Source organism: Erpetoichthys calabaricus, chromosome 16 (genome assembly GCF_900747795.2).
Source record: "Erpetoichthys calabaricus chromosome 16, fErpCal1.3, whole genome shotgun sequence".
Classification (NCBI taxonomy): domain Eukaryota; kingdom Metazoa; phylum Chordata; class Cladistia; order Polypteriformes; family Polypteridae; genus Erpetoichthys; species Erpetoichthys calabaricus.
Genome location: NC_041409.2, coordinates 35,332,364 through 35,404,452, shown reverse-complemented (window position 1 = coordinate 35,404,452; position 72,089 = coordinate 35,332,364). Strand labels below are relative to the sequence as shown.

General features: G+C 43.6%; 1 protein-coding gene across 1 annotated transcript; it reads right to left on the bottom strand.

The window, feature by feature from the left end:
- Nucleotides 1–16,698: 16,698 nt before the first annotated feature.
- On the bottom strand, nt 16,699–70,791 carry gpr176 (G protein-coupled receptor 176). The gene is made up of 3 exons (XM_028822246.2): nt 70,050–70,791; nt 26,482–26,734; nt 16,699–18,242 (listed from the first exon to the last, which is right to left on the bottom strand). Exons 1-3 carry the CDS (start codon nt 70,279–70,281, stop codon nt 17,129–17,131), a joined length of 1,599 nt encoding a protein of 532 aa, XP_028678079.1. The 5' UTR covers nt 70,282–70,791; the 3' UTR covers nt 16,699–17,128.
- Nucleotides 70,792–72,089: the final 1,298 nt, after the last annotated feature.

The window sequence follows — 72,089 nt, the reverse complement described above, 5'->3', positions numbered from 1 at the left end:
TGACTGACTGACTGACTGACAAAGTGCATTCTCCCTGAGAGCCATTTTGTTATTCTTATGGTATTTGCTAAAAAGAAATGCTAATGTTTGTGATGCACCATCTGTTGGAATGACAAATGCAATGCATTTTATTACTATGAATGTTTGTGATGCACTCTCTGTTGGAATGACAAAATTTAAAGCACTGTTAATGTTTGGGGTGCATCCTCTGTTGAAATTATAATTGCAATGCATATTATTACTACAAAGGTTTGAGATGAGCCATCTGCTGGAATAACAAAAATTCAACACTCATCTCTGTTATATGCAATTTTGCGCACCATCTCTTGGAATAACAAATACAATGCATTTTATTACTATAAATGTTAGTGATGCGCCATCTGTGGGAATGACAAAATGCAATGCACATGTCTCTGTTGTATGCCATTTGCTTTGGGATTCATAAAAGCAGTGTTAATGTTTGTGATACACCATCTGTTGAAATGACATAAAAATAAATACCAGACAGACACACAGACACTTGTTCTTTTATTAAGGTAGATGGATTTATTATACTAAACAACATTTTAGACAAAATTAAGCACGTTCAGTACAGGAGCCAACCCTAGAGTGCTGATCCGTCAACTGGCTCTCACTGTGCAATCATTTGGAACATTCCTGGGCACTTTTGGCATTTTATTAAGAATGCGGACCCCCATTAGGTGACACTCTTTGCACAGGTTCAAATGAGTAGCTGTGTGAGGGTCCCAGATGACATTTGGCTTCTTAGACTGTACTGAGCACTTGTTGTGAAACCGCAGGCATGAGCAATAAGATAAACAGCGAGTGTTGTCAATATTCATTAATGTCTTTCATTAACTTTATTTACTCTTCACGAGTGCTCAGCTGATTAGCTGCTTTTTCAAATATCATAAACCCAAAGATGATTTAGATAAGGAATTATTGACACAGGCACTGGGAGGAAAATCACGTCATTTTATTGCAGGGGACAGAAATAGCCCCTTCATTTATGACCCGCTCAATAGCTGCTTTAATTTTAAATTATTGGCAGCCCAGTGGGAAAAGGGGATTTGCAGAGACATAAGAGGCGAAGGTGTCCGCTATGGCAGAATGACTAGTTGCCTAGCAACGCAGTAAACTGTTTCAATTTTCAGCTTCTCCGGCTTCAATGAGATCGTGGTCTTGGGAGATGGCAGCAAGTAAAAGAGTCGAGGACCTAAATGACAGTAACAGCACACAAGGACTATAAAGCGGTGGACTTGTGGCCCATTGTTCCCTCTCAAAAACCTTGATATTTAACCTTTTTTTTTTAGATTATTTATTTATTTGGATTTTAACCTCCACATGCTTACTGTCTTTATTTATGGGATTATTTATTGAAGCAACCATCTTCATTTTGGACTCTGTTATGAATAAATGCACAAAGTGCCCTAATCTTCCTGCTATGGGCCCTCGTTGCACTAGTCTATCCTCGGTTACATGACTATCGATGACCTGGGTTCAAGAGATGCCAAGGTGGCATCAGACTACACAGACTATGTCTGGGGAGCAGCCAGGGAATGTGGAACATTTGCTTAAGCTGACTCCATTTCCCTCTTTAGCATTGAGGAAGAGCACCCAGAAGAAACCTGACATGTCTTCAGACTCAAGTCCCACCCTTCTGGTTTTGTGTGTGTGATCCCTAGCTGGCAGCTGGAGGAGGCAGTTGGCCACACAACTAGTACACTGCTGTGGGTACTGCAGGATTTCAGAATCGCTTCATGATGTTTTACAGTCAATGGCAATGGTCCTGGCCTGGTTCCCGTTGACTCGTCGGATCCTCAGATTTTCCTTGACTTGTTTGGTTCACATTTTCCATTTTCCACTGGGTGGGTCACTGCCCCACAGAGCAGTCTGTACGGTACCCTGTTTGTGCCTATTCTGCACATGTGGCCAAACAGCCAGGTGTGTATCCAAAATTAACCTCATGAGGAGTTTACAAATCAGATTGGAGTCCATCAAGGGGACATAGCCTCTCCAATGCTTATCAACATTTAAATAGACACCATCATGAGAAAAGCTTTCCAGGACAGACGTGGAGTACAGTATGATGAGGACCACTTTGTGGCTGACCTCATGTTTGCCGACAATGTACCTTTTTTGCAGACAATGAGGTCAAGGCCATGAACATCCTTTACGATATCGCCTGCATCACCCAGTCGTATGGCTTGAAAATTAATATGGACAAGGTACTGACAACAGATAGATCACAGGCCATTGTCCACCTCAAGGATATCCAGATTGAGCACGTGTAGGACTTCAAATACCGAGGGTCGCTGGTCCAGGAGAGGAAAGTGGCCTCCACAGCAGAATCAGACAGGCAGCTGTGGCCTTCTCCTCCCTGAAATGGTGCCTGTGGAAGAGAACCAACATCTTCATGAAGGCCAAGCTTCATCTCTTCCTGACACTGATCTTGCCAATTCTCCTTTATGGATCAGAATCATGGACCTTGCTTAAACTGGATCTGAACAAACTCGAGGAATTCCAGGTGCAGTGTCTGAGACAGATCCTGGGAGTCTCACTTTGCAATCACTATCTAAACCATCCAGGCAAAATGTCAACACCAAGCAACCATCGATGAACACCCTTCTGGTAGGCAAGGACAAAGTGAAGACCCAACAGCAGAAGCAGACATCTGACATGCACCTCAGAACATGTCATCATCCTGAAGATAAGCCACTTCCAGCAGGGCCAGTACTCCGATGGGAGACCATCCAGGAAAAGCTTGGTTTGCTGCTGGAAGAGGTGATAGTGAGGCCAGTAGGGGGTGCCAACCCTGTGGTCTTAGTGCGGATCCCAATGCAGTGATGGGGACACTATGCTGTAAAAATGGCGCTGTCCTTTAGATGAGGTTTAAAACCAAGCTCCTGGCTTTCTTTTGTTATTTAGGATCCCGAGGAATCTTTTGAAAAGAGTGCAGTTTATCTTGATGTCCGGGGTAAACTGCCCACTGTGGCCTTGTCCATTTTAGCCCCCTAATCATCCCCTGTCTATCATTGGCTATCTCTCTTTCACCCCTTCACCACTTGACAGCTAAAGTGTGGTGAGCATACTGGCACAATAATGGCAGTCGCTGCATCATACAGGTAGAAGGAGCACACTAGTGGATGTTGAAGTGGTTCCTCTCAGTCTATGTAATGCATTTTCAATTGAGACAACGCACTATATCAAAGTAATTAATTATTAATTATTTTTAATTATAAGCTCGTCATTTCAACTGACAAGACTTGAGTTATGCGGATGCTAAAGTCATTACTCCTGGTTCCACTAGAGGATGTCAGATCATCACAATCCTGAGATAACTTTATCACATTAAATGGGGATCTCCTGGTTGGAGGCACAGATCTTTATTTCCTATCTTTGTTGTTTTTTTAAAGGGGTTTGCAACAAAGAGTTTAATCCACTGTCCCCAGGCTGACTTGAGAGATTGAATTCCTTGCTACCAGCAAGCACTGACTCAGAGTTGACACTTCAACTCTCTCTGCTGAGCCATTCATCCTGATATGGCAGAGGTAAGACGTGCCCTAACCTCCCTCCACGCTACCAGTTCTACCTTTGCACTGTGGGAGATATAGATGTTTAACCTAGGACGTTGTATTTCCTGTGTGGCTAGTCTCGCTCATCCACTCCTGTGCACATTGCCAGCCATGTTTTCCTCCCTCATGAACAATTTCGAGAACAATCTTCCAATTGTCACTGGCAAGGAATCCCTCAGGTTTGAAGCTCCAACTCTCTCTTGAGCAAGTGGCTTTGGGGGGACAAGTACTCTCAGTGTGCGGATTACAAACCATCAGCTCTACCTCTGCACTAAAGAAAATCTTCCCTCTAGCTGTGGCAGGTATGGCCCATTTACAATATGACAAGACTTTTTCTGCTCTTTCCCTCAGTTGTTTTCTGCAGGGCGAATCCCATGAGCCCCCAATTGTCACTAATGAGGAATCACTTTCTCTCTCTCTCTATCTCTCTCTCTCTCATAAGACATGAAAAATAAACACAGGGATAGAGCCTGCCTGAATCAGACAAAAGCTGAGATAAAATAGCTCCGACTCCCACATTGGAAGCATCAAACTCCACCTTGAAAGGCAAAGAACTGTGTTGAAGTAGTGGTGAATCTGGTTGCAAGCATCTCAAATGCTAGTTGAGCTTCTGGAGTCCAGATAAATTTTCTAACCCCCCCCCCCCCCCCCCCCCCCCCCCTCCTTGTAGGTACAGCAGTTGGGGTAATTAAAAAATTCAAACTCTGAATGAATCTCCGATAAAAATGTACAAAGCTCACAAAATGTTTCCAATGCAAAATCAAAGCAATCTTGTCAAGATCCTTTTAAATTCCAGTCTGGCTAGGAATAATAATAATAATAATACCGTATTTATGAGTGTACCACGCGCACATTTTTTCCCGAAAATTAGCATTAGAAAATCAGGTGCGCGTCATACACGAGGAAGTTTTTCTCTGTAATGTTTGCTTCTTCTGCTTGGGCTCTCTTGCTCGCTCTCTCTCTCTCTCTCGCCACTCTCTCTCTCGCTCGCTCGCTCGCACGCTCTCTCTCTCTCTCGCTCGCTCGCTCGCACGCTCTCTCTCTCTCTCGCTCGCTCGCTCGCACGCTCTCTCTCTCTCTCTCTTTCTCTTGAATCACGCACTCTCTCTCTCTCTTGCTCGCTCGCTCTCTCGCTCAACGGAAGAAAGAAAAACTTTCGTCATGCAACAAAAACAGAAGGGCATTTCGCGGAAAACGTGCCCTAAACGCTTCCTATACAATCACAACACACGTCTTTCACGGGGCATAAAATTTTTTCCCCGATTTTCTTTGTAAAAATTAGGGTGCACATCTTACACGAGGGTGTGTGGTAATCGAGTAAACACAGTAATAATATTAATTCACTTTATTTTCCATTTACAATTTCTTGCATTAAGAATTTGTCATTTTTTGCATACCCCAATTTACTTCCAAGACACACACAGCAAGTGGGAGAGAAGCTTGGGGTCAGAGTGCAGGGTCAGCTAGTTGTACAACATACATGGAGAAATACCCCAAAAATAAAACTGAAGGCTTTCAAAACTCACATTTCTGTAGTTTCACAAAAAAGTTACGACCCCTAAGGTGGGACAAGACATACCAAATATGATAATCCATGTCCTTAGAAAAAAAATGTAGTAAACATCATTAATATTGATGAGTAGAGAACGGACACTAGAAGGTCCTGAAGAAACAGTTGAACTCAGAAGGTTCGGATTACAAGCTCCCGGTTCTACCACTGCACTAAAGGGAATCCCCCTTAGGAGACCTGGCCGCTTAACTGTGACATGGCTTTTCTCATGCTGTTAGTCACTCCAATCTGTTATGCCTCAGCTAGGGCTTGTCCCTGCCTATAATGTGCAGTCTTTTAATTTAACCATTATCTTTTAAATTTAATTTTGTATGCTGTTATTGTTGATTTTGTCTTTATTTTCCTGTTTATATGTTATTTGTGAATTTAGTGTTGTTCATGTCCTTTTTTCACAACATGTATTTATGAGCTTTGTCCTTTTCTTTGAGCCTAAGGGGGGCGAGCCTCCAACACTAAAGCTATAGAGCCGCGCCTAAGCCATGCAAGCCAACAAATGCCACCGGTCTAATGATGTAGCACTCAGTCTTTTAGGTCTATTCTGTGAACTCAGAGTCCCAAGCACCAAATAGTTCCAAAGCACATCCAATAATGCCCACTAGAGGGGGATATCACTGTCAAACCTTGGCAAGTAATAAGGGCAAGTGCCAAATCTTTATAAAATAAATGATTTATTATTCACAAAAAGTATTCTATTCACAATGAAGCTCCGAAGAAACATGAAGGCGATCCAAATCAAACAAGTGCCAATGTCATTTCCAAAAGCAAAGTCAAAATGTCGGAGATACAATGAACAGGAAAAACACCAATAACTCACAGACTCCATAGATTTTTTGAAATGAACCACCAGGAACTGTGGGACACCCTCCTGAATTTATAGGGTGGACCACCGACAAAAACACACAGAACCCGGCAAAGGCCACAAAACCAAAAATAAAAAATGATGCACATAATCAACATGAATCAAAGAAACAAAAATGAACAAAAGAGACACAAAGCATGAATCTGAACCTCAGAATCCTGCCTGAGACAGGGAAGCATATTGTTAAGATCGAAAATTAAACTAAAATCAATTTGAGATTTTAAAACTATTTACAGTATGTTACATGGCAATTAGTATGCTATGGAAGTTCAAGAGACAGTTATGGATTTATTGTGTGTGGTGATATTAAATATTAATGATTACAAGTATGACCATACCGAATGATAATTACGGTGAACCTGGCACACCATCACCCTTTACTCTACAATTTCACACTGGCTGCTACCTTTCCAGAATGTGCTTTGGCACACCAGATGCATTTCAATATCACAAACTACAAGAATAAAATTGCCAGTCAAGAGGACAAAGGTTGAAGGTTGAAGTGCCTTCAGAATGAAGAAGACCACAACTGAAAATTGCCTGGAAGTATTTAAACATTTAAGAAGAAACGGCACAAACCTGAAGTGTCCTTGACCCTTAAATCAGCACTACATCAAAGCCCCTTTGGCAGCCATCTCAGCTTTGAGTCTTCCTGGGGGAGCCTCTACAAGCTTTGCCACCCTGGTCCTCAGATATCCTGGTGTTAATGGATGTCACCCTTTAAGGGAGTGCAGGAGATTTGTGTCTCTTTTTAATTCAAGGTCTTAATGATTTTCTACATCCTGCATACCAGAACACACTGAGATATGCCCTCCTTTTTACTTACCCAATATTTTTTGGCATTGCCTGCCTTCCTTGCAAACCAATGGTCCCCAAACAGGGCAGGGCTCCATAGCTTGGACCTGGCGCTTGTTCTGACCAGTTGGGCAGCAGCCAGACTTAAATAAGAATGGATTTGGCAGATGGAGCTCGGTTTTATTAACAGGCTATAGTTGATGCCATAAAGACAGTAATCCAAAAAACAAGCGCAAAATGTGAAACCAAAACGGGAGCTAAGGAACCGAAAGCCAAACTAATTTCACATAACCAGAGCAAAAACCAGAAGACAAAAGTCGTAGTCAATGAACAAAAGAGATCCTTGTCAAAAATCAGATGGAAACACCAATGAGAATGGCATGCATGACGCTGGCCTTCACATCTGTGACCCAGTGATGTCACGTGCTGCACACCTCTGCTTGACCTTACCTAGCAATGGCACAGCAGCTGTCCACACAGAAAGGTCCCTGAATGGTGACAGCACCCATAAAACAAACATCAGGGCACTGCAAAAGAATGCACTACTGGTTAAACATTGTGAAAAATGCATGGAAACAAACAATCAACCTCAACCCTTGGACTCTTTGGCCTCCAAAAGCCTCAAGATGATGCTACAAATATTGTTCAGAGAGCAATGAATGGCAGGAAAAACATGAAAAACAAATGCCAGATGAGGATGGCGGCCTCCTCTGCACTGGATGCTCAACTAAACGTGTGGGCTGCTGCTGCAGTGGACTTGAGGCGTATTCAGCGCCCTTCACTTTCTGCACAGTTTATTAAGTTGTAGATCTCATTCGAAATGGATCCATCTGATATTCTTGCCCGTCAAGCTCCAATCAATGACAAAGTGAAAACATGCTTTCAGAAAGGTTTACAAAGTTATCAAAGATCTAAAACCGAATTTTCCCCTTCCTAGAAGTATTCCAGCCCTTAATTCAGCCAAATTGGCAGCAATTCCATCTTCGAGGCTCCTTACTGAGTCTATACAAGATTTGCACAGTCTGTCCCATTCTTCCCAGCAAATCCTCTCAAGCTCCTTTAGATTGGATGGGAAGTGTCAGTGAATTGCTGTCTTCAGGTCTCCAGCTGGACCCTCAAAGACACTCAGAGACTTGTCCTGAAGCCATTGCAGTGTTGTCTTGGCTATGTGTTTTGGGTCATTGAGCCGTCTCCCCAGTCTGAGGTGGGGTGCACTCTGGAGCAGGTTTTCTTCATGGAGCTCTCTGTTTTTGGCTGCCCTCGTCCTTACCTCAGTTCTGACCAGCCACCCTGTCCCTGACAGCATGACACTGCCACCACTATGCTTCACCCTTTTGTTTGTATTAGGCAGCTGATGAGGAGTGCCAGGTCTTCACCAGTCATAGTGCTTGGAGGTCTGCCCAAAAAGTTCCATTTCTGTCTGATCAGACCAGAAAATCTTCTTCCACACACTGTCCGAAGCCTTTAAACCATCCTTACCTGTCTTTTGTCTACCATAAACACCTCAATGATGGAGGGCTGCTTAGATGGTCCTCAGGTTGTCCCATCTCAGCAGAGGACTTTGGAAGTTCTGTTAGGTTGACCATTGGGTTATTGGTCACCTCCCTGACCAAGGCTCTTCTTGCTGGGATGCTACATTTGGCCAACTCTCAAAAGAGTCCTGGTGGTTCCAAACATCTTGAGGCCGCTGTGTTTTGCAACACTTCAGGCTTTACAAATGGTTTTATCCTCTTGCCCAGAGCTTTACCTCGCTGCGTTTTGGTCACGGAGGTCTCCAGAGAGCTCCTTGGATTTCATGACTTGGTGTTTGTCCTGACATGCAGTGTGTGAATTGACCTCCTAAACATGGGTGCCTTTCTAAATTACAGCCAGTCAGTTCAGTTTGCCATAAGGTGGACTCCACTCAAGTTCTAGAAACATCTCAAGGAGAATTAAAGCAAACAGCAAGCACCTGAGCACAGCAAGAGGTCTGAATACTTCCATGAATGGAAGATTTTAGTATTTTGTTTTTAATAAATTAGCAAACCTTCTTGAAATCATGTCTTCACTTTGTCCTTATGGGTGATTGAGTGTAAAGTGATGGGCAAAACTGGAAAAATGTATTCATTTCAAATTAAATCTACAACACCATAAAGTGTGCAGCCAGTGAAGGGGTCCGAGAACTTTCTGAGTCCACTGCATCAACAGAAGACAACATATCCAATGGTGGTGGTTACAAAAGGCCACCATGAACAACAGAACACTGAGATTAGGTCTGCGGTCTTGGACTGGTGAATTGAAGGCGCTCAAGGACCTTGGTGAGCTGCGTAATGAAAGGGTACTCGAATGGCGGCACGCTCTGATGGAAACCACTGATGACAAAGAGTGCCACGTAGGGTCCCTCCAGTCTGCTTCATGAAGCAGACAAACGCAACTCTATCACAGCTTTGTGATTATATGTAAGAAAAAAAAGGTGCGTGTTTTTAACCTTTACAATATGAATAAATTAAGTAAATAAATGGAAGATGTCAGATATTGGTGACATGTTAGAGGAGGCTCTGAATTTGAAGTAATTGCCAGAAGTTGCTGAGATAAAGGCAAAAAAAAAACCACATTTTCGGTTCCAAAAGTCTTGATAACACCACAGGAAAAAACAGAAGTGTCTCATTTACTCCGTTCACATTACAGAACTGATTTCTCTCTTTTTGTTATTAATATTGATTCCTTACAATTGTGTATGTATATCCTACTGTATGATTGGCAACTGTCCTGGCCACCAAATTGTCATCTCATTGTTTAACCCTCTTAACCAAGACCAGCGATTGAGCTCCTGGGCCATCAGACTGACCGTAACGTTTGGACACAGCACATTATCACAAACCCTGCAAAGCATCGTGGTGCCAGCGTCTTGCTATGCCAGTGCTTCTCTGCAGCAGGCCCTTGGGAGGTTTGAGCACCAAAGGAATGCAGCAAAATGCTATGACACCCGATGTGAGACCTGCCCCTTTGGAGAAGATTTGACTCCAAGCAGGAATGGCTTCAAAACAACAATGCGAATACCCTGGAGTGGCCAAGTCAGAGTGCAGACCTCACTCTTGTGGTGGGACATGACAAAGGCTGTTCACCCAGGATCAGCATGACACCTGGCAGAGCTTGAGCAGTTTGAAGAAGGGGGAAATAGCCGAGCTTACAGTAAGAGAGACACTTATGAACAGACTAAAGGATGTAATAACTGCCAAAGATCCATTTATCCATCTCCTAAACCTGCAAGGTAACAGGTAAGGCTGGAGGCTATCCCAGCAAGCATAGGGCACAAGGCAGGAACAAACTCCGGACCGGGCACCGGTCCAGCGCAGGGCAAGAAACGGCACAGACACGGGGAGAACATGCAAGCTCCATGCAGGGAGGATGTGAACTCTGGTCTCCTTACTGCTACCACTGCCCCACCATCATTAATGAAACCTAAAACTTCAGAGACACTTTACATTTCTCCACATTTCCAACATTCAAGTTACCGTCAGGTGTTTCTTGCACTTTGCATAACCTGCTGATCCTGCTGTATTCCCTCAATGGCTGCACACGTCTCTAACATCACTGTCAACTTTTCTGATACTTAACAACAGTAAACAGGCTTACCTACATGAAGTGGAGAGTCCGTCACACGGGTATCAGGTCAACAGTCTACTCCTGCATGACAGCAAGACAAAGGAGCTGAGGGGAGGAAGCAGCAGAGGCACTAAAACCTCTCAGCATTAACAGCACTCGGGGAGAGAAGGTGGACAGTTTCAAATATTCCAGTGTCCATGTCATACAGGATCCCACCTGGTCAAAACACACCGATAGCTTGGCAAAAAGGCATGAGAACCTCTGTACCGCCTTAGATGCCCCTGGGATTTCAGGCTGCCCTCTCAATTACTAAAGAAATTCTGCATATCGACCATAAAAAGTATCCTGAAAGGAAGGCTCACCACCTGGTTCAGAAACCACAAGGCTCTGCAGAAAGTGCTGTGGTCAGCTGAACTCATCACTGGGTGGGCAGTCACACTTGGAGGACCATGTGATACCAAGCAATGTCAGACCAGAGATATTTAGTTATTATTTATTATTTATCACATATTTTATACTTCCATTTTAATGAACTCTATTGAGCTCACTTAACATAGTGATTTTATTGATATTTACTATAAAGCTATGTATTATTGCTAATGTCCTTTATTTTCCTCTTAACTGCAGAGTCCTGTAAGTTTAACAACTAAGCATTTCATTACATACTAGCAGTATTGCCCGACTAAGAGAGGTTTACATCTAAGTGATCAACTTAGCATTAAACTTTGCAGTGCACTGTGCCATGCATAATGTATGTCTCCGTTATATGTCATGGGGTATAGGATTTGTAAAAACAGTGTTACTGTCTGTGATATGCCATCGATTGCAATAATAAATTCAATTAATATGTTTCTGTTATATGTTAATGTTTGTGATGCACCACCTGTTGGAATGAAAACTGCATTGCATTTGTCTCTGTTATATGCCATGTGGTACGGAATTTATAAAAGCAGTGATAATGTTTGTGATGTGCCATCTGTTGGAATGACAGAGAAATAGCAAATGGATGCATACACAGACAGATACACAGACACTTATCCTTTTAATAAGGTGAATAGTACTGTGTGTTTATTTTGGATCTAACACATAAAATTTGACTTGATTTGATTATTCAGGAAAGGCTCCAGATTTTTTCTTTCTAGTAGCCAACAAGAAAAAATGTCATTACATGTAACAGAAACATGTAAATACCAACATGTCAACCTAATTACAGTAGGAAAGGTCTATCTCAGTGTCCAGATTTAGTACATGTACACCATGTGACATGTTTTGAAATCGTCACAGATGCACAACCTGATGTCACAATCAGGACAGTAGTTTCTTTGTGAACTTTTCTGATATTTTTTCTGCTACTTGCACATGAGAAAGTAAAAGGTCTGACCCACACAATCAATGTATCCCTTGTGTTACTGTGGTCTACCACAGTGCAAGGCTTAGTGACTTCCACATTTCACCTGAGACGAACATGGACAGTAAGTGCATTGTGAACAGTGGTTAGGGGGCTAACATCCTTCTTGTCCTTCTACTCATTTGCAATCATTTTGCCTTTGTGCCACACAGCTACTGGCACCAGAGTGAACCTTAATGCAACTGAATTTACTGGGCATATGGCATCAGTCTGGTCATACTGCACCGTATGCATCAGTTTTATTATCTGGGTCAACTTCTGATGAACAATTCACATTGTCTTCACTATTGTTTAGTTCAAATAATGGTTCACAATCAATTTGCTCTAAAACTGGATTTACGGCTTTTCATTTACACGTCATTGTGTGTTTTGGTTAAAGGCTCCACCCCATTCATGAATATTGATGAGTTACTTTAGTATTTCAAAACACAGTGGAACCTCGGTTCATGACCATAATTCGTTCCAAAACTCTGGTTGTAAACTGATTTGGTCGTGAACCGAAGCAATTTCCCCCATAGGATTGTATGTAAATACAATTAATCCATTCCAGACCGTACGAACTGTATGTAAATATACATTTTTTTAGTTTTTAAGCACAAATATAGTTAATTATGCCATAGAATGCACAGTGTAAAAGTAAACTAAATGTAAAAACATTTCCTGGCAAGTGAACTCCAAATACTTTTTTGACAAGGTGAAACTCTGCTCTACATTCATAAAGGGTTTGTTTTTAGATAGATAGATAGATAGATAGATAGATAGATAGATAGATAGATAGATAGATAGATAGATAGATAGATAGATAGATAGATAGATAGATAGATAGATAGATCGATCTTTATTGTCATTGTTAATTTTTTTAGCTCCCTGTGTTGGGCTGCTGCTCTGTACTTACCCCTTGTTATGACTGGATTCTTCTTTCATGTTTTTCTGCACTTTTCCTAAGTGATCCTAGTCTTCTAGTTGTCTTTCATTGTGTTTTTATACCCCAGTTTGAGTTTTACTGGAAGGCTTTATTAAAAATTTCATTTTTTTTCCTGTGATCATTTGAGCCATTTTGTTTGGACAACGGGAGATGCTATTTTGTAGATTTTGTGTCAATTGTTACCCAGGTAAGTTTCCCACCATTTTTTGGGACAGCACGACGATGATATCATAAAAAGGCCTCTTTCTTCTTTGAATTTTGACTACAATTTCACTTTTGTCCTTTTAATTTTGATGAATAAAGGATTACATTCTGGTTTACAAACTTTGTGCGCCTCTGACTATGTTTTCTCCTCCAGTACTCTTCAAAAATCTTTCTGTCCAGCACAGACAGAACACTACTAGGTTGTTATTATTATTATCAGTGTCCCATCCTTGTCTCAATTGTGTTTTCTTTTTAGTTAATACAGTAGAGTCTCACTTATCCGACATAAACGGGCTGGCAGAACGTCGGATAAGCGAAAATGTCGGATTAATGGGAGGTGTTAAGAAAAAGCCTATTAAACGTCAAACTATGTTATAATTTTACACATTATGAACCTAATAATCATGTTTTACAAAAAAACAAACAGAAAAAATGAACTTACAGTTACAGAATTGTCTGAAGTTAAATACTGTATGTACTGTACTTAAAAAGTTCAGTCCTGTGATGATTTAAAGAAATTTTTGCTCTAGTCTGCTTTTCTGACGAGTGCCGTTTCTTCACTGCCAAGACTCGCCATCTTTGCAGCATCATTATGTTGATTCCTGTAGCTTCTTCTTGTTGCTCAATGTATTTAATTGCAGTTTCTAGAACCTTTACTCCGTCACTCATATAGTCAACATCCGTATGAGCGTATACTGTTTACTACAGCATTGTGACAGCGTGTGTGTGTGTGTTTGCGCTGTGACGTGCGTGCTGTGACGTGCCAGTCCCCGTCTTGCAGCCTAAAACACGAAGCTGTGTCTCAGTACTTTAGTAACACCAGCTTTATTCAGCTTGAAACAAGTATAGCGAGGTTATTTATTATAGCGAGATCTACCACTCATCTATACACAGACACAGCAGTCAGGCTGGGCCGTAATACTGTGCCCTGCGCATTTATAATGTTCATTGTTCCTTGTATCACCCATCGACGGCAGGCGCTTATAGCATGTCCGCGATCTTTTCGGATTCGCTTTTAAGGCGAACTGCTACAGCGCTGGGAGACTGCGATTGCTTTGGGACACTCTTCCACATGTCATCCCATTGGGTGGAATCCCACAAGAGTTTAGAAACTTGCTCATACCAGCCATGATTCTTTTCAAAAGTAAAGTGCAGGTTAATTTGTTTTATGTATTTTTACTTTATATTTTGCATTAATCATTTTTATATGAATAGTTTTGGGTTGTGGAACGAATCATCTGAGTTTCCATTATTTCTTATGGGGAAATTTGCTTTGATATACCAGTACTTTGGACTGCGAGCATGTTTCAGAGACAAATTATGCTCGCAAACGGAGGTTCCACTGTAATTAGCTGCGGTAGAGTTGGGAGCAACAAAAATAGACTACGCTCACACTCACAACTTGCAGTTCTTGTTGTCGATTGATGTGTTTTTTTTTTTTTGCGGTGGGACGTCGGATAAATGGAATGTCGGATAAGCGAAGGTAGGATTGTGAATTTCCCCTTGGGATTAATAAAGTATCTATCTATCTATCTATCTATCTAGGATAAGCGAGACTCTACTGCATTACTTAAATATTTTATAAAAATCATTGTTGATCAAGTTTTCATTCTCTTATTGTAATTAATATTTTGCTTATTACAGTTTTATTATTATCTCATGTATTTGCTCTTTTTGTTGCATTTCCTGAACTCTCCATAGTGAGCCTAAGGGGGTGGGACCTCTGCTTTCAGCTCTTCAATATATTTTCTAAATTAATTAAAATATATATTTTTAGAAAAAGATATTACATGGAAAATTGGGTTACTTTTTCTGAGGAGGCACCTTCTATGTGAGTTCTTCACAGTTATACATTTCCTAAATGTAATGATTAAATATTCACAGTGCTGTGACGTTATTTTATTTTACGATCAGGTGCCACCGTGTTATTATTCCTGTTACCGACACACAGCTCCCAGTTTTCATTGAAGTCGTGTAACATTAACTTTTGAATCCTTTGCAAAGATCCATTTGGTTTCCGTGACTGGGATACGACACGTATTCATTCTCAACTCTCTGGTTTCAGAATCTGCCATTTGTCTCTCTGATTTTAAATTTTGGTTTATGATTATCCTGTTTTAGGGTTTGGTCTTTATGGTTTCGACTTGTTTCTGGTTTGACAAATGTTTCATCAAATTGTCCTCTTCTCACCTTCAGGCTGATATTGTTTCGTGCATTGCGGTCCAGATCCCCTCTTCACTATTGTGTTATTTTTTCAGTCTGGTTCTTTTTGACCTGTGCAGTGTCAAATTAAAATTTTCTCATAAAGAATACACATTTACTAGAAAATGTTGCTCTCTAAAGTATGTTTGTTAACATGGGACATTTTATGGGATCCTTTGTAATGCATTAAACAGTTTATTATTGAACGTTGTTATTTCTATTTTACCGAAGTTGACAGAAGTTGCGAGTGCCATCACCATTCCTGTGACAGTGTAAAGGATCTCCGTTGTGAATGGAGCACTATCCAGCTTTGTGGATAATTAAGGGAAAAAAAAAGCAAAAACGGCTTTATGAGAGTTTCTGGTTTAGAAATCTGCATGTCTTAATCCTTTGATTTGTCTTCTCTATTTGGTTCCCCACAGTTCAGGCGAGAATTGTGTAGGAGTGCAGGTCTGACCTTTGAGTTTAATCCCACCACCTTTTTGTGTTTTTGGGAGCTGGCAAATCATAACACAGGTGACACTGATGTATACCAAAAAAGCAGAAAGATTAGATATCGTTCAGAGGAATTCTTGTGTCAAATTTTGACGTTAACCATAATAGCAATTACAATATTTTTATACTGGATGTCTTAATTGAAAATTTTCTGCGTTCCCCTTGTTCATTTGTTATATTTTTACATTTTCCATTGGGTGTTTTGTTTGTTGCAGACTGTTAATCTGTTTTTTAATTTAAAACTTATTTTTGTTTTTTTTTATTTATTTATTTATAGTATGTCACATGGGTGCATATGGGGGACAATTTAAGGGCTCAGATAATTGTTATCTTTCCAGCAGGCGCTGTCGACTAATACCTTTTCTCACATCTGGTTTGTTTCCACCCACCTGGCCCCGCCTATTCTTGCCAAGATCCTTTATCATGGAAGCATCACCATCTTGACCAGTCTGTCTTGGAGATTCGCATCGTCAAGACGTTTCTTATCTTTTTCAATGTGCTGTACAATATATGGGGTTAGCCATCACGGTCCCCCAAAAATTTATTATTTCCATTTGTCTCTTTATTAAAACAATTACTAACCACTTTATCTGTCAAAAGCATTAATTAAAAAAAAATATTTGCTATCTCTTGCCCTACATGTAGATTCAGCGCCTTATCTCTGTATTTGTGTGTGTGAGCATCTCTTCACTGGTGCTCCGTCTCTCTTTCGCATTCCCATAAAGCCTGCTCCTCAGACTCTGCACCTTTCTCACCTTCTGCCAACCTTGAAGGCGACTCTCAGCGTGCCTCCTACTTCTTTAACTCTGCCTCGAATGTCTAACACTCTCACATTCTCTTTTGTCGCATCACCAAAGTCAAACTGACCAATCAGATTGCTCAGAGGGACCGGACACGCAAACCTTAGTCTTTTAGTATATAGTAGATGACAGATTGTTGTCATCTTTCAATGTTATGTTTTTTGACTCTCTTTGGCTTTTTACTGTGCCTTTTTTCCTGGTTACTTTATAAACCTCTTGTTGTTTTACTCGCTTCATGACTCCTATGCTGACTGAGGTGAAGGAAAGCAAAAGAATGAATGGTGTTCTTATTAAGGGGTTAGCCTGGTGACTGGATGTGAACCTAAAGGGCTGCTGCAAGAAACAAGTGGCGGTGATGCCCACCACAAGATGAGGTTGTTCTTCTTCTTATCTTTTGCCTTAAAGATGCAAACATATTGTGTGATCTTTACATGGTTTCTGGAAATTAAAACTGGCTTCAGCTTGTTTGTTTAATACAAATATATTTTATTGTTTATGTGTGTTTGATTAGAATCTTCAGGAAACAGCTTTTCCAGACCGAAGTACTGGCAGTGGTGCAAATGGTGAAAATGTTTGGCAAATCTGAAATAACACATTATAAAAAAAAAGCCAGTAAAAAAAAAAAATAAAAAAAAAGAAGAAGAAGAAGAAGGAGACAACCATAGCCAGCCAGCTTGTTTGCTTTTGTCTCTCAGTCGTGTGGCCCCCATTCAAGAGTTCACTTTGGGGAAGATGCTGACTTTATTGTTTCTGCTGATTTTCCGCTCGGCTTTGCATTTGGGCTGCTTGGTTTGGATGAGCTCCTCAGGCGTGTTCCCTAATGGTGGTAGAAGCCTTTTCTTACTGTTCCTGGTCTCTGAAAGCCACTGAGGTGGCAGCTCAAAGGGGCCAAACCCAAATTGCGTGGTATACTTATCATTGGTGTCTTCCGTTTCCGATGGCATCGCTGGAGCCACCTGTGCGGCAGAGTCTGCACTGTTCAAAGGAGGCGAGAATTTCTGCACTGAGGTGTTAGCACCCTCTGAGCTTGATGCGGGGGCCTCTTTCTGCCGGATATCCCCTGATCCAGTGGATTTGCTTTCGTTTTCCTCATCTTCCTCTGTAGGTTTAAAGATCTGCTGCTGCCCAATGTTGAACATTTCGAGCAGTTGGCTCCCTGACCGCACGCTAGGCTCGAGAGTGGCGTCGGCAATGCTGCCAGAGCTCACGATGTTCCTACGGCTGTAACGTCGGTGAAGCTGCACGATGGAGCCCACCAGGCACTTACGCACTGATTTGTTGACCGTCAGAAAAAGCATAGGATTGGCCACTAAGGAGACTTTAGGAATCCAAATGGCCGTAAGCAGAAGAAATACCGAGATATCAGAAATATTGAGAACAGTCCTGTAGATCACAAGAGTCAAATACGGGACACTGCAAAGGAGGAACGTTAGGACCATGGAGAGCAACATGGAATGCAGTTCCGCCTCCCTTTGCGAGACGTACGGAATGGAAATGGTGTTCTGAGGAGTTCGTAAGGCTGCAATGATCACTTTTTTCTTCTGGCTGGCACTCAGCGCTCTGCGAATGAGGATCATAAAGAGGAATACGACAATGACGGGTAGAATGACAGTGGTGAGGTTGTAGACGACGACATACACCAGATGGCCCAGGGAATAGTCCCACGTTTCCGTGCACAAGGACATTGCATAGATGTCGGTGACATTGGTGATAGCAAAAACAGGAACACTTGCCACAACTGCATGCGCCCATATGTAAATAAGGAGGTCTCTCGATCTGGCGTCTGATATTTTTCTTTCCAGTGGGTATAATACTGAATAATACCTGGAAAAAAGATACAAAGCAAGGGAGTTATTATACAAAGCATTCAAATAACTGGTGTTTTGCAATATGATGAACAGAAAGAAAAAACTGGGAAAATCACAGAAAGAGATTGTGCCAAACAGGAGATGCCATTTCCCAGAACTGAAAGACCACCGCTTAGGTTTATTCATGAACACTTTTCCAACGTTCTGACATATGCTATATGTGTAGACGTTTACTAAGTGCTGTGTATCATATTATGACATCTGAATCATCACAGTCATACCAGGGCATCGTCCCTGCTCTCAGGTCCTTCAGTTACCTTATTTTGCTATTTTTTTAAGTTTCTACATGCAAATGTTTTCATTACTTTATAGTCTTTTCATTTTATTTTCCTGTGGGCTCACGCCATGAAGCATCGTAGAGTGAAGACTTGCATTGTGGTGAACTGCTTAGAGGTCAGTTGCAAATGCGCAACATCTGCCTCAGAAGTGGTCTCCTTGCGGCATCAAATAATAGGACCTCTCCTGGTCTTGGCCACTCAGATGCTACGTCTAAACACGGAAAGCAGAGCCCATAGTGGTGACGTCAGCTAAGCTCTCTCTCTCTGTCAGCGAAGTGTCACCACTACACTCCACCCGTTCACATCCCATCCTCAACAGCAAGTGTATTGCCATGAACCCACACCATGAAGCAATGAAGTATCTCAGTTCAAAAATTTGCACTGTGGTGAAATGATGGTGGTCAGCTGTGAACATGCAATGTCTGCCTCAGAAGATGTCTCCGTGCAGCATGAGCTAATAGAAGAGCTCCATTAGTCAGCCGCACAGAGGCCGTCTCTGAACACTGCAAGCGAAGTGCTCCCTGGTGACGTTAGCTAAGCTTTCTTTCCCTCAGCCCCTACCTTTTTTAAAAAGTGTTGCCACTCTACACATCCACAGTGCAAATCCCATCCTCATCTCCAAGTGTACTGCCATGGACCCACACTATTATTCAGTTCAAATTCATATATCATTACATGCACTGTTGTAAACTGATGGTGGCCAGTCATGAATCCCCAGTATCTGGCTCAGAAGCCATCTATTTGTAGTGTGAGACAACAAAAGAGCTCCATCAGTTAACCGCACAGAGGCCGTCTCTGAACACTACAAGAAGAGCACTTAGTGATGATGTCAGCTGAGCTCCCTTTCTCTCAGCTCTTACCTTTTCTGCACTCCACCTGTTCACATTGTGAATCCCATCCTCATTGCAAAGTGTATTGCCATGGATCCCCACCACGAAGCATCTCAGTTCAAAGATTTGCACTGTGGTCAATCTTGAACCCTCAACCTCTGAGGCTCAGAAGCCATCTACTTGTAGGGTGAGCTAATAGAAGTGCTCCATTAGTCAGCTGTGCAGAGACATCTTCTGAATACTGGGTGCAGAGCACTTCATACCAACATCGGCTGATCTCTCTTTCTCCTTTAGCCCCCATGTTTCCTGCACAGAGTTGCCGCTACACTCATCCACAGTGCAAATCCCATCCTCATCACCAACTGCATTGCCATGGACCCACATGGCAAAGCATCTCAGTTTGAAGATTTGCACTGTGCTGAACTGACAGTGGCCAGTTAGCTCAGCAGTGGTCTCCTTAGAATTAGTCAGCTGCAACAATACCACTTCAGAACACTGCGAGCGGAAAATATTTTTGTGCCTTTGCAGAGGTATTTCCTAAAAAAATTTGTGTTTTCCATTCCTAGAATTATGCATTTGACCTTTGTGTGTGTCCTGAGAGCGTCACTTAAAAGTTTTACTGTCTTTTCTGTGACGCCATTCTGTTTCTCACAGGAACCGGCATTTTGTTGAGCTGTTGTTGTCACGTTGCTGGTGAAATGAACGGGTAATGAGCAGCACTGGCATCACAAGGTGGTGGACACTGCAGCTTTTCAACTTTGATTTTAGGTTTTGACAATCGTGTTGTGGACATTCTGGTTACGAATCTCATCAGTCCCACTGCTGACATTTCATCTCTTAGTTGTTTTCTAAAACAACTGCAGCCTTTCTTGTTTTTCAGCACAATGTCATTCAGTTCCCTTTGAGTTCCCACTTGTTTGAATTATTTTTGGGTCTTGTGGTTTGTGGCCTTTTGCTTTTATCTTAAGAATTAAATTTTGTGGATTTCTATCTAAACACCTTTTCTGGAAGATTAACTGTGATAGTTTTTATGTGCCAAGTCCTGCTTTTATGTATAATTAACAAAAGTACAAAAGGCCTAAAGCTTCAAGAAGGGCACAAGCCTACCCTAAGAAAAGACCTAAGCTCTCAAAAGGGAGAGAGGGAACTGTCAAAAAGCCCTGGCCCAAATAAACTCAGATGAACAATATTTAACTCATTAAATGAAGTGATAGAAAATCCCAAAAAGCAAGAGACATAGTCAAAATAAACTCAAGTGAAGATTCTCAAAGAGTAGAAAGTAGAAGAATAGTCACAGATTCCAAGACAACATATTTTCACAATCAAAGAATTCAAAATAACAAACTTAAAGGAAACTTCATCCTTCTTCCTCAGACGTCCAAGAAAAACCTCACCTGGGAGGAGTGGAGGAAAAGGAAGAAAAGAAAATAAATGGATTGGAATGTGCTTGTAAAGGTATTTCTTTAAAAGAAAATATGAATTGGAACCTGGGACCTGTCTGTGCAGGTGTATGTGAGGTTGGGGCTCTAATACGCCCCCTGCAGGTGACAACACTTCAATCAACTGTCAAGATATAAGACCTCTGCTGACTGAAGGAAAATCTGAAGTAGCTCTACTCCCAGACTTGAACAGACTCATATGCACCATCATTTGAGTCTGTATGTAAAGTATCCGTAAAATAACCTTTTCAAATATATTTCAATATATTTTTGCTATGAGTGGTTTTATTAATTTTGCTTTGAAGTAATTCTGATTTTTTTAACGTTTGATAGGGTGAAGGTATTTTGTTTAACACAGGGCCGGATTAAGAACCTTAGAGGCCCTGAGCACTTAAAAGATTTTAATGCCCCAAAATGTCTATTATTATAATAATAATAAATCATTATTGTGTATATACAATTAGGTCCATAAATATTTTGACAGAGACAACTTTTTTCTAATTTTGGTTCTGTACATTACCACAATGAATTTTAAATGAAACAACTCAGATGCAGTTGAAGTGCAGACTTTCAGCTTTAATTCAGTGGGGTGAACAAAACGATTGCATAAAATTGTGAGGTAACTAAAGCATTTTTTTAACACAATCCCTTCATTTCAGGGGCTCAAAAGTAATTGGACAATTGACTCAAAGGCTATTTCTTGGGCAGGTGTGGACAAGTCCGTCGTTTTGTCATTATCAATTAAGCAGATAAAAGACCTGGAGTTGATTTGAGGTGTGGTGCTTGCATGTGGAAGATTTTGCTGTGAACAGACAACATGCAGTCAAAGGAGCTCTCCATGCAGGTGAAAGAAGCCATCCTTAAGCTGCGAAAACAGAAAAAACCCATCCGAGAAATTGCTACAATATTACGAGTGGCAAAATCTACAGTTTGGTACATCCTGAGAAAGAAAGCAAGCACTGGTGAACTCAGCAACGCAAAAAGACCTGGACGTCCATGGAAGACAACAGTGGTGGATGATCGCGAATCATTTCCATGGTGAAGAGAAACCCCTTCACAACAGCCAACCAAGTGAACAACACTCTCCAGGGGGTAGGCGTATCGATATCCAAGTCTACCCATAAAGAGAAGACTGCATGAAAGTAAATACAGAGGGTGCACTGCAAGGTGCAAGCCACTCATAAGCCTCAAGAATAGAATGGCTAGATTGGACTTTGCTAAAGAACATCTAAAAAAGCCAGCACAGTTCTGGAAAAACATTCTTTGGACAGATGAAACCAGGATCAACCTCTACCAGAATGATGGCAAGAAAAAAGTATGGAGAAGGCGTGGAACAGCTCATTATCCAAAGCATATCACATCATCTGTAAAACACGGTTTAGGCAGTGTGATGGCTTGGGCGTGCATGGCTGCCAGTGGCACTGGGACACTGGTGTTTATTGATGATGTGACACAGAACAGAAGCAGCTGAATGAATTCTGAGGTGTTCAGAGACATACTGTCTGCTCAAATCCAGCTAAATGCAGTCAAACTGATTGGGTGGCGTTTCATGATACAGATGGGCAATGACCCAAAACATACAGCCAAAGCAACCAGGAGTTTATTAAAGCAAAGAAGTGGAAAATTCTTGAATGGCCAAGTCAGTCACCTGATCTTAACTCAATTGAGCATGCATTTCACTTGTTGAAGACTAAACTTCAGACAGAAAGGCCCACAAACAAACAGCAAATGAAAGCCGCTGCAGTAAAGGCCTGGCAGAGCATTAAAAAGGAGGAAACCCAGCATCTGGTGATGTCCATGAGTTCAAGACTCCAGGCTGTCATTGCCAGCAAAGGGTTTTCAACCAAGTATTAGAAATGAACATTTTATTTCCAGTTATTTAATTTGTCCAATTACATTTGAGCCCATGAAATGAAGGGATTGTGTTAAAGAAATGCTTTAGTTGCCTCAAATTTTTATGTAATCGTTTTGTTCACCCCACTGAATTAAAGCTGAAAGTCTGCACTTCAACTGCATCTGAGTTGTTTCATTTAAAATTCATTGTGGTAATGTACAGAACCAAAATTAGAAAAAAGTTGTCTCTGTATATATATGTATGCATTTTTTCATTTAATGTAGGAGCCCATTTTTGCGGAACCTGGTTCAGCTGCAGTATTTGCAGTTTTGCACCATATGCTCCAATGTAAATCCGGCAGTGGACAGTTTCTGTGGTGCCCCGCACTTGCCTTGATTGTTAATCCAACCCCGGCCTAATAACTCCCTAATGTGTGTGGGTGATTGACATACCTGTTCCGAGGTTGGCGGCCGAGAATAGATGTCGTCAAAAAGTAGCAGTGTGGAGAGGTGGCACCTGCTTTAGTGGTTGGCACAAGTACAGCTTATGTCTGAAGACAACTGCTTGGACTACTTATCTCAAACTAGTAGGTCTCTTGGCTAGAAGCAGCTGTCCACGGGGAGGTGAAGCCGCACATGTGGGACGCTATAAAGCAACTATATTAAAGCACAGGTACATTTCCATGATAACACATTAGTTAAGGGAACTGACATGTCTTAGGAATGCAGAGTGGCCTAAAACAATGCCAGGGGTCAAGCTAGGGTCTGTCATCAGCTCCCACTCAGCAGCGCTCCCCTGAAGATCTCCATTAGTCAGCTACAGATCTAGTGACTGGTTCTCTTAAGGCATAAGCACTAACCCTTGAGCCACCCTGAGCTTGGAGTTTTTACTTGTTTATACACTGGTATGAGTATTTTCTACAATTTGAGGAGATGTATGTAAGTCAGATAAACAAAAAAACAACATAAAATGTGACAAGCAAACTGGCGCTGTGTTGGTGTTGCTGTTGTGTGCAAAATGCCATGTTGGTCAAAGACTAGTGGAAGTGAGGGTGGGCAAGTTGAAATGAATGGCCAACACAAGCCCAGATTATAACAATGAGGTGCCAAATTCCATCCATCTGCAATATGTGAATGAATGAATTGAGAGACAGTGTGCCGGTGCCCAAGAAAACGATTAATAGATGGGGAATGGCCAAACAAACAGGCTGTTTTCTCAAACAAATGTCACCTTCTGTAGCGTCACTTTGAAAAAATAGGCAATAGTATGCTACTTTAAAATATTTAAACATTTATTAAGACATGCAGTAAAAGGAACAGTGAGAAAAGGCGGTTTTACCAGGATACCAAGATTCCGTTTAAATTCAGGACATGAAACTCCCCATACCTACTGTAAGTTAACTGTAATGTCCTTTAAAACAAGCATTTCATTTTTAAACCTTGCAATGTGTCCAGGAGAGCAGATTAGCGCCAGCAGGCAAAAGGTTGGGGGCACCAGTCGAGTCCTTCTGTTCGATAAACAACAAAAAATACAGCCATAAAAAAAAAGAAATGTGGCTCTTAATAGCCTCGTCTTAGAAATACAGTTGGCTGCTGAGTCTCAAGCAAGGGAAGTAAGTGACGACATGTTCCCTATTTATATCGTTTGGTGCTGGAAGGGGCGGGGTCTCCTTACAGCATTGTGGGCGGAGCCAGGTGTTATCCTTGGGCGGCCTTGCAATGCTACAGGGGAAAGAGAAACTGCCAGTAATGTCAGCGCCTCCTCTTGGACCAGGGTGGAACTGCTTACCTCGCCAGTAACAGGAAGGTGGTCCCGCAAGGTGGTCACACAAGCATGACAGCTAGCAAACTTATTTTTAATTCTAGTGGCTGAAATTGGGAAGAAGGTAGTGCAAATGGTAAAGGAACTTGCATTTTATTGCTGTGTAAGTGTGCAAGATTTAAACCGAATGCATTACAGCGAGAGGACAAAGAAATTGAGCAAATTATCAATAGATTTGAAAAGTCAGTATTCTTACTTAAAACTTGGAGCTAACAGGTTTACACCATCTTTATTGTGCCCTGAATGGAGTCCAGTGAAATAAATTACTTGTTTGTGCTAAACATAAGCAACAAAATCGCCAGGATTAGTGAGAAGGATCACCTGAGCTCAAAATGTCTGTGTCCCTACCTGAAAAAATCTCAGAACAATATCAGCATTACAGGAGAGAATTCTTAGGTCTGAATGTTTAGATACAAACTTCCAGACATAAGATCAGTGACTAAATGCACTCTTCCTCAGGCTGGGCAAGTTGAACGCTCTTTTCATAAAGTTATTAATGCTACTGATTAAAAATGTTACGATTTGACGTCTGGCTTGTTACTAGTGATGAGCGAACCTTTGCCGTGAGTTCAGTGAAATCACAGAAATGTTCAAGAACTTCACGTCCCCAGGGAGCACTCTGCTTGCAGTGTGCAGAGACGGCCTCTGTGCGGCTGCCGAACTCCGTGAAATGCATTGAAGGAGGAACCAAACTAGTTGTGAGTGGATTATAAGGGTGCAATGGCATTTTAATTGTCCCTAAGGGCCATGAAAGCACTATGCTGGGCCAATTATTGAGGCCAAAACTGTGACCAGAGCTGGGAACCAGCGGTGCTAACCACAGTGCCCCATCCCTCAAGCAACAAAAGACGCACAAGTAAAAAATGTATATTGTGGCAAGCGGAAGGACCAGGAAAAGGACTACGCCTCCTCCGGACCACGAGGGAGCAGCCACCCTGGTTGGTATGGGGACCATGGGAACAGAGCATGGAAGCTCAACCCTATAGGGGCCCGTGGTCACCACCAGGGGGCACCCAGATGCATGAAGAGCCCTGGCCGTCAGCACTTCCGCTACACCCAGAGGTGCTGGCGGAAGGATTACCAGGGACATCCGGAGTGCGCAGCCGGCACTTCCGCCACATCAGGAAGTGCCGCCGGAAGTTCATCAGAAGGCACCTGGAGCACGTCCGGGTGAACATAAAAGGGGCCGCCTCCCTCCATTCAATAGCTGGAGTCGGGTGGAAGTGGACATAGCTCGAAGGAGAGGAGTGGAGGCGGTCAAAGAGAGAGGCATTACTGAAAGAGGCCCGGACTTGAGGGTTTGTGGTGCGGGAGCACTGGGTTGTGTGCGGTGTTGTAAATAGTGAAATGTGCAATAAACGTGTGTGTGGTTTTGAACCATCGGTGTCTGCCTGTCTGTGTCCGGGCTGCTTTCAACAATATATACAGTATGTAGATATATCATTACATGCACTGAGTACCCACCTTGGGGTACAAACAAAATCATGGTGAGAGACTGCCTTGATCCATTGTTTGAAGGCACGGCTCTGGGCACAGCTCATTCTTTTGATTTATCTGTGCAGTTACTTATCTATTTATCTATCATATAGTACCTTATCTTTTTATCTATTATATAGTGCCTTTCACTCTATCTATTATATAGAGCCTTTCACTTGTTTTCCCTGCATTTTTGTGATCCACAGAGCTTCATGTTATTACAGAGCACTTTTGTATTCATAAATCTTTTAGTTATAAAGATTCTACGTTGCCCTCTTTGTTACTGGCCAGGGTTTTTGGCAGTGCCAACCCAGTGAGCATTTTTCGAATTGTACAGGACTTTTACGCTTTGGGATTCTCAAGTGGCACAACATACTGCAGTTCAGGGGGCAAAATCTGCTTACTAAAAGTCATCAGGTTAAGCAGGCAAGCAGAAATCTATGAGCTCTGCTCTCCAAGTCCCACACATTTATGGTGCTTTTCATTTTAGGTGCCAAGATAAACTCAGCCGGCTTACCTGTCTAAAGCAATGACGGTGAAGCTGAGGACGGTGACAGAGCTGAACACCTTGTGAAGAAACTTGATGATCTTACAGAAGATCAAGGTGTAAATCCACCAGCAGCAGTGAGGACTGGCGCTCAGCACGATGTCAAAGGGCACGCACACCAAACTGGCACAGATACTGGAGCAGGCGAGGTTCTTGATAAAGCGGTTTGTTACCGTCTTGAAGACTGAAGTTCGGCACGTCGACCACAACACCATAAAATTTCCTGTAAGTTTACAGAAAAAAAAACACAATTGGTCAGTTTGATTGAGATATGGCGCCTCTCCTCGTACAGTCGGTGGAACTTTTTGGTTTCCACTTGCATGTCACCACAACCTCAAGTGTAAAGAAATCCGTAATGCCACGTTATCTGAGCCCATCACTACTTGCCTGCATGACATCCCAGGAACACTTCTGCACGGGCGCTGGCTTTGCTTGATTGCTTTTCATCACATTTCATCTTTTTTTTTTTTTTAATTAAAATCAAAATCACAAAAAAGATTGAACGGCATATTTGTTAATAAAATAAAATACACAATTTGGGGAGGCAGCCAATATGTGCCCATCCTAAATAGTTAATAAGGTTGCTATTTCACATGGGTAAGTAAGTAAGTAAGTAAGAAGAGGCTCATTGGGTCATTAATGTCACAGTGCAGTTAAAATTCACACTTGCATGTGCTACCCTCCCTCTGTCTCTTTCTCTCTCAGGCGCCATGGTCACCCCGCCTCGAAACTCGTGTCTTTCTTATAATAAAACATTCCCAAACCCACTGAAATTGATGGGATGCTGGAGCCACCCCAGCAGCGTCAGGCACAAGGCGGGAATGAGCCCTGCTAAGTTAGGGTAATGGACACAGTCGGAGAGACATCACGTCATGCAGCAAATGTAAGGTAACAGCAGATTAATTACGTACTGTAAAACACTTGGAATAGAGTGGCACGGTGGCACAGTGGGTAGCGCTGCTGCCTCGCAGTTAGGAGACCCGGGTTTGCTTCCCGGGTCCTCCCTGCGTGGAGTTTGCATGTTCTCCCCGTGTCTGCGTGGGTTTTCTCCGGGTACTCCGGTTTCCTCCCACAGTCCAAAGACATGTAGGTTAGGTGCATTGGCGATCCTAAATTGTCCCTGGTATATGCTTGGTGTATGTGTGTGAGCGCAACCTGCTGGCGCCCTGCCCGGGGTTTGTTTCCTGCCTTGCGCCCTGTGTTGGCTGGGATTGGCTCCAGCAGACCCCCGTGACCCTGTGGTTAGGATTTAGCAGGTTGGATAATGGATGGATGGAAAACAATTGGAATAGCTGTGGGAGCGCACCCACCTCCACAAACAGAAGAGCATTCATTATATGTGCACTACAATAGGTTTGATTAGCACGGTCAGATTGTAATTTTGGAATGCAGCTTTGCTCAAAATGTGAAGCTACTGCAGCCCAAATTTCATGTTCCACCGATTCTCACAATCTTCCATCAGACTCATGCTGAGCCACTTCAGGGTAGCCAGTTGGCCTGAGCAGCACATCCTGGGGTGCGTGGAGAATCAGGACCACCAGGAGGAAGACAAACACGGGCAGTTAAGCATGGGAGCTGCCAAAGTGGGACTGAGATCCAGGACACTGGAGCTGGGAATCAGCGGGGCTAAGCACTGCGCCTTTATGATTATCAAACATTTATTGGGTCGTTACAGAGTGCAGCTTTACTGCCATGGTTATATGGCTCCTTACATATCTATCTTAAATAGTGCCTTTCACATCGTATTATTGTAGAAAATGCTTCTGTTTTCACAATGACCCTGAACTTTGAGTTCTTTGCTGTATTTGCTCCCACATAACAAACTGTGGTGTTCTGTAACACCTTCACCTGGAGATTAATAGAGCAGGTGAACTGCTCCAAATGTCTGATACCATGAGATGTGCAATGACATTTACAACATGGCCTCTTGTAGCTACAATAGTTTTAAGATGGTCTTTCACTTGGGTTCGGTGACTGGCAATTCAGTTCTTCATTACACAGCAGCTCATTTCACTCTCAGACTCCCTCACTAGGCCTCTGACCCCCTAACTAGGCTATTGTCTGCTTGTTATGTCTATTAGGCATGCCTATCATGTGAGCGCGGAATTACACCTCCTTGTTATCCATATTCTAAATAAAACTTTAACATACAAATCCACCACGATTGTCAGAACAGGAGAGTACACAATCAGTTGTTAAACCTTCACCACGTTCAGCAATTCAGGCTGTTAGTACAGTATTTCAACTTCCACGACAAAGTCCATGGCCTTTCTAGTGTACTGCATCTTCATCAGATGAGCACAACTCAGTTATGATTATGCAAATTATAAAAATGTTCAGCCACATGTCTATTTATTTCATATATCATAGCCATCTATCTATTATATAGCGCCTTTACTATCTACTGTCACACACGTGTGCACGGGGGACAGTTTACAGGCTCAAATAGTGTTATACGTCAGCCAGACCAGGGGTTTGCACTTTCACCTGATCCTCTCTCCTTTTGTTCTTCTGCACTTCAGCAAAAGGCCTAGCCTCTTGATGACATCACCATCAGTCCACCCACTGTTGACATCACTTCTGGCAAACCCTGATGACATCATTTCCGGGACCCAGAACTCCCCTTCCTGCCACATCACTTCCTGTTCCAACTGCCCTGACTCCACCTCTTCCTCCTACCCACCATATTTATAGAGCAGTCTCAACCTGTTAGTCAGTTCAGTTGTGAACTCTGAATACGTAAAGACGTGTTTTTTTTAGTATACGGGGTGGCCATCACCAAACCTTTTCCTGTCTGCTGCCTAATTTTTTATCACACTATCTATCCATCATATAGTGAATTTCCTATCAATCTATTATACAGTGCCTTCCATATCTGTCTATCTAATAATGCCTTTCCTATCTATGTATCTGTCATATAGCACCATTCCTATCTATCTATTATATAGTGCCTTTCACATCTATCTAAGTTGATCTATCTATCTATAATGCAAAGTTGACTCACTCACTATTTCCCGTTTAGTTAAAAAGCTAAAATATATCAAGGCTGAACATCAAGGTCAACACACACCCATTACGAAAGGACATTTTGCTACATTAATATTTAGGGGTAACCATCCCCTCCACAATAGAAAAACTAAATACCTCAAAATCTCAAAAATGCTTTGACTGAAATTTGGTGACTTTATAGATAAAGCTAATTGACCGCCATGTGTTTTTTTTTATTTGCGATAATTTTATTACAGTAATCCCTCCTCCACCGCGGGGGTTGCGTTCCAGAGCCACCCGCGAAATAAGAAAATCCGCGAAGTAGAAACCATATGTTTATATGGTTATTTTTATATTGTCATGCTTGGGTCACAGATTTGCGCAGAAACACAGGAGGTTGTAGAGAGACAGGAACGTTATTCAAACACTGCAAACAAACATTTGTCTCTTTTTCAAAAGTTTAAACTGTGCTCCATGACAAGACAGAGATGACAGTTCAGTCTCACAATTAAAAGAATGCAAACATACCTTCCTTTTCAAAGGAGTGCGCGTCAGGAGCACTGAATGTCAGAAAGTGAGAGAAAACCAAACAAATCAATAGGGCTGTTTGCTTTTAAGTATGCAAAGCACCGCCGGTACAAAGCTGTTGAAGGCGACAGCTCACACCCCCTCCGTCAGGAGCAGAGAAATAGAGAGAGAGAGAGAGAGAGAGAGAGAGAGACAGAGGAAAACAAACAGTCAAAAATCAATACGTGCCCTTCGAGCTTTTAAGTATGCATGTCGCTTCACGAAGCAGCTGCACACAGAAGGTAGCAACTCTTTCAGCATTTTTAGACGAGCGTCCGTATCGTCTAGGTGTGCGAACAGCCCTCCTGCTCAATCCCCCTACATCAGGATCAGAGAAAGTCAGCGCAAGAGAAAGAGAGAGAGAGAAACAAAAGTAAGCTGGGTAGCTTCTCAGCCATCTGCCAATAGCGTCCCTTGTATGAAATCAACTGGGCAAACCAACTGAGGAAGCATGTAGCAGAAATTAAAGGACCCATTGTCCTCAGAAATCCGCGAACAAGCAAAAAATCCGCGATATATATTTAAATATGCTTACATATAAAATCCGCGATAGAGTGAAGCCGCGAAAGGCGAAGTGCGATATAGCGAGGGATCACTGTATTTATCAATTGTCATACATGGGTGTCAGAGGTTCACCTTCTGGGCTCATCAGAGGTAAGCACCACCACCCCAGAACATTAGGGGGCGCTGTCATTGATGATGTTCTCACTTTTTCCACTCACCATCCAGAGCAACTGTGCGGTGAGGGCTCCGCCAATTCTAGTCCAGTGACTATAAAGGTGAGACGATCCCAGCAGAGGTCAGGGCAGGCAGACCACCAGATGGAGCTCCGACTTAACAAGTATGACCTATGCTTTGCTCGACTGTAAAGCGGTTTGATATTGCCTTACCTTTTGGTTTAGTGCCATCGAGGGGCTGTTTCTTTTGAACTTTTTGCTTATTTAAAAGGGCAACCCTGTTGGCACCTCCATGTTTGTCTGGTGGACATGTGTATTCCCTCGGCCGACGACACAATATCTATATATATAATTCACTAAGCCGACAGAACAAGCAAGACAACCATGGGATATGCACGACTTGGCCACGCCCGCCAACTCACAGAGACCCGCCCACCAACGCTAAGACCATGGGATACGACGACAACTCACAGAGCCACGCCCAGCAACTCTAAGAATTCACTAAGTCCATGGCAAGCAAGACGCACGCAAGACAGAGCCCCGCCCACCAACAATTCACTAAGCAGCCGACCATGGCACACGCACGACAGAGCCACGCCCGCCAACAATTCGAGCGAGAGCGAAAGCATTTGCCAAGAATGTTTTCATTAATCAAGAATAAAAGTCGGAGGGTCGAAGACGGTCACATATCATCGTAGTTCCGACCATAAACGATGCCGACTGGCGATCCGGCGGCGTCATTCCCATGACCCGCTGGGCAGTCAACCGGTAACCAAAGTCTTTGGGTTCTGGGGGAGTATGGTTGCAAAGCTGAAACTTAAAGGAATTGACAGAAGGGCACCACCAGGTGTGGAGCCTTTCGCTTAATTTGAATCAACACGGGAAACCTCACCCGGCACGGACACGGAGAGGATTAACAGATTGATAGCTCTTTCTCGATTCTGTGGGTGGTGGTGCATGGCCGTTCTTAGTTGGTGGAGCGATTTGTCTGGTTAATTCCGAAAACGAACGAGACTCCCGCCTGCTAGTTATGCAACCCAAGAGCAGTCGGCGTCCAACTTCCTAGAGGGACAAGTGGCTTTCAGCCACGTGAGTGAGCATTAACAGGTCTGTGATGCCCTTGGATGTCTGGTACTGCGGGCGCTACACTGAAAGGATCAATGTGTGTCTACCCGGCGCCGAGAGGCATGGGTAAGCCATTGAACCCCATTCATGATGGAGACCGGGGCTTGCAATTGTTCCCCACAAATGAGGAATTCCCAGTAAGTGCGGGTCATACGCTCGCACTGATTACGTCCCTACCCTTTGTACACACCCCCCCCCAGCAACTACCATGGTCGGGTGACTTGGTGGATTATACAGTATATAGAAAAGCAGCCGGAACCGCAAAGAACAATGAAAAGTCAACGTGACTCACAGGTGCATGTGGACTGTACACAGACGAAAGCGACTCAGGAGAGGAGTTGGGGGCTGGCACATGAGCAGGCAGTGCGTACTGAATGATGACTAAGAGATGACTAAGAAATCAGCAGACTAGAATGGCGGGGGGGCCGGAACGGAGGGGGTGGAATGGGCGTCCTTCCCCTCTGCCCCCATTCCGCACTCCGTGCCCGAGCACTGTCCAGCCCCGTCCCTCGCTTTGGGAGGAGAAGTTGCAATGGCGGTCCTCCAGTTTTCAGTCACGGACAATTGTATGTTGGTTCGTAGCGTGCATTGTTGCAATGTTACTTTTCTTGGTGGTTTATTAAATTACGGATTTTTCAAATGTTCATTTTTTTCCCTGTGCTTAAAAATCATAAAAAAAGCGGCCTGATTATGCGGCAGAATACGCCGCGGGTTGGCTAGTATATTAATATTATGCTAGCCTACATGGTCAGTGCTGTGCTGATGGGGGGCTTTATGCAAATGTAGGTTTGCTGTAGAAGCGATTCATTGGTCATGTGAATAGCAGCACTGACCAATAGGATAAATGGTTGACTGAGGAAGGGACTGTGTCCAGGACAGGAAAAAAAGAGTCGCGATGACATTGGTGTGAAATGGAAAAAAAGAAAGTTCAGCGAAGTTCAAGGAAGATGTGAAGCTCAACGGTTAGCAAGTGCTCTAAATCTCCAGTGAGGGTCCGAGGCGCTGTGGCTGTGGGCAGCTGATGCATTTCCAGAAGAAAAGGGGGAAAGAGAGAGAGTGAAGAAGAGGAGGCAAAAGTGGCGTCTTCAGGTGCAAACCAGCATCAGCTTAAACTTAATGGGCCCCCCAAAACCACTTTCTTGTAATATACATTTGCATCTATGAACTGTGAAGGGGGACGCACACCCCTAACCTCCTTCTGAAATTCTTTGCAGCATGGCTCGAAGTGGGCCGGCGCTCACTGGCACAAAATACCTACCAGCACTTCCCAGTTTTTTGCTCTTGACTGCCGGCACTCTCTGCTGCGTTCTAGCAGTGTTGTCCAGCGCCGTGGACGTCATCATGGCAATCCGTTACTCTCTGTTGACTTTCAGACCCCCTGGATATGACGCTGGTAACTCCAAAGAAGAGTTGAATGCGACACACTCTCTTCGATCGAGGTGCTTAAATCGGTCAAGAGCGTGGCACTTGAATTCCCAGTGGGGAAGCCACAGAAATTGTGTGGCGACACTCACAGCTACAGCTCTGCACTTCTCGCTCTTCACGTTAATCCACCAGAGTAACACGTATGGTGCTTCAAGCTCTGCTTTGTATTTACATTCACATCTTTAAAGGAGCATCACATACAACTGACAACTGACTGTAATTGAGTGAACAATGTGAACAAACAAAAACTGCAAATATTGCCAAAGAAAACACAGCCTGACTGGTATCTGAGCCACGTTGGATGGTTCCTTACCCAGCCATGATAAAGGAAGGAGACGGATGGAGGGGCATCCCACCTAGGTTGGTTAGTGGTACCTGTCACAGACAGAAGGCCATTATGTGTTCCCCCAGTACACCAGGTGGCAGTGTCCCTCTGGTATGGCTCACATTTGAACACCCACAGGGCTACATGGGAGTTGCAGTTTTAGTCGGTGGCCCTGTTGGGGTCCTCAGGTGCCACTAGGGGGAGCTGCTGGGAGCACAGAGGTTCTGCCAGAGCCAGAAGTGCTTCCTGGTGGCAATCCTGTTGCACCAGAAGTACTGCAGAGTTCGTGTTGAAAAGCAGCTGCTCTGCCTCATCTGGGGGTCAAAGTCGGGAGGACATGGTCAAGGTATGTTCAGAGGAGAGCGGAGGTTGAAAAGTAAAGGAAAGAAACAAAACCGTGACCGATTTATCAGGTGATAAAAACCTGTAGAAGGTATTTGTTCAAATATAATCTTCTTTCCCTATGTGGTTTGGTCATGTCTGGGTGTTTGGGGGTACAAGTGTGCCCCCATACCGGTCACAACATCTAACAACGATAATAAAATAGTTTCAAATTTCATAATATTCCGACTGCCCGAAGTTGCTGATGTCAATTGACACAACAAATCTTTTGGCATCAGAGATTTCCATTCTGAAATTTTGCATGGCAATGTTTCTGAGTGCTTTACAGTTTATGAATTCTATTTACCATTGTGAGTTTTTGGCATCTGATTCTTGGTTACCCCGGTATGGACTTTCGTGACATTTCGGTTACAGTCCAGCTGAGCTCCTAGCTTTTATCTGCTATTTAAAGGATGTTGGTTTCTGTTTTGCCTACCTCGTTCCTCTTTAGCAGAACGGTACGTGACACTGAAATGAAAAATGAATGACACGGGTCTTGAGGACCACTGATTAGGTAGAGTGCCAGTGTGCCAGCCTCGGCAGGTGCCCTGTGACCGGCTCCAAATGCCAGAGTGCCTCTCGTCCACTCTCATTCTAATTCATTTCTCGTCCTCGGAGAGCTGAGGATGCACTCGACCTCTAAGGGTGTCTTGGACTTTTTAATCAGGGACACGGCGCATTTCTTAATTAATGGATTTATTTCCCTCAAGTGCTTTGACAAGGCTTCACTTAACAAGGACCTCACACTTGGCGCAAAGCAGCCATTTTTCTGCCACTGTGCTAAATGATTAAAACTGAAAGGATATGGCAGAGGTGTGTTTCCTTCTTCTTTTTCCAAAGATTGGCACACTGGCACAGTATTTAGTACTGCTAACCTCACAGCTCCAGGGAGTGAGCTGCAGAGAGGTTACTTCATGGCAGTCTCCTCTCACTTGGCACTGCCCGCAGCTCAGAGCAAAAAAGGCCGTGATGGAGAAGCCTAACATTCATTGACGGGGACACAAGAGTCGACACCAGGAGTCACTAACGGCAGTCCTGCTCTAACCAATCACCACATTAGAAGGCAGTCCCGGCTGTCGTTTAGTTTTACGCCTTCGTAGTGCCCTCGTCCTTTCGCTCTTTCTGAAAGCAGGGGTCTTCAGTATTGCTCTTGGAGGGCCGTAGCGCCTACTGGTTCCATTCCAGCCACTTTGTTCATTAGAGATAAATTTCTGCTACAACAACATTGTTTCGCACTTCATTTCCATTCACTTATTTGTTATGTTGCTGTTCTGTCTCAGCAGAAGACAACAACGAAATTTGAATGAAAGAGTCAAGAGGTGAAGCGAGGATGAAAATAGAGTGTAATTGTTAAAATGCAGGAACTGGCATCCCAGCTGGGTCTGAACAGGCATCCTTACCCAGTCGGGAGGCCAGTATAGCCGGGGAGGACGGTTTATTCAGGACATTTTCTTCCCCTATTTGGCAGCCAGCCTGGTTTAGGGCCTACTGGGGGCTGAAGTCTCATGGAGACAACCCCTACTTTTTGGGACTTCCAATTGGTACCTCCATTGGGTTGTGCTCTGGCACTGGAAGTACTCCCAGGTCCAAGATAAAAGGAGCCGCCGGAGTCGGGAGGAAGCAGACGTGGAGCAGAGGAGAGGAGAGGAGAAAGAGTCTGAAGAATTGAATTGTGTGTGCCTTTTGAAACCTTTGGATGAAAGTATTTAAAGATTAAAGCCTTTCAATTAAATTGGGGCTAATGTCTGTGCACTTGTGTCTGCAGTTGGGGCGCTGCAATGCCCCCTGTTGGTTACAGCATGCAAGGGTCAATACCACAGTGACAAACCGACCTTCCAACAAGCCAGAAATGGTAAAGAAAAAGTCAAAAATCACAAAGCAGAAAAGTCTGAGAACCATTAGGTAGAGAACAGCACATTGAAGGGTAAATCAATGCAAAGTCGGATAAGCGAGAAACGCAAGTGACGGCCCTTTATCTGGTGGTGCTAATGACATCAAGCGTTGTCAACGTGAACGTCACAAAATGGTTGCAGCCACAAGAATCTAAGATTATTATCACTCAGCCAGGGGTTCAAAGCAGGGGCGGTGCCAGTATGGGGCCCAACCACTTTCCTCATTGGCCCACCCCGTAGCTTAGGTTTTCAAATTGTTTTTCGCCTAAACTGCATACATGCAGTTTAATGCGCATCTCACTTCATTAAAGTATCAGTCGATTATAAACGTGCATAGCAAAACCCCCTAATGCTTATTACTAGAAAAGTTCATTAAACTCTTAAAACGTTTTACGAAAATGCATATAAAGAAGGCGATTATACAGCAAGTGTCTGCAAAGAAAGGGTTAGAAAAATACGAATGACGTAAAATGTTTTCAGTCAAATATGACTGCAAGGTTCCTTCACCTTGAAAATCTCCAAAATTAGGAAACAAAATGCTAATCACCACACAAGGGTCTTACCCCTTATTCTAATAATTTACAAAATAACAGAGGGAAAATAACTTACCAAAAGAAACACTACATAGCCAGTAATTACAGAAATAAAATGTAAACAGAACGCAAAGAATGCAATACAAGAGGGTGGCCTGTAGGGGGCGTCTTACGGCCCCCACAGCCTCGACACAACCTTACAAACAAATAAAACCGTTTTAATTCCCATAAAGCGTCTACAGGTCTCTTCCTGCAGCTCAGTTCTCTTCTCCTTCACTCCTCTCAGGTGACATTCGCCCGACTCGTCTCCCGACACCCAACCCCTGGGCTCTCTTTTAACACCAAAGCCGACTGAGGTGTGCAATCTGTCTCCTCCGGGAAGCACTTCCGGGTCAGGCAGGACCACACCAGTCCTTGTGTAGCCAGTATCTGACAGCTCCCCTGGTGGGCCCCCACCCCCATAGGCCAGCTACATGGGACCACTACTCCCAAGCTGCTCTGCAGGTATCCATATTCGGCTTGCCATACGGGATTCTGCCACCCAGTGTATGGGGGACGCTAAGCCCACAGCAGGCAGTCACCTCGGCAGGGCTGCTTCCTCATTGACGTCCACCCTCTAGTGTGGAAGGGGAATATCGCAGCCCCCTTCATGACCACCTTTTATAATGGCTTCCTGGCCAGGCAAGAGAGTCATAAAACAAAGCCACAACAGTGACCCATCACGTCTACTAACAGATTATCCAGGGACCCCAAACTAGTTGCTGCGATCTCTTAATTCTAAAGAGCACTTTTCACAGATAGCATCCTTACAAGACATTTCACAATACAGTGTACCAAATAACAAAAACAACACAAGGCCATAAAGCAGAATTTTCAAATACGAGTAACGTAAAGGAAATGTGGGAGCCGGCAAACGAATCAAACATCTTCAGAACGTCAGGCCGGGAGGAGTCGTTAAAATCAGCAGCCCTGGTGTCGTCAATAAAAGACAGAAGATGAATGGCGTCAACTGGAAATGACTTCAAACGCAAGTGATTTCTTTTCCTGCCTGAGAAGCTGTAACAGAAATAATTCTCTGTGCATTTAGCGGGAAATCTCCAGGGAGTTTCTCTTCAGCAGGGATGTGACGTGACGTGACCAATCCATTTTGAAATCATGCATCGGCAAAAGCAGCTGACTTCAATGGTGTCATAATGACCTCGCTGCTAAAAATACAAAAAGAGACGAGATGAGGAGGATTTGTACAGTTGGGAGGCTCAATGGGATGGAAAAAATGCGAGTTAGAGAGCCAAACCACTCAAGGAAACGGCACAAACAAAAGCTACAAACTTAACGCATCTCCATTCCTTGTTACTTTTTTTTATTTAATCCACGAGTGAGGACAAATTAAAAAAAAAAAAGCTCTATCAGCATGAGAAAAAAGTCAAACACATCGAGCAGGTCACTTGATAAAGCCTGCACTCTGAACAATCAAAGTGCCAGAGTGGTTCTTCAAAATGATGACATAGGGGAACCATTTTTGTTTTTTAAAAGACCCATCCACATGGAGGTTCCAGGAGGAACCTTTATTTATTGAGATCTGTGACAGGCTCCATACAGTAAATAACCATGACTAGATTGTAACAGGTTTGTGAAATTACACATGGCTAAGTTCGGGGTTTCTTAATCTGTTAGTGTCCTTCTATCTAGCCTACCATACAATACGTTAAAGATTTCTGCTTTTTTTCTACATATTAGGACTTTTTCAAAGTACAAGGAACCACCTTCATAAGCAAAGGACCCTTCCCAGAACAAAATGTTGCTTGTCAAGCTATAGTTCTATGAGAAACTGTAAAGAACAGTGAAGTGCCATTGAAGAACCAGGAGTTTTAGAGTGTACTTACTGTATATACTGATGGACAAGCCATGCAGTTGCTGTATAAAAACTCCTCACAGACAGATTATTAAACGTAGTCACTGACGTGACCTTCACTGTAGAACATTTCAACAATCTGCACAAGAAGAGGCCACTCTGCCCAACAAAGCTTGCCAGTCCTGTCGAATGAATTCTTCCAAAATGACATCAAGTCGAGTTTTGTTGATCCTTAAAGTCCTACTGTCCAACAGACTACTTGGTCACTTACTCCATGTTTCTATAAGAAAAACTTCCTAATGTTTGTGAAAAATTTACGCTTAACAAGTTTCTAATTGTGTCCCCATATTCTTGATGAGCGCTGCTGCCTCGCAGTAAGGAGACCTGGGTTTGCTTCCCAGGTCCTCCCTGCGTGGAGTTTGCATGTTCTCCCCGTGTCTGTGTGGGTTTCCTCCGGGTGCTCTGGTTTCCTCCCATAGTCCAAAGATGTACAGGTTAGGTGCATTGGCGATCCTAAGTTGTCCCTACTGTGTGCTTGGTGTGTGTGTGTGTCCTGCGGTGGGCTGCTGCCCTGCCCAGGGTTTGTTTCCTGCCTTGCGCCCTGTGTTGGCTGGGGTTTGCTCCAGCAGACCCCCGTGACCCTGTAGTTAGGATATAGCGGGTTGTATAATGGATGGATGGATGTTCTTGATGAAAAAAGGTAAAAATCTAAAACAAAATCCAGATCATGAACGCCAGGGGGTGTACCAGTCATCTTGCTGGCTTTGTAGAACAAAATGTGTCCTTTATTCAGGATAAAGTGCTAATATAATGAAAATATTTAGAATATAGAAAATACAATACATTCATCAAATGCATATACCAAAAAACAAACACCAAATTCATAAGCAACACTTGAGAGCTGTGCATCACATCGCCATCCCTTAATACAAAATGTGAAGCTGTAGACTCCATCAGCCATTGACTAAGAAGCGGACGGCTGCACTAGTAATGCAAACTGTGAGGGATGACACGGCCGGTATGGACCTGGACAGGAGGTCGGTCAGGGAGGGAATAACAATAGCTCCTTTCAGTGCCAAGGCCCGGATGTGGAAGGACATTAGAGTGGCTATATTGGGGCTGGCGTCCTAACAGCTTCTAAGCGACACCCAGGAAGATGGCACAGCAGGTGGCTGCCTGGTATGGGCAGAGCGTTCCCCTGTACACTGGGTGGAAGCATCCTGTCTGGTGAGCCCCATTATGGGAGCTTGCATTGGAGTTGTGGTCCCATGGGCATGCCCTGTCAGGGGGAACTGTCCAATATTAACAATACAAGGATCAAAAAGGGGTATGACCAAAATTCTATATCACAGTATTTTTCAAAATTATATATGGAAGACTGTCATATCAGGAGAACATCTGACCCCAGGAGGTGGTCTCCTTTCACCATTGCAGTACCAAGACTTCCTGGCAGGGTAAGGGACCACCCGTCCCATCTGGGATGCCAGCCAACACAATGACAAATACTAAAAAAAAAAAAATACTCGGTGGAACACCTCAGAAGTAATGAAGTTAAATGGCAGCAGGTCAGTCACATGATTGGGTATAAAAAAAGAGCATCACAGAGAGGCGGAGTCTCTCAGAAGTAAAGACGAGCGAGGGGCTCACCACTCTGTGAAAGAGGCAAATAGTGTAACAATTTAAAGATAACGTAAAAGGGCAAAGAATTTGGCGATTTTATCATCTACAGTACTTAATAAATAACATGATACGATTAAGAGAATCTGGAAAAAATCCTGTACACAAGGTACAAGGCCAAAAGCCAGTACTGGATGGCCATGATTATCAGTCCCTCAGGTGGCACAGACACGATTCTGTAGTGGAAATCGTTGTGGGGGCTCAGGAACACCATGGTCTGTAAACGCCGTTCATCACTGCATACATAAACACAAGTTAAAACTGTTCCCTGCACAGAGGAGACGGTAAATAAACACAATCCAGAAACATCGCTGCCTTCTCTGGGCCCAAAATCACTTCAGATGGACCGAGGCAAAGTGGGAAACTGTCCTATGGTTTGACAAATCAAAATCCGAAATTCTTCTTCGGCCAAAGAGGAGTGTGTGACACTAGATGGCCCTGTTGCTCCTCAAACCCAATAGACAAATATTCAGGACACCAGGTAAAAGCAGAAAAAGGTATTTTAATTTGTTCCTTTTCTGTAATAGTGCCTCTAAGCACCCCAACCACTATACACGGAAAAGTAGTAATTACAATAAAGCACACAATTCTCTCTCTATAAATCTTTCCTCCACACCTCCCAGCAAACTCTGTCAACTACCTCCCAACTCCGGCTCGCTTGCTGGGTTCACAGCAGTCCTTTATATAGTGCCCGACCTGGAAGTGCTTCTGTTCATCCTCCCATGTGACTTGCCAGCACTTCCGTGATCGAGTTTTCTTCATCCCTGTGACTTGGGAGTTCTTCCAGGCTATATGGGAAGGCAAAATCCTCCTGTCTCCCTACAGCGTCTCCTGGCGGCACCCATGGTATCCAGCAGGGCTGTGAAGCCGAACTCCATATCCCATGGTGCCCTGCAGGAATCCAGGGCACCTCTATGCTGCAGGGAAATTGCCATCTAGCGTCCTGGGGGAGGCAGTGTCCCAAAGTTGCTGCCTTCCCTCATCCTTCCACTCTTTGGGCGTTCCGGCCAGGTTGAGCTACCGGCTGTCCATCACAAGTGGGATCTTCTAGCTTGTCATCAGTGCATCCGTGACAGTATGGAGGTGCTTTAGTGCACATTGCACATCTGGGAAGCCCCATTAGCGCTGCACAATACCTACGAGTTTAAGGAGCAACATCTGCAGCCATCCAGACAACGTCTTATTTTAAAACGCATTCTGCAGGTATCACAACAGCATGGCTTCATAGTAAAAGAATCCGGGCGCTAAACTAAACTAAAAGACATCAATTGATTGCAACTCGTGCAGAATGCAGCTGCTAGAATCTTAACTAGGAAAAGAAAATCTTAACACTTCTCTCCAGTTCTGATGTCACTACACTGGTTACCTGTGTCATTTAGAATTGACTTTAAAATACTGCTTATGGTTTACAAAGCCTTAAATAATCTCGCTCTATCTTATATCTCAGAATGACTTTCACCTTACACTCCAAACTGTAACCTTAGATCTTCAAATGAGTGTCTGCTTATTATTTCAAGAGCTGAACTTAAACAAAGTGGTGAGGCGGCCTTCTGCTGTTATGCACCTAAAATCTGGAATAGCTTGCCAATAGGAATTCGCCAGGCTAATACAGTGGAGCACTTTAAAACACTGCTGAAAACACATTACTTTAACATGGCTTTCTCATAGCTTCATCTTAGTTTAATCCTGATGCTCTGTATATTAAATTAATTATCATTATTATTCATGGTGGCTCTGAAATATGTACTAACCCCTACATTCTCTTCTGTTCTTTTTCTGGTTTTCTGTGTTGTTGTGATCTGCACCACCACCACCTGATCAAAGCACCATGATGTCCCTACATTGATGGATTAAAGGCCAGAGGTCCACATGACCGTCATCATCAAATTTTTCCATGAGAAACCTAAATACCATGAGGGCTGATTAAGGTCATTTATGTTAGGTAGAATGCCTACAGGGGGCTGGGTGGTCTCGTGGCCTCAGAACACCTGCAGATTTTTTTTTTTTTTCTCCAGCTGTCTGGAGTTTTTTTTTTTTGTTTTTCTGTTCTCCCTGGCCATCGGACCTTACTTTTATTCAATGTTATTTAGTGTTCCCTAATTTTATTTTTTAATATATTTTGTCTTTTTTCTCTTTCTTCATCCTGTAAAGCACTTTGAGCTACATCATTTGTATAAAAATGTGCAATATAAATAAAATTTTGTTGTTGTTGTAAACTGGCGCACCTGCCATCCAGACCTCTCACCCTTTGAAAACATTTGCCACATTATAAAACGAAGAAGACCCTGAACTGTTGAGATGCTGAAATATGAGATCAGGAAAGAATGGGACAGCATTTCACTTTTAAAGCCACAACAGTTGGTCTCCTCAGTCCCCAAGGAGAGGGGATGCCATGCAGGGGTATCAGGACCCATCCCAACTTTTTTGGAACATGTTGATGAAATCAAATTCAAAATGAGCGTGTGTTTTTCAAAAAAAAACAACAATAAGACTTCACAGTTTCAACATCTGATATGTTGTCATTGTTCTGTTTTCAATTAATGAGAGCGGTTTACGTGACTTGCAAATCATCGCATTCTGTTTTTACTGATGTTTTTACCCCAACTTTTGGGAAATGGGGTTGTACTGTATTTACAAAAATAAGGTTGACAAATTATTTCCGAAAAAAGGTTTTAGCTGAGCCAGGGATCACCAAAATCACAGATCATTAAGGAAGGGGTGAGTAACAAGATCCTCCACAACACACTTGATCCTACAAGCAAACCCACTCTGTTCATTAAGCCCTGCGGATGATCCAGCTTTACATTTGATCATCCAATTAGCTTCTATCAAGATGCCCTCCCTGCCACTGTGATCCTTGCCCACCTCCGCACTCTAGGGTTGAATGGCCACTGACTAAGGAGCTCCTTTATAATTCATTCTACTTTCATGACAATCCTTGAGGGCACTTTTGTGTACCAAAAGCTGCATCTTTAAGAGTCAGGGTTGCCAGGACTGATTTCTTTTTCTGTACATTATCTAAAAAAAAAAATAAATCAAAAACTCTCCTCAAATTTGTCTTATAAATTGTCTTAGCCAATATGTGGGCCTCTCTGTCAGAGCCTTAAGTTTGTTTCAATCTTATTTAACAGGTAGAAAATTCTTTGTTAGTTGTGGTGATTGTACTTCAAAGATCCATGATATTTTATAGGATCTACTCTGGGCTCGCAGTTATTTTCAAACTACATGCTTCCATTAGGTCAGAATATCACAAAGCTAAAGTTGAGTTACCACAGCTATGCAGAGGACACAAAGCTTTATCTGTCTATAGCGCCTGATGACCCTGATGCTGTTTGCTCTCTGATCAAATGTCTTTGCAGTATTTCTGATTGCACGAGTAGAAACTTTCTCAAACTAAATAAGGAAAAAAAAAAAGAAATCTTAAGTTGTTAAATAAAGTGGGAATAATGAGGGTATTAGAAACTGAGCAGGATTAACAGGCCCGAAGCACTTAAAAGTTTTTGATGCCTCCATATAAATGAGCTGCACTCACTCTCAGTGGACGACTGAACGGGACAGCCATAATCAAGACAAGAACGATCACATGAGCCTCCGTGAACCGTGTGGCAGTTACTAGATTCTAATTTTGTTGTATTACCAAGAGTAATATACATCATTAACCTCTATTATTACTATTTTATTATTATATATAGTGTATATATGTGTGTATACATCTATTATAATAAAAAAAATCCTCGGATGAGACGCAACTTTTTCAGAGAGATACTTTCATGTCCCACGAGACGAGACTTTGTGCCAAGAGATTTAACCATGCCTGGGTCTAGAAATAAAAGACAAAGAGTATACGACAAAGTAGAACATTGTAAAGAATTCAAAAATGCTGGTGCGATACACATGCAGAGCAGGTTAGAGATAATGAAAGTACTAAAATTCGAAAGTCTCAAAAAAATGATAGTAAAGATCACATTAGCGCAAACAAACAGAAATTATTACTCAGTGAAATAACGGAACAGTGAAAAGAGATTGAATATATTGTTCGGATTTCAAGTTTAAGTCGGAGACTTGTAGATCGTCTAATTTGTATTGCCATCAGGGAAAAATAGTGTTTTTCCCAATGAAGAGGCGTATCCACAAGAATTAAAAGATTTGTTGTTTGGTGAAAGTGAAATCCACATACGCGAGCGGCAGAGACGCGAAGTGGCTGACATGTAGTGCAGGCCGAGGGGTGGGGTTGGTGACCAAAGCAAGCAGGGGGAGAAGCCCCCTAGTATATATGTGTCATTTTTTCATTTAATGTGGGAGCCCTTCTTTCTGGAACCTGGTTCAGCTGCACCATTTGCAGTTTTGCACCATACAATGGTAAATCTGGCAATACAAAACTGGGGGCTTCAAAGCTGAAAAATTTTCTGCCTGCTTATGTAAGAGGTGGCCCGGCTGAAGACTCACAAGTGTAGCATACCCTGTCTAGAGCTGCTGTACAGACTGTGTCTCTGTGTGTTAGTCATAAGTACAGAAATATAAATAATTCAGCATTTATAAACTGTTACCAACTTCCCCTACTCTGTTTCTCGTCTCAATATCTGGACATGGCACTTGGTGGCAGCGCCAAGATCTCCATGACAGTAACCACATCTAACTTAGCTTTGACTTTCTCTCTACAGTTGACTGTGGACCCTTCTATTGGTTTATTTTCTCAGCTAATTCCATCGACAGGAGTTTGTTTTCCTCTCCTCCACCGTCAACTGTCCATAGTTCAACAATTCACTAATGACCAGACATTTTTGCTTTTCATTCACACAAATCATTTTCTACTTTGCTTCCTGTGAGATTGAACAAATCTCTGTCTTTATGTGGACTAATTCTGTATTCAGTCATTTTTAAAATTGGTACCTGCACTGAGTCAGCTCCTTAAAGTGCCGGAAAGGTTTTGCGTGATCAATGATCCCTTGAGTGATGCCATCGGGAGTCCTGTACTCCTGGTAGGGTCACCCATGGCTGCAAGGTCAGAGGTGAGGCCCTGACTAAGTATGTCTCAACCACAGGTAAAGGTCCATCCAAAGTGGTGCAGCTTCCTGCAATCCCTGGTCATCCTGCAGAATGGCTTGCCACGTGGAGTCCCGACAGGAAGTGAAGCGGTGTGATTGAGGATTGTGTACCCTCACTACCACAGTGCAAATCAATCTCATAAATCTGCCTTTTTCTGCTGACATGCATATCTGACACAGAGCCACATTAAGCACAGGGGTTCACCTCATAGAACTGCTAGGCAAGCAGTATGACATAAGATAGATTGGAACAAGTGGACAGCGTGCAGTCAGACTGTGAGATGCTGTAACTGTGCTATTTCTATCTGTTAAGTTAGCATGGAATTGCATCCTCGTTTAAACATCATTGCTTTGTTTGGAATTGCATGTTGCCTAAGGGGGGTCTGCACGTGGAGAAAACACTATAAAGCCTTGGAACATTTGCAAGCACACCTTTAAAGCCAACAAACGGATGGTAGATAAAGCCACCTGTTCCTGAAAATGCCTTCCGCTGCACCGACAACACTGACAGACTCTACGCTTCGGGCTCCCACTCCCGGACCAGGTGTTGTCACTGGCTTAATTCGTCTGATATGCAGTGTAAGCCGACATTAAACAAAGCTAAGTTATTTCTCCTACGTGATTTCTTACTGTCATATCATCTTTCATGTTATATCTATATAGATTTGTGATAAGTAACATGCCAAAATTACGAAAGAACTCATTCCCAGGGAGCTAGCACTCAGTGCTGGACTCACCACCGATACCAACATCTCCTTTGGCCGGGCTCGCGGGCAGTCGGTCAGTTGCGTCGTCACTAGTTCGATGAACAGCCTTGTGGTTTTCAGGCTTTACTGTGGAGCCAACAGAGCTTATTGTTTGTCTATTTGTGCCTACATTGGGGTGCCAAGTATTTCGGATGAATGTAGAACAGAAGAAGCAAGCAGAAGCTTTCTATTCGTTGGGAGAATACTGTAATTCATAACAAAGCTGTATGCCCTTGTTAAAAGAAGGTCTGCTGCTCAAGGTAATGTCATCAGAGGGGCACTGAGCACATTAACAGGTTTCCATCCTGCTGGGTAAATGTCAGACCAGGCCTCTGATCAAAATCTGCTTGCCCTTTTAAAAGAGCTGTCAAGAGGCTGTTTACAGACATTTTGCTTGTAAGCACAATCTAAAATGCTTTTCTTTTAATAACGTGCATGTCTCCAAAGGTGCAGTGCACCACCACTGCCACTGTGGCTCTGCAAAGGACAAGTTGTCCTCAGATACTGACGACTTCCTGCCAGTTTTACAAGTGAAAGCTATTTTGTGCCTGATGCTCTGAATATCACAATCATGTAATAAAACAAAATAGTCCATCAGAAGAAACAAAGGACAGTGTAGGTGCTATGGAGGAATGACAGGCATCCTGGCTGGGATAAAGGATGAATTCTTGCCCAGACTGGAGAACATAATGGATGAAGTGGGTGAACACGCAAAGTTGGAGCAGTTCATCCCCCCACACAACAGGTGGCAGTGTTCCTCAGGGCTGACCACGATTAAGACATGTATGCTGGAGTCTGGAAACCCACTGCCAGTGGGGGGACTGTGCTGGTTTCCACACGACCCAGAAGTGCTCCAGACGACCGAGGACTGATATCAGAAGCAATTCCTGGGTCAGAGTCAAAAGGAGGCCTCACTTGACTGAGTCAGAGTCAGAAGGCAGCGAGCAACACTTTATGGGAGCTGGTAGGAGAGACTTTGCATTTTTACGTTGTGGTTGGTGTTTCTATAAGAAAGGTGCTGAAGCAAATAAAAATATTTTATTTGAACCCAGAATTGTGTTTGGGTGGTATTGTGGTTTGGGGCTCAGAAGCGCCCCCTTGTGGATACAACAGTAAGCTGTATTTTATTGTGAGCAACATTCAACAGCACAGGAAAGAAGTCTACATGTTTGTCTAAATCGGACGAATATTTTTGAGCTGGACCAGTAGACTGTTATCTCTTCAGGGCATATGAGATTTGCAGTGACCAGGAGAAGGACATAAAATCAAAATGGGTCAAAACCGGGGGATCAAAGAAAACCAAATGTCAAGACCAAAACAAAGTGCAAGAAACAAAAGTCAAGGGTGTAAGCAAAAGGTCAATGTTCTGCCGAAGTAGAATGATCAAAATGAGAACAAAACAGAGTAGGCCAAAACCAAAGAGAGACAAATCTTTCGCTAAACCAGAAATGGGAGACAAAAATCAGAATCGTAAACCAGAAAGTCAGTCTAAAAACCGAGAACGAAAATACCAAGAACTGCATCCTTTTATCCAAAACTAACCATATTTAAAGGGTTGTGGTGATGACATCATATGCACACACTCCGGGGGAATTCTGGGAGGTTGTCTTGGCAATGGGAGACATAAAAGTACCTCCCATTAATATTCACAATGACACTGCAATAAGACCCTGAAAAACTGTAATGTACTTGGGAACCAAAGACTCCAATGCCCTCGAGACTCAAAGTCCCTCGTCCTCAGAAACTGCAGGATAGCCACCAAGAAGTCTCAAAAACTCCACAGGAAAACATAAATCACAATATTTGATACACAAACCAAGCACAAGGATTTTCAGCAAGCGATTGAATTGTTGTAATGTTTTGTTTTTATTTGCAGCTTTCATAAAGAAAGATTTACGCAGAAGACCTTCACAGTACTCGGGTCATGACCTCCAATGACACACCCATAGCAACCATCACATGTCCTAACAAAGGGAGCCTAACAGTGCAGCAGATGACAGACGAATTCCTACCAGACACGAGAAGTAGACAGAAGGCAAAAAGGCTCAAAACCGAAAGATTGATAAACCAAACATCAGACCTGACGCAAGAGGCAAAAATCGACATCTAAAAATGCCAAGCTAACAGTCAAATGATGTTGTTGTTGCTGTATGCATTGTCACGTGTTCCCCTTTGCTCCTCTGTGGGTGTTCCCCGAAGAGGCGGGGCCAGCTGTCCGTCTCCGTGTTGAACCGCCCCCCAGCTCTATAAAGGCTGAGCAGACCCACAGGTGAAATTCAGTTTATTTTCTTTTAAATGCTTGGTGTGGTTCATTCTCTTGTGTTTTTCTGTGATTTACAGTTAATTGGAGTCCTGCTTTGTTTATCAACCACGATTACTGGATTCTCTTTTTAGGATTTTGTTTGCCATTGAATTGCCTTTTTGCAATTTTGTGCCTTTTTACGCTCGCTTGAGCATTTTTTGTTAAAGAAATCTTTTCTTTTTATAAATATTGTTGGTGTGCCTTTGTTTTACAGTCAGAGGTTTATGGTTATCCCTCTCCCTGTCAGAGCATTTGAAAATGTATTTTAGGGCTTATAGTTTTGTGGCCAGTTTCCCATTTTGAGGACCTGCTCCCCCTGAAACCAGCAGGTGACACTCGGGACCTGCTGCACCAGTGCAGATACTGGCCTTCTGCCCAGCCAGTGAGGAGGCCCTTGTGAAGATGGTGGAGGAGGACTCCTGCATCATAACAGTACACATGCATTTGATCCTGGCCACCAGGAAAGAAAGAAATCACGGGATCACGTGACATTTTTCAAAAGACATCCACTCTATGTTTCTTTGAAGAAATATCACAATCACATCTTCAAAGAAGACATAATGAGGAACATTGCCTAGCAGCCACTAATTCCTGCATGTGTGAACTTTTAACGGATTTGCATAAAGTTTGTCTTCTGTCTTTCTTTCATTTATTTATTTTTTTGGTTTTGGATTTTACAAACAGGAGAGAGGCTCGTATTGTTTGATATTTTGCAGTTGATGTAACACAAAAAAAAGATGGACACAGACTGTGGCTGAATTTCACAGCATGTCCCTTAGCTGTCAACTTGTGGTAATGTCATGAACTAGGAGTCCCAAGAACTAAATACTTCCAGTCAGTTCCAAAGCACGCAGTCCCAAACACTTCCAATAATGCCCATTAAAGGGGGATTTGGATGAAACAGAGGTGGGTGGCAGCGCACATTTTTTTAAAAAACTCTGAGGGTGCGTGTGTGGCCCAAGAGCTGGGCAGACATGGGGTATCTGGTGTGGAGACGAGCCGACTGCTTAATATGGACAGCTGCTCCACATCGATTCTCCACAAATGTTAATTAGGGCATCACATGCACAGGTGAATAAAGAAGGAGCCTGAGCAGAACAGGGTTAGGGGTCAGGGTTAGTGTGTGAGCTTTGAGAGAGAACGTGTTGGGAGAACGAGACAGCGCAGTGGAAGGAAGGCAGAATGGACGATGTCCCTGCAGAGATACTGTGCTCCAGGGGTGCATCACACCCGCTCCTCCAAACTGCTTGAGTGTTCCAGGAGTCCTGCTAGACCAAAGTCAGAGCGCCTCAGTTGATACCACCTGAGGTGATCAGGACGACAGCAGGGAAGAGTTGATCATAGCTGTTGGTGTCTACGGTCCAGTTTCAAGACCTGAGAAGGGTAACCTGGAGAGATGAGGAAGAAAAGTTGTGCTGGGCTGTGGCAGAAAGAAGGGACAGAAGGAAAATCGAGAGGCAAGGCCGGAGGAGGTCTGCTGCTGCAGAGAAGACTGTAAGGGTGAGCAGGAGATGCACTGAGGCCTGCAGGTTTAAGGAATGGATCCCAACTGGGGTTGTAGCCACTGATCTTTAACTTATTTATTGGAGTATTTATTGATTTTCACTGTCACCATGAACACTGAAGTTTTTTTGGATTATTCATTTAGTTATGAAGCATGGCACTGTTTGCACCTTGGATTGTTAAATAAAATCACTATTTGCTTGTTAAGTGCCCTCATTGACCTGACTCAGCTTAGAAGAAAATTATCAACATTCCCGGCTGCTGCAGCCAACCGGACTGTCACTGGGATAAAGCATCAAAATCCAGGCCAAGCCCTGAAGCTTTATGAAATAAAGAGAGTTATGTACAACAATCTGGACGAGAACATGCCATTCAGCCCAGCAAAGCTTGCCAGTCCTATCCACTGAATTCTTCTAAAAAAACATTAAGTCTCTAAAGTTTCACCAAAAGCTCTGTGAATACACGAAGCTCCATAGAGTGCAAAGACAAAAAGGAATTGCCAGCAAAGATGAATGGCAAACACAAAGCAAAACAGTCAGCTTACGAGACACTCACCAAACTCCCAAGCAAATGGGAAATGAATTGCCAGGAGCTGTGGGAGACCCTCCCGACTTACAGAGCGGAGGGTGATAGGCAGGCAACAGACATAAACGATAAATGTGAACCCCAGCCTGGGGAGGAGCCCTAGCTGAGCCTGGGATCCTCTGGGAATGTGAAAGTGCTGAGAAGTCGTGCAATGCGTCAGCCTGCGGGATTCCTAGTCCTCGAGTTGCTGAGATGAAGCAACTGCATGCAGTAGTCAACTCTGACGTGAAGTCGTGTCGTGTGCTGCCGGCCGTAGTTACCCAGCGTTCAAATGCAGCGCCTATCGAACTCACTTTATTCATTACTCTCGTTAGACAAAAACATGTCGACTGCTGCTTGACACTGGGAAGGAAATTAAATTCCTCAGCACGACGTCCTGGAGGCTTTTACATCAGGTCTGTTTTAATGTCAATGTGATCCATGTCTTCAGTGTTTTATTTTGCATAAACTCTTTTATGATATTTTCAATCTATGCGTGTTTTAGCCGCAATCTTTGACGGCTTATAGGTGGGATAAGCGGTCTGTGGTGTGGAGCAGATTATTAATAAATCGAGTCCTGAGAGCGCGCAGGCACAGAACGTGTGCAGGTGGGTGCATGGCGGGTGCTGCTCCAGGGTTGACTGTGCTGCTTGGCTGATCGCTCACTCATGTGCGATTGCAAGTGTATCAGTCAAGAGTGGGCAGAGGATCTCATCTGCACCCAATCAGAGACGTACAGAGAAGTCTGCATGGCAGACAGACAGGATAGAGAAAATAAAGAGAAAAAAAGGGAAAGGGACAGAGACAAAGGAAGAGCAGAGAAAATGAAAAGGAAAGATGGAGGTTAAAGCAGGAGAAAGAAAGAGCGGGAGGCTGGATGGGGAGAGCCCATGTAAAAGAACAATGGAGGCAGGTGAGCGGGAGTGGGCTGGAGAATCGAGCAATACAGTACTGCGGAGAAGGAGCGGCCCGTTATATGGTGCCTCCTGCAGACACTGAGGGATTGGCATCAGGGGTCATGTCAGTGGCTCGGCACGGCGTCCCAGAGATGCCAAAGCCAGGAAGTTAAGGTTGACGGTAAAGGTCGGTGGGCATCTTCTCTTACTGCCAGGTCTGGACAGGGTAAGTGGAAGAGACGCCCGGGTTTAGAAGAAAGCATTGGGGCTCCTCCGTTTTAAAGGAAGAAAGACCTGCCTCTGGATTTTAAATGTGTTCTATTGGATTTATTTATTTGAATTTGGACTTTTTAACCCCCACATTTTCACTGGTTTAATGGATTACTTATTCATTTATTGAAGATATTGATACACTGCACTTTAATTTGATCACAGTTTGACTTTCTGTTTGGTTTTAATAACAGCACTTGACACTTTTGCACCTGCCCCTCGCTATAAGTGTGTGTCCTCATTTGCTCGGCTCATCTCGGTTCATGATGATCGGAGGTTCGGGTTCAAGAGGCCCCCAGACGCAGCAGGAAGCATGGAGCCAACCTGGACTGTCATAATATTTCTCTAATAATATTCGTAATACAATAGAAAACCCCTATATAACTAATATGAAAATACAGTATGTAGAGTAATTGGAGTTGATTCACACCGAAAGGTGATATACACAAATAACTATCCATCCATCATCCAACCCGCTATATACTAACTACAGGGTCATGGGGGTCTGCTGGAGCCAATCCCAGCCAACATAGGGCGCAAGGCAGGAAACAAACCCTGGGCAGGGCACCAGCCCACCGCAGGGCATGCACACACACACACCCAGCACACACTAGGGACAATTTAGAATCACCAATGCACCTAACCTGCATGTCTTTGGACTGTGGGAGGAAACCGGAGTACCCTGAGGAAACCCACGCAGACACAGGGACAACATGTGAACCCGGGTCTCCTAATTGCGAGGCAGCAGCACTACCCACTGCGCCACCGTGCCGCCCACACAAATAACTAACATGACAAAATCGACTTGTGATCAAAGGCCTTACTCCTGGATTGACAGTTTCCTCTTTTAACAGATTTTTGATCAAAAATAAATTCCTATCTTCCCAGAGATCAGTACTGACATGAATAATGAAAATTAATGCTTCATGATTATTCCACATCTCCTTTCTCTCTGGCCACCCCCATCACTTAGGGGGTCTCTAGTGTCACAGGTTCATCGACTGTGATGGCGCTCTGCTGGACAGCACACATAGAGATGAGGAGCTTAGAACAGTTGTGAATTTACCCAAATTCACACACACACACACACACACACACACACACGTTTAGTCCCTGGCTGAATTCTATGCTAGTACGGAAAAGCAGACATTTTTAAATATCCTGGAAAAGCTCACAATCTACCAAAGCCTCTTTTTCCACTAAAAGAAAGCAAAAAAATATCCGGAAAAGCAGGAATCGGCTCTCAAGGGAGCATGCGTCCGTTGTTGGGACCACACATATCCACCCACCCCCAACAGTTCATCTGACTCAAATATTTGAGATGAGACAGGAAACCTGAGCATCGGCATAAAAATCCAGTAAGCAGGACGAGAAAGGAACTCAGAGGGCTGGAGAAATGGGGGGGCAGCACTGCTAACCCCTCATGTATTTCTTGCATCTACTAAAACAAGTATCAAATATTCTTCGATATGCACTTTTCTCTGCTTGAATATAAAGGTGCATATATTGCTGTGTATCTGGTTGTCACATACAGCCACGGCAGCAGGACCGACACTGCATGACGGAAACACACACTTCTGTGGTAGCCAGCAGTCTCACAGAGGTCAGGTCAGGTTGGGGAGCAAACACCAGCACAGCATGTTGCCACACCCACCACACAGACGTATAAATCAACCTTTAGATGCCTCACTGAACCAATCCAACACCTCGTGAAGGTGGGGGCTTTGATTTTGATCTGCAAAGTTCAGAGGTGCTCTCATTAACCTGGTCAGACAGACAGCAAGCGTATGATTATGATGAACAGTCGAAAAGTCTCATGCAAAAAAAAAAAACACCCTACCAGCCATATACTGTAAATGTATGTCACATTACACGTGATAAAAATAAACAGAACCTGATGCAAGGGAATAACCTTTCTGTATCATCAGATTATCCACTGCTTTTCAAAGACATCAATGGACAAATGATAAACGTGAATGATGTGTTGTCACAGGTGCTGTGTGTTCTGTTGTTCAGTTACCACAATAGTGTAGGAGTCGATGTAAGCTTGAAGGAACTGTTAGCTAAAGTCTTGAAAATATGAACTTCAAAATATGCATTTGAAGTAGACAGTGTGTCACACTCCATTAAATGGACCGTCATTAAGAGATAATGAAGAGCCACAGGAGAGGCTGAATTCAGTACTCAAAACACCCGAATCAATAAATCTGCCTAATAACAGCAGTAGATGTACAGACGAGGCTCCACAACATCCATCTTCTGACTGCACGTCTGAACGAATAACTAAGAGAAGTTAACATTACTGTCTCAGTGGAAATGCAAACATGTTGTGACAAAATATAGTTCTTCGGGGTCAGATTTCTGTAGCGCAGGTGGCTCAACTCCTAAATGAGACAGGAGCACTTTGCTTTTATAGCTCTCAGCCCGGAAGGGATGGAGTCAGTTGCCCTCAGTGGACGTCTTCTCAAAGCTGTAGGAGTCAGACGTGACGGCGATCATTCCCCCTGGTGTCCAGAGGTGGTAGTGCCTACCTCTGACGAGCCCGGATGGTGACCCTCTGACACGCATGCGTGACACGATCTAAAATCTATTTACTGTTGTTATGAAATATAGTGATGCCATTGTCAAAATTTCAGAAAGATATCGCAGAAGACAGAGGCACTTCTGAAACGCGTGGGGCCAAGCAGCTGCAGTGGTTTGTGAGTGTGTTTCTGTCTGTCACCACACTCATTACAATGCAGAATTTAATTATTAAGCTTCCATTACCTTGTGGTTCTGAGCTCTTGAATTGATAACAGCAATTTTAGCTTTTTTATTTCCTCTCAGTGGCAAGTCTTTGTTCAGTTGCTTTTTTCCCTCTCTCTGTCTTACAATAGTCAGTCACTCAGTCAGTCATTATCCAGCCCGCTATATCCTAACACAGGGTCACGGGGGTCTGCTGGAGCCAATCTCAGTCAATCCAGGGCTCAAGGCAGGAACAAATCCTGGGCAGGGTGCCAGCCCACCACAGGGCACACACACACACACACCAAGCACACATTAGGGACAATTTAGAATCGCCAATCCACCTAACCTGCATGTCTTTGGACTGTGGGAGGAAACCGGAGCACCCGGAGGAAACCCAAGCAGACACGGGGAGAACATGCAAACTCCACACAGGGAGGACCTGGGAAGCAAACCCAGGTCTCCTTACTGCGAGGCAGACAGTGCTACTACTGCGCCACCGAGGGGCAGGCACCCAAACCTTTCAAGTGGACAGTCTGGAGGAACTTGGGGACTCATTTCTAGGAAGAACACCCTGCGGATGGAGCCCTGGGAGTGGTGGATTTCACCTGCTGTTCGCCACACACTTTATTAACGTACATCCAGCCCCGTGAGACTAAGCAGCTAGTTGTTTAGAGATTTAGGAAATTTCACCCAATTTTTCCTTTTCCCTAAAATGTTTGAGTTTGGTGAAGGGTTTCTTTTTGTCTTTCTAGCAGAGACCTCTGCTCATTTTGAATTTCAGTTTTTTATCCTCCAACATACCTTTTCCTGCTGTTTTTAAACAAGGTAGCCTAACTTTTGCCTGTGCTTGCTGATCATGGAGTTCAGTAAACGTTTTATACCCTAAACCTTTAACTCAGGCACCTCTGTATGTCAACACAGATACGCTCTGCCAATGGAGTGCTGCGCTTCAGCGCTGTAGCTTGATCTCACGCTGCACATGTTCCAGCCTCGGTGGACACGACAGGCGAGAGCGAATGACATTTCAGGCAACCATAACTCTGGAAGTGATCAAGAAGAAGGCGGAGCACAGACAGACTTATTTCTGGATTTCAAAGCTAAAACAAAAGTCAAAGTTGACTCTATTTATATTTCTGTAGTCTGTAGAAAAAAAAATAGTTAAGCTATCATTTTGGAGGTTATTGAGTGTCTTGTTGTCATCAATGTGGTGAGGTGGTCAGCTCAAACTGCCACCCTGATCCACCATCTCACGGCCCGTTGTTGTCTATGTGGAGTCAGCATGTTCGCCCCTTTAGCTGGGTGGGTCTTTTCTCTGGTCTTCCTCCCCAAATCCACACTTATGACTCTAATTTGGCCCTGTGTGGGTGAGTGGGCCTGGAGATGGACTGTTAGCCTCCCTGTTTTTTGTTCCAGTCTCCGGTTTTCCCGTTGCTATGATTATATCGTTTTTTGGATTGCGTACAACTTGATTTTTGCCTTACTGGTTCAGTTCTGATGCATTTTTGAATATGTTTTAATTTGAATAATATTCACCGCAACAACACATTGCTTTTGTACGCATGGTGAGTGGTTGCAAAGCCGTTATTAGGATTAACTACACAGAAATGTCACGCCAAGATATCTTTGCTGTGCCTGGATGAAGGTTGGCATTGCGCTGTCCAAATCACCTAATTTTGCCAATAGTAAGCAGTGGGTGAAGTGAAAGATATGAACTGGCGGTACTCGATTTGTTCCCCCTTAGAGGTCCAATGACAGGCTGATATACAGAAATTAGATACTGCAGGTTGAGGAAAGACAAATTGTTTTCCTAATTATAGGTTGATACTTAGAAGCACTGAATGGGAAAGTGCCAGTATGGAGTACCAGGGGGTGCCAGCCTACTTTAAAGAACTGCTTCCAAATTTAACATATTGGTTTGATCTCCTCTATTTCCTTACCCAAGTTTGATTCTCGTCTCTTGTTTTGGCTTAACGAATTGATCTCCTTTCTGGCTGTTGATCATCTCACACACGTCTTTTCTGGCTCTGACTTTGGGCTCTGTTCAGTTGTCATTTTCTCGGTTTACTGGTATCGACTTCAGCTTGCTGTACGCCATCTCCCGAGCCATAAATAAATCACATTTCTGACTGCTGTTACTGTTACACCTGCGACCACACCAAGTGGACTCCCAAAGGTGACGGATCACTGAAAGATGATTCAATTGCTTTCAAGCTGGAAAAGAAAACTAAGAGACAGCCCGGCTCCCTCCTTTCTCATTCTCAATGGTTTTTGGTTTGTGATCCAATTTTTCTGGTCTTTTTTTAGCATAAGCAACAAATCAGTGTGCAGACAGCATCACAGCTGGAATGTGCTGAACGTCAGGCGATCAGAAACATTTGGGACTGGGAGAATACGCCAGGCTTTCTAGCTGAAGCTCAGCTATTGAAATGTAAAATGTGGGAAGAGTCTGTTAAGGGAAATTCCAGAGAACAGAATCTTTAGGGGCCCGTGTCCTGAGATCAGAGGAAGAGGGGCACAACAAAAGAGAATGAGCTGAAGAGTAGTGAGTTTGGGATGAAAAATCAGGTCACACACAAAGAAAAGTCATTTGCTTGTTCACTTTTTTAAATCCGCTTCTTGCAGCGCAGAGCCAAAACTGATCCTGGCACTGCCACCAACCCTACGTTTGGTGCCTGTGAGGCTCCACACCAGCAGCCAACAGCAATGTGAGCGATTTAAATAAATAAATGCATGAAGAGTCCCAGAACATGTAGGCTCCTTGTGGGTGCATGAGCCACTGCAAGGTTGAGTGGAGTACTTGGCTGCTCGCGCCTACACCTGCAAATGTGAGCGGGTCAGTCAGGAGTTCATTCACACTTTGGAGTAATATAAAAAGAGCCTACACAGTAGAAAAGGGATCAGATCACAAAAAAAGGATAATTGAGAATGAGAAATGGGGGGCCGTGAGGGAGCACGGTAGCGGGTGCCTGACAGGCAGTGAGAGTGGGAAGGCAGAGCCGTTGGTAACCTTGCAGTGGAGCAAACGATCCGCGTTCCATGAGGCAAAGCATTACCTGCTAATTTAATGGTGGTGGAGTCCTCCTTTGGAATCCAAGGGATGCCAGGTGAGTGAGAAGGAAAAGGGGAGGACGGACGACTCAGAGCAGGCTGGCAGATGCCAACAGAAGCAGCCAAGGTGGGGGTCAGAAAGGAGGACCACAGCTGCTGGGGGTATCGGCTGGCTAAGCAAGCCATGGGGTGAGCTGGCGAGACAGGAGAGAGGAAGTTTCACAGGCTCAGTTGAAAGGAGAAAGGTCAATGGCCCAGTTACTGTGTTATTTTTTTTTCTGGTTTTATCCTTGGATCATTTATGGAATTTTAACTCCTGGACTCTTCACTGATCTTATTGGATTTATGGAAGATCTTTTTACACTGCACTGTTGAAGACTTTGTTTGATTTTTAACAAAAGCACTTGAAGCACTTTGAATAACCCCCTTGCGAACGGTGTGTGCCCTCATTTGCCCAGCCCATCCTTGGGTATGTTATTGATGGTTCCAGGTTCAAGAGGCTCCCATAAGCAAGCAGGGAGGGTGGAGCCGACCCGGACCGCCACAGGCCACTGTTGGCTTTTTGAAGCATCATGTAGCTTGTGTACTGAGAAGGACTAGGGGCAAGTGAGGAGACAACAGAAGCTTAAGGTGCAAAAAGTACAAACAATGGGTGTTTTTGCTTTGTTGCCCCCCCCCCCCCCCCAACCATAACCTATCGTCAATGGGGGAGGAGTGAAAGCTTTAGATTCACCAAAAATTTTGATTTATGGTTTTTGAGGGATCTCAACGTTTTAGGATTCCTGATACTGAAAAGATTGATATCTTGATGAAGGGTGTGTGTCTGTCTGTGTGCCAGTTTCTTCAGGATGGTTTAGAGCTAAAACGGCTGGATGAAAAAAATACCAAACTCGAAAATTAAGCCTTTAATGAGGTGATGATGTGCCGATTAGTTTTTAAGCCAAATTGTGCAAGAGAAAGAGGCGCTCTAGAGGAACCATCAAGTACCGTAATTCTGCAATTAATGACGAATTCTTCTCATCAATTGCTATTGTAACAATCTATTTTATGATCAGAAAGAACAGCATCAGCGCGGTAAATAATTGCTGAAACGTTACAGAATAGTTTGGGTAACTTGGTTCCTAGGGTGCAAAGCCTACTGACGCTCATGTCTGAATGTTTCTAAATAACCATACAAACAGTGTCATTGTGCTGTGCAGTTAAAATTGTTTGATAGTTTTTTAAAATCAATAAACCAGTAAAATTGTGTCATGGGGAAAATTAAAGTCCAATAAATAGTGTCACACATGTATGTTTGGGAGAAAATTTCAGGGCCTGTCGACTGGTAATACCACTCTGTGCCAAGGGGTGGTGTTGTCACCTGAGGCTTCTCTTCTCATTCTCTCTGTAAATCCGCCGATCGTTGGCAGGCTGATGAGTGATGCCACTTCTGGTTCCTGCTCACCTGGACCTGCCCCTACCACCTCACTCACCTCATAACCATCATGGAGTGGGTCGAGCTGTACACTCGCGTCTGGAAAGATGTTTCTTCAACGATCTGTTAGATCATGTTTATTAATTTTTCCTGCAATTATTTGGGGTTCACCTCTGGTGCCCCAACTCTTTATTCCTTGTTGTGTTTTTCATTTACAATAGTTAAAACTATTAAGGAATTAAAATAAGAATCCATCTTCTCTTGCACCAGGGTGTGTGTCTCTCTCTCGTCTGCCCTGCTCCCACTCTAAGGCTAATGAACAGGTGCGAGATGCCAATAAACACGGGCTTCCCTACTCGTTCACGGTGATGTTCTGTCAGCACACTGACAGATAAGATTTAGAGTCCTACCGGAAGATACACGTAATAAAACAAAACAAATAAAAGAAAGATAACAAAATGAAACTGGAGACCCCAACGGGAAGCAGGAATTGAAGCTGAAAGATCAAAAAGGTTTAAAGCAGAAAGTAACACAAAAGATGAGAGTTAACAGAGTTGTTTAGTCTTTTTTCATAAGGGGTTTTTGTATTTGCAGATCAAATGAGGAAACGAACTCAAAACCATCCTTTTATTCTGTCGCGTGGATAATCACGGATCACAACCTCAGAGGCTGAGCCCCTAGAGACGCCGGGAGCAGACCCAACAACAGGCATTTGAGGATCCAAAATAGACTTTCAAGACATTGCAAAACAAAACAAAAACACTGTAAATAAGCAAAGTGGAATTAAATCATGACAGGCCACCTCAGCCCGTACCCGCCCAGAGTCCCTGGAGGCTCTCTCTCTGAGTCTGCCATCCTCACTGGTGTGTGCAGTGGGATTCCCAGGGCCCTCGATGGCCTATGCTTCCTCTCAGTCAGCAGGTTTGTATCCGCTTCCTCTCAGGTGGCACTTCTCACTCACTCCCCAAAACCATCTCCAGAACAGTCCACTCTCAAACTGTTTTACACTCTGATTTCCTTTCAGTTCCGTTGTTTTGACGTCCTCCCTTTCTCCCTGTATTCCGAACTTTATATACCCTATGCAAAATGATCCATGGAGCTGCTAATGATGGATGGCTGCACTGATCATTCCCATGCTCAGGAATGACTCATCAGCCCATTCTCCCCATTAAGCGCTACATGGCTGCACGTCTTTCCTACGCACAGTATTATAAAGAATCAGATGACACGTCATGCCACAATGCCAGTTCAATAAACCATACAGGGACTGGCTGGAGCAGATCAAGACACCCCGTTCATCGACCCCATGGTCTCAGTGGTCTCAGGACAAGTATTACCAAAAAACATTGGAAGATCCAGCGCAGATCAACACCTCCCCAGGTCAGAAGGTGCTACTGCTGTGCATCTGGCTCCACTTTAACTTTTGAGAAGGAATTCAATGAGCCAGCATCCCAAATGAGCCCTCTTCCGCATGCTTTCTCCCTTTTTGCGTGCTGCGGCGCACACCACTCTTCAACGGTTTTAAAACTTTACTTGTAATTAGGGAATTTGTGGCTACTGACTGGAGGCAATTCTGAAGACTGGGAAATTGTAGCAGCTGGGCAACCATTCGTCGAGCTGAATTACTACAAACCGGCTGGAAATAAATAAGAGGAAACATGGAAAACTGAACTGAACTTTAAGCTATCCAGCTGGGAAAAAAAATAAAAAGACGACTCCTTCCAAGTTGAAAACAGGCCAGAAGTAATTTGGCCAGCTTTGTGGCTTCCTAGCTGATTTCTTTAAACTCAAAATAGCTGTCATGTCATGACCAACAACGACTTTCCACACAAGTCATTTTGGACAATTTCTATTTATAAAGCGGCACATATGTGTAAATCTTTCGTTAGGGGCTTGTCAGAGGAGTAGTCTGGGCATTGCAAGCGTGAGTACACTGACCTCAAGACCAATTAAAGTTCATGGGGCTACACCACAACACTCAATGAAGCCAACAATCTGAAGAATCTAAACCTCATGCAAAGGTCTATTAATTTCACAGTTTTAATTGCAGGGTCATCTTATGCAGTATGTCATGACCACCGAGAAGACATTGGTCACCTAACATTTGTCAATAACATTCCAACAGCATCATAGCAACCACAAACACAAAATGGCAGTGCCCATAAAAACGAAATCCATAAAATGAGGGTGCTCACGAAAAAGTCACAACTATGGCGAGACCTGTCACTATTCTGACAATAATTACAGGAGGACGAGTTGGGTCTACACACTGAGGAACAGGGCCAGCAGCAGGCACGTCATGTGCAGGCCACTTGTCATCAAGGTCGTGCCGTGGGTACATCAAGCAGCACACACCACCCACAATCCTGAAGTCTGCATGTCCGTCTCATATCTGTGGGGGTTTCTCCTCTGCTCTTCCTCCCAAAAGATATATGTGGCTGATCGATCGATCGATCGATAGATAGATAAATAGATAGGATATTTGTTCCCAAGGGGAAATTTGGCATTTACAGAAGCTCAGTAGATAAATTAACAAAAAGTAAGATAGATAAATAAAGATATATACACAAACATTATGTTCTTGTGGTTTTCATGGGCACTGCCATTTTGTGTTTTAGGGTGCCAGGATGTGGTTGGAATGCAACACAATGATCTCTTGATGGTCATGACATACTGTAATAAGATAATAACTGCAATAAACAGTATGAAATTATGCAATTTATAAAATGCCAAGAAAACTTGATTTGAGCATGGCGTCTAAAAAATGTAAACTGATTTGCACGTCTTAAAATTACAATTTTTCGTCACAAAATGAATTAGAGTGGATCATTCCATACTGACTGGCTTATTGCCTGGTTGCGTTGTCATTTTGGACTTGATGGCATTTTGGATTTGTAACCAGATATTTACTGAAATTTAGCAAGGACAAATGTGGGATTCACATAAAGGAATATACAATAATACCTGTCAAGAAGTAAAAGGTCAAAAGAGACAATAAAAATAAGAACAGTTCCCCCTGTCCCACTAGTGCCCACCTTTTTGACAGCCTTGAACAGATGGAATGGAAAACATTGAGGTTGACGATAGCTGGACACACCTAAAGATGAGAAGATTGACTGGTATGGAGAGTGGTGAGGAGGAACAAAAGGCACCCAACTCGAGGTCAACTGTGCCATAAACTGCCATTTAGCAACTGTGTCACCCGGACGGGGCTCATGCCCGGCCGGGACGCCCAGGAAGACAGGAGGAGGGCTCAATCCTTCTCCAGACCGCGAGGGGGCGTCCGCCCTGGTTGTATAGGGGGCCACGGGTACAGGGCTTGGAAGCCCAACCCTGTAGGGGCCCGTGGTCACCGCCAGGGGGCGTCCCCCTGCCTGAAGGACCCTGGACCTCAGTACTTCCGCCACACCAGGAAGTGCTGGGGGGAAGAAGAGAGGGAACACCCGGAGTGCTTCCGGGAGGACAGCTGGCATTTCTGCCACACTGGGGCGTGTCCGCGGGATTGCCAGTGCACACCTGGAACACATCCGGGTACGGATAAAAGGGGCCGCCTCCCTTCATTCAATGGCTGGAGTCGGGTGGAAGCAGGACAAGGTGCTAGAAAGAGAAAAGGAGGCGGTCCGAAGAGGCAGAGTGGTTGGCCTGGACTTTGGGGAAGATTGGGGTTTGTGGCACTTGGACTTTGTAAACAGTAGTATAAATAAATGTGTGTTGGGTGACATGAGCGTGTCTGCCTGTCTGTGTCCGAGCCAGTCTCCACACAACGTTAGGGTCCGATGTCCCATCACTCCTCCCTGCTGACAGTTCGAGAAGGTGGAATAAAGGAGGGAAAAGAAGGAGAATCAGAAGGACAGTCAGCAAAAGGCATGGCAGCAACTGTGCCCAGAGAGGATAGCATCTGTTGAGGTGGACAGAAATGGTGAGGAGTGCCAAGAACATTGACAATAATAGAAAGAAAGGAGAAAATTGGAAACAGAAGACAACCGAAATTGGTGGACATTTTCTAGAACATAGTATAATGGGAGCTGACACTGGCCAGATGTCCCAGCCAAGATGGATGGTGATCACTTTCCTGGACAGGACTGTAAAATGGACAGAGATGGCCTTTTAGGACTCTATGCTTTCCCTATTCACTATCTGTAGTTGTGGCCATTAAGTGGTGTCATGGGGTCCCACAGTACAAGTACACAAACATCAGCCACATGTTGAAATAACCTTATATTTGAAGTTTGTGCCTTCAGTGCACAAATCCTTCCTTTTTCTTCTCTCTTTCTACCAAAATGAGCTCCAGCAAGTGTTGTCCTCTTTCTCCCTGAGTGAGATGCGGAGGCCACTTTTATGCAGGAATTGGGTTTCTTCCAGAGCCACCACAACATTGTATGTAGGAAGTACATCCAGGTCAGACACAAGCCCCTGAAAATAGGGACAGCCATTTCCTGCAGCTGTCCCTGCTGGCACCCACAGGACACAGCAGGGCTGCCCAACAGGACCACAATTCCCTGTTTGCTCTCTGGGTGTGTGCTTAGGTGCACTGGTGCATGGGTACTGCCACCCAGCATATCGGGGGAGCATACAAGTCCTTGAAGGCTAATGCTGTGCCTTCCATCAATCCATTGCATAACCCAGTCTGGGAAGGGGAACGCCATCCATCCTGGCTGGGACATCAAACCAGTGTTGCCTCCTGTTACAATATGAATGTAAAGCTTGTGTCCCAAAGTGGAAAGTTTTTGAACTGCAGATTGTTTATATTAAATATTAATTATTATGCTCAAACAAACCAGGAGGAACTAAATTTACAGAACTTTATTTGTGTGGCATCACAAGCATCCATTCTTGTATGTTCTTCCTGTGTTGAACTAGTCAGTAATGGTGGAGAGAAAAGAAGGTAAGGACTTGCCACAGAACCTCATAAAATTAGATTACCAAGGAGGAGAGCTATAGCTGTGGCAACGGTCCTGCTCCACCAATGCTGGCTCCTTCTTGGTACCCATGCATCTCCTGGCAAAGCACCAGCAGCAATAACCATAAAAACAGCAAAGCTGGCAGTCTGGCTTTTTCACCTTCTCCCCCTAATCGTGTACAGCTGACAAACTGTTTGCCGTCCTCCGGAGAAATGTAAACACTAGCAACTAGCACCTCCATTTTGTCAGTTTCAATAGCATGAGTCGTCTCAGAAATACAACATTTTTCATTATTGGCAACACACAATCGGAGACAGATGTGGTTAGATATACAGGTCACTTGAACTTATGAGTGCAAACCATCAAGATGTGCAAAAAATCGTAATTGAGCAATGAGGTCTGTAATGTGAACGTAGTGAAAGAATCCTCAAACAAAACAAAACAAAATGCAGAAGCTCCAAATAGCACAAAAGACATCCAATATCTGTTAAAGGCAAATCCAAAAGCCAACCATGTCCCAACACAGAATCCAAAGAGTGGATAAAATAACAGAGCAGTAAAGTCGAACAAATGCAATAATTCACAATGCGCCAAACACAAGACCCCCTGGCACACTCACGATGAGCCACCAGGAACTGTGGGGGACCCTCGAGTTATACTGAGAGGAAGGCAGTGACCAGAGGTGACCGGCAGGTGGCCCCACCTCTTGGGGGACCACCCACAAAACACATGGCTAAGAAATTATAGCAGCGAGTTGACAAAAGTAACATTAACAAAAATCAAACAGCCCAAAGGTGAACGAAAAGGACACAACACATGGATGTGAACCCCAGCTAGGCCAGGAACCCTGGATGAAGTACAACAGAGCTACGTCCAGGAGGTTCAACATGGCACATTTCAAACCCTGGCATGTGGGGCATTGTTTTAGATGACTTCAAGTCACTGATTACCAATGTGAGGTTAGTTTTGATTTCTGATCATTCACTAGCCCTCTGTGGACCTCTACTAGAGGGTGAAAAAAGACAACTTTTCATTACATTTGGGAATATTTCAATTTTAAATATTTAAATTGAAGCACATGTTTGAATATTTCAAATATGACACAACTATTTTTGTTTATTATGTGTGTCTACCTCATGAAGTAAATCATTTAATTTCTTATGACTACACCAAATTAGGTCAGCTAATGCTAATTAAGACATTTTACATTTTATAGCACCTTGAGCATTGGAGAGGCACTGTATAAAATAAAATGTATGATATTTCTGATTATTGTTATTACAGTAAATACAGTTAAATGCACTGCTTGCTGTGACAGGAGTCTTAGGCAAAGTATGGCTTCTACTACAATGCAGGGAATGGAACTGCAGTGAGACCTAGTTGTGTTTTCTTAATGTGACAAAAGACTACTTTCAAGGGTAGAAGATGTCTTTATGTATAAATATACAAGGGGACCCCCTGACAAAAGTAACTGAGAGACATTAAAAGAGTAGAAGACATAGGTTTCCTTTTAATTAATTACTGTATAGGGATGTCACAATACTAGAACTTTTGTATTCAATATCAGTACCAGTGAACTTTCATGATACTCGATATCTATTCGATACCACGGCAAAAACAAAGAACCCTTTCACCAGCTTTTTAATGGAAAGGACCTCCGTTATTTAATTGGAGAACATGGTGTATGTGCCTGTAACAGAATTTAAAAAATATAAATAGTATGTGGCCTGTAGGGGGTGCCACTGAGCCCCACACCCCCAGTTCATCTAAAGCGCTATTAATTCAAACAAATCCTTCCTACAGGCCTATGTCGTTTACAATGCACCACAACTCTTTCTCTTCCAGCTGTTTTTCTCCACACCCGACTCCCACTCTCCATGACTCAAGTGAAGGGCTCTCTTTTAACCTCAGACCTAGGAGTACTTCCGGTGTTCAATCTATTGCCCCCTGGGTCAGGCAGGACCACCACTGTCCCTGTAATATCAGTATCCAAGAGGCCTCCCCACAGAACCCAACATGGCGGGCCCATGGAACCACACCTGCCATGCTGCCCTGCAGGCGTCCATACTGGAGCTGCCACCCAGTGTATGGAGAGATGCTCTGCCTGTAGCAGGCAGTCGACCACTGTGCCGAGTCCATCCCGGATGGTGGTCTGTGGTTGCTAAGATGTCACTCTTGATGTAGCCACTGTGACATCTTTCTTTGTTTGCATCCTGGCATATAAAGGAGATATCGTTACCTCCCTGGCCTTCTGTTATCAAGGCCTCCTGGTCAGGTAAAGGAGTTGGGGTTCATATTGGCTGGGATGCCAGTTCATCGGTGACAACTAATAATGACAGCAAATTTAAAATAGCGGTTCCATCAAAATTAACCATAAGGACAGCATTTCCTTGTTTGTTTTCAAAGGCACTACACAAGATAAAGGGCAATTAAATAATAATAATAATAATAATACATTTTATTTATTTGTAGGCGCCTTTCTAAACACTCAAGGACACCGAACAATAGACAAAACACAGATTATAAACAAAAGTAAAATACAAAAGTTAAAATCAGACAGAGCAATTGTAATCAAAGAGAAAAAGCAGTCTTAAACAAATGAGTTTTAAGTTTAGATTTGAAAAGTGAAAATGATTCAATATTTCTACGCTCAGATGGTAGTGAGTTCCAATGCTCTGCTCCCCATAGTGGTAAGACAGACGAAGGGGACAGTCAAGTGGATGGAGGAAGAGGATCTAAGGGTACAGGAGGGAATGGCAACATGGAGGAGGTCAGACAGATTTGGAGGGGCCAGGTTGTGGATAGCCTTAAAAGTTAACAGAAGAATTTTGAATTGAATTCAGAACTTAACTGGAAGCCGGTGAAGCTGCTGCAAAACGGGAGTGATATGGTGAATAGAGGGGGTTCTAGTAATGATGCAGGCAGCTGAATTCTGGACCAGTTGAAGCTTATAAAGAGACTTGTGAGAAAGACCAAAGAAAAGGGAATTGCAATAATCAAGACGAGAAGTGACAAGGCTATGAACAAGGATAGCAGTGGTGTGGGGAGTGAGGGAGGGGCGAATACGATTAATGTTACGCAAGTGGAAATATGCAGACCGGGAGATGTTATTAATGTGGGACTGAAAGGATAAAGTACTGTCAAGGATGACACCCAGACTCTTAACCTGTGGGGAAGGGGAGACAGAGGAATTATCAATAGCAAATGAAAAATGATCAGTTTTGTATAATGTTAATTTTGTACCAATGAGGAGAACCTCAGTTTTGTCACTATTTAATTTAAGAAAATTTGAAGAAAACCAGGATTTGATTTCTGCTATGCAATCAATAAGCGAGGAGGGTGGAAAGGAAGCATTAGGTTTGCTAGTGAGACAGAGCTGGGTGTCATCAGCATAACAGTGGAAGCTAATGTTATATTTATGAAAGATATTACCAAGGCGAAGGAGGTAAATAATGAAATGTCCTGGGGCACACCTGAAGTAACAGCAGTGGGTTGGGATGTGAAAGTTTTAAGCTGAACAAACTGAGTGCGGCCTGAGAGGTAGGATCTGAACCAATCTAGTGTAGTGTGGGTAATGCCAATCGAAGATAATCTATTGAGAAGAGTAGTGTGACAAATAGTGTCAAAGGCTGCACTCAGTTCATAGAGGATGAGAATAGGAATTAAACCAGAATCAGCTGCCATGAGGAGGTCATTAGTAATTTGTATAAGTGCCGTTTCTGTACTGTGGATGGGACGAAAACCAGACTGTAACTGTTCATACAGATTACTTGGAGATAAATGAGAATGAAGTTGAATAGTCACTATTTTTTCAAGAATTTTGGAAATGAAGGGTAGATTAGAAATAGGACGAAAATTACTGAAATTAGTTGGATCGGCACCAGGTTTTTTCAGTATTGGGGTAATTTCAGCAATTTTAAAAGATGAAGGAACAGTACCAGTAGTGAGAGAAGAGTGGGTTATAGAAGATATAAGAGGGATCAGAGAGGGGAGGCAGGCTTCGACCAGAACTGTAGGGAGGGGGTCCAGTTGACAGGTGGATGGCTTAGACTTACAGACAAGATCTGAGATTTCTGAGAAAGTAGGAAGCTGAAAAGAGGAAAATGAGTGAGTTGGTGGGTGAAATTCAAATGAAGTACTGGAGGAATCCGTACAGAGAGACTGATGAATCTTCTGGATTTTTTCATTAAAAAAGGACATAAGGGAAATGCAAAAATCAGTTGAGTAAAGGTGAGAAGGTAAAGAATCCAGGGGCTGTGTGATATTATTAAGCAGTGAAAACTTGGTGTTGCCTTCATTGGAAGAAATAATGTGAGTATAATAGTTAGATTTAGTTTGGGCAATACAGTCCTTGTAATAAAGTATATGGTTTTTGTGAACAAACAGTCCAGTTTTTTTATATAACCATTTAAGGTGCCGGCCTTTGGCTTTCAAAAGCCGAAGTTCAGGTGTGAACCAGGGAACAGAAAAGGAGAAAGAAACAGATCTAGTTTTTAATGGTGCGACAGAGTTAAGAATACCATTAAGTCCAGTGTTATAGTGTGAGATCAGTTCTTCAGGAGTGGATAAATTATGAATGTCTGTAAGGGAATCAATATTAGAGGAAAGAGAATCTAAGTTAATATTCTTAATATTACGGAAAGACGTGAGACGGGAAAGCTTAGTGTTGGAAAGTGCAAGTTTAACATTGAATGAAATAAGAAAATGATCAGTTATGGGGAGTTCATCCACAGTACAATCAAGCGGGGTAACTCCAGGATAGCAAATCAAGTCCAAGATATGTCCTTTGGAATGAGTGGGAACATCAGTATGCTGCTGGAATCCAAAACTCTCAAGGCAGGATGTAAAGTCTCTAGTAATAGGGACATTGACATTATCCATATGTATATTGAAATGATGAAACAGTATAAGTGTGTAAGGAAAACAGAAAAGTCGTTCAGAAAGTCATTATTTGGTTTAGGGGGCCGGAAAACAGTTGCAATAATAGTAGGAATAGGTCCATTTAATTGACACACAAGAGATTCAAAAGAACTGAAGGCAGGAACAGACAACGGCAAGACTTTCCATTTCTCATGGAACATTAATGCGAGACCTCCTCCCCTGCCAGAGTCACGGGGTTGAGAGATGTATACAATCCCCGGGGGAGTGGATTCTTTAAGTTGTGAAAGTTATGGGGTTGTTGCCATGTTTCGGTTAGACAGAAAAAGTCAAACTTACGATTAGTGAGAGGCCCCTTGCTTGTAAGTGTGCGGATGTTAAGCAAATGGAAGTTGTGAACGGTTATCGCATTTAGCAACGGTGTTAACCGACCGGGCTAGGCTGGCTAACACACTGTGGTCAGCGACTCTGCCTAAATTACGTGGAGGATGTCGAGAACTGGACCAGTTGGAGTTTATTATTTTCGAACTGTCATCTTGGATACTCCGGCGGGTCCCGCAGTGGATGCATCTCCGATGGGGGAGGAATACGATGTCTTGGTGGAGATACAGGCCAGTCAGTAGAGGCTCGGACAGGTGAAAGCGGAGTCGGAGTAGCTTGGCAGCTGAGTACTGAAGCAGGCCTGTCACAGGTAGGATAGCGAGCGACAGGAGGGACCAAACAAACACGAACCAAATATATCCTACCGGTCCACATATTAAGCGAAGATGCAGACAACTCAGATGTCTGGAGAACAAAGCCAAGTAAGATTCAAAGCAGGGATAGGCCTAAGAATAGTCCATACACAGCCAGGAATGGAATGGAAATGAAAAAAGGAGGAAGAACCAAAAAGAAATGGTGTGTTGTATATTAAGCATAAGCTGAGCCCCCTGTGATGATGTCAACAAAACAAAATGTTATAGACGACCAACTTGGCCCGATTAGAATATGATCCAAGGTCCTGGGTTCAAACACTGGCTTGAGGGCTGTGTGTAGATATTTGCATTCTCTCCATGTTATCTAAATGTCAGTAAATAATCACATTAGAGGTATCTGTGCTCAAGGAACACTCCACCCAAAAATTACATTTATTTATATGTTACTTATCTTGGGTAGTTTTTAGTGGTGTCTTAGAAAAAATGTTAATCTCGCCTCCAGTTCATCCGTTAGCTACGGGAATGAGGAGAGGCAGAGGAGATACACCGACATAACCGTGCAAACCTCAGACGGTGGGACTGTTTGGGAACAAGTGTGACAGGACAAGGTGACAAAATTGATCACCACAAGTGAGCAGCTCAGAACGAAAACGCAAGCGAGTTACACTTTTTTAAGGTTACAAAAACCTAACAGCTAATATCAGTTAAAGGATGATTCAGAAATTCTGCCTGAGGAAGTCCACAACACAAAAGGAACCATTCAGTAAATCGAAAGTTATTAAAGACACTGTTAATAAACTTTGGGATACAAAATGCCTTACTAATTTGAATGAAAAAGCGAATTACGGGTAGAATCATAAAGTACAGTATTATAATCTAAACATGTAAAGAACACGTTGAGATGGGTGTGGGATTCCATATAAGAGACACTATACATAATAAAGCATAAATGGTGAGTTTCAGTGATGAAGTTCAGCTAAATACATGATGATGGGTACATTCTTGCTCGTGTCCACCGGGCTGTCAAATCAGGGACATATACGTCCATCGCCCCGACTAACGGACGCGAGGGTGAAAACACGCGGATATCAAAAAGGCACTGCGTACCTAACAAAGAGCCCACGAAGATGATGACTTGCACAGCGATGGTGAAGTCCCGGTATCCACGCTCCTGGCCGTAGCCCTGCCCGTCCACATGCAGCAGCAGCAGCTCGCTGGCGCTCTGGTTGCCGGAGAGGGACGCGGCGGCGCGGCTGGACGCGTTCTGGAAGTCGACGATCCTCGGCGCCGCGCTGTCGTTGGCGATCGCGGTGTCCAGGCTCCCCGTTCCCTCTTCCATTGCTCGCGCGTCGCTGTGCTAGCCTTGTAGCTTCTCCGCCTCCCTCACCATCTGGCTCTGGCACTGGCACATGCTACGGTCAAAGTTGCGTCCGTGGGTACCGCGGCTGTCGGTGACAGAGACTGATTGTCTGTCTGTCAGTCTTGTGGTCCCGTGTGAGGAGTGAGAAGGGGAGCGAGAGAATGGGGGGAGAGAGAGAGGGGGAGGCGCTGACGCTGGAAACCGCGCACACGGGCACTGCTCGCCTAAATAGCCCCCCGCGGCCGTGAGTGCGCCTCCGTTCGGAGCACGGGTATTGCCAAGCATCCAGATGTCCGCGAGAGGCATCCTTGGTCAGGTTAGCGTTGCCCTGGCGACTAGATTGCCTTCACGTGGGACCTTTCCGCCACCGCCCCCTGGAGAGTGCTTTCAGTAGAGTGCGTGCCTTTGAACCCCAGCCAGCGAGACACCCGTTTTGTGCTTAACATTTACCACATATTTGTGACCCGCGCCATCACGGGCACGGGATGCCTGCTGCGTGTGCTTTACTGCTCAGTCACTGTCAGCACCGTTGCCCGTCTCACGCTGACAAAGCCTGGTCGCCGTGTTCTCTGCGGAAAATCGTGCGCGCCTTGCGCGTTCACGCCTTCTCATTCGTTTACGAAACGAGCGACGATTCGCCACATATGCAGCTGCGGTCTGTTTAACGGGGAGTCCGGTAGACGTTGACAGCTCGATGGTCATTTTAAAGCCAGCCAACTGTTAAAAAAACATTCTGGGTGAACAGATAAAATGACATTAGTGGGTTACTACAACGAAACAGTGGCGTCAGATTTTTGCTCGCAAGGGTCGGTTACGCCACCTCCAGTTCACCGTTAGCCACACGAAACGAAGAGTGGATGAAGAGTCGCGCTCGACTGTCAAGGATATATCCCTGCAGCCGGGAGTCTCCACCCTAGGGTCCCAAGTAGGTGGAGTTGACTTTAATGGGAGGTTCAATTAGGTGGAGTTGACACAAATTTGCGTCAATAGCGTCTAGCTGCAGACCTCCAGAGCTCCGCCCGGTTACATGATGATTACTATAAGGGTTCTCGGACTCAAGTAATGTGAAGTAAGATAACTCCACCTAGGAGGCGTTGCCGCATGCTAATGACTTTGCATTTAAAGATTGTTGGTTTTATGCTCAAGAACGTCATATGCGGATGAGAAACAACGCAAGCATTAAAGAAAACATATTTAATTTGTTAAAGCCGAAGATTAGCAGTACACTGATTAACACTAGACGATATCAATTAATATTTAAACAACTTTACCATTTTAGGTTGGCAGGTAGGTAAGAGGTATAGATATTGTTTACTCAGGATACTCTGTGACTAGAGCAGATTTCCTTTATGTAAATATGTTACATATATTCAAAGATAGCATACTAATTAATACTTTACCGCTTAATACCGCTTGTAAATAATACAACTTTTTTTGTGTAGCGGTATTCGCTTAACGCAGGCGCAGAGCACTGGGAACGTTCCTCATTTAAAATACAAGTACAGATGATATGAATTACCAAATACAGAACTGGCACACATATAAATGCAGATTTGTTAAAACACTCAGAGAACAAGGTAGAAACGGATTAAACATAAATGGAAACCAACAATATATGTGCAGTAATGAGTTAGTGAACTAGGGAGATTAAAATCGTGTTTTCTATAGTGGAGTCTGTGCTGGCCATCCAATCTGATGAGAGAATCTTTCCGATTCTCCTATATCACACGCAACCAATACCCCAGTTACTACTAACTTGTGCAATTACCGTCTATCCATCCATCCTC

What these genes read in the sequence shown, in the direction of transcription:
- gpr176 (XM_028822246.2), bottom strand. Translation starts at nt 70,281, where the DNA reads ATGGAAGAGGGAACGGGGAGCCTGGACACCGCGATCGCCAACGACAGC. An exon ending in CTTCGTGGGCTCTTTGTTAG is followed by an intron (nt 26,735 to 70,049) that starts GTACGCAGTGCC and finishes GTAAACTTACAG; the next exon opens with GAAATTTTATGGTGTTGTGG. An exon ending in ACCGTCATTGCTTTAGACAG is followed by an intron (nt 18,243 to 26,481) that starts GTAAGCCGGCTG and finishes TCTTTTTTCCAG; the next exon opens with GTATTATTCAGTATTATACC.